The sequence below is a fragment of the Gouania willdenowi genome, chromosome 5, assembly GCF_900634775.1.
Source record: "Gouania willdenowi chromosome 5, fGouWil2.1, whole genome shotgun sequence".
NCBI classification, from domain to species: Eukaryota; Metazoa; Chordata; class Actinopteri; order Blenniiformes; family Gobiesocidae; genus Gouania; species Gouania willdenowi.
This window is the reverse complement of record NC_041048.1, coordinates 18813962-18885083: the sequence shown is the minus strand read 5'-3', so window position 1 is coordinate 18885083 and position 71122 is coordinate 18813962. Positions and strand designations below refer to the sequence as shown.

General features: G+C 38.4%; 5 protein-coding genes across 7 annotated transcripts; 3 read left to right on the top strand and 2 right to left on the bottom strand.

Moving 5' to 3' along the window:
- Nucleotides 1-4038: 4038 nt before the first annotated feature.
- strip1 (striatin interacting protein 1) lies at nucleotides 4039-17999 on the bottom strand. The gene is made up of 20 exons (XM_028446837.1): nucleotides 17845-17999; nucleotides 16056-16125; nucleotides 15886-15960; nucleotides 15636-15770; nucleotides 15416-15536; nucleotides 12407-12582; nucleotides 12209-12336; nucleotides 11947-12129; nucleotides 10726-10946; nucleotides 10585-10650; nucleotides 8864-8927; nucleotides 8676-8747; nucleotides 8465-8539; nucleotides 7309-7406; nucleotides 6887-7013; nucleotides 6602-6702; nucleotides 6445-6511; nucleotides 6255-6359; nucleotides 5402-5606; nucleotides 4039-5299 (listed from the first exon to the last, which is right to left on the bottom strand). Exons 1-20 carry the CDS (start codon nucleotides 17962-17964, stop codon nucleotides 5052-5054), a joined length of 2457 nt encoding a protein of 818 aa, XP_028302638.1. The 5' UTR covers nucleotides 17965-17999; the 3' UTR covers nucleotides 4039-5051.
- Nucleotides 18000-24620: 6621 nt separating this feature from the next.
- Nucleotides 24621-42177, bottom strand: LOC114463342 (S-adenosylhomocysteine hydrolase-like protein 1). The gene is made up of 17 exons (XM_028446845.1): nucleotides 41723-42177; nucleotides 34484-34595; nucleotides 33860-34003; nucleotides 33063-33163; nucleotides 32669-32771; nucleotides 32012-32106; nucleotides 31389-31495; nucleotides 31186-31302; nucleotides 29196-29259; nucleotides 28950-29038; nucleotides 28504-28574; nucleotides 28311-28405; nucleotides 28120-28218; nucleotides 27033-27101; nucleotides 26820-26898; nucleotides 25083-25203; nucleotides 24621-24910 (listed from the first exon to the last, which is right to left on the bottom strand). The coding sequence occupies exons 1-17, from the start codon at nucleotides 41900-41902 to the stop codon at nucleotides 24904-24906; spliced, it is 1653 nt and encodes a 550-aa protein (XP_028302646.1). The 5' UTR covers nucleotides 41903-42177; the 3' UTR covers nucleotides 24621-24903.
- Nucleotides 42178-45156: 2979 nt separating this feature from the next.
- srsf3b (serine and arginine rich splicing factor 3b) lies at nucleotides 45157-49165 on the top strand. 2 transcript variants are annotated; one of them, XM_028447580.1, is made up of 6 exons: nucleotides 45157-45290; nucleotides 46108-46317; nucleotides 46396-46536; nucleotides 48272-48310; nucleotides 48447-48533; nucleotides 48619-49165. In XM_028447580.1, exons 2-6 carry the CDS (start codon nucleotides 46115-46117, stop codon nucleotides 48644-48646), a joined length of 498 nt encoding a protein of 165 aa, XP_028303381.1. In that variant the 5' UTR covers nucleotides 45157-45290; nucleotides 46108-46114; the 3' UTR covers nucleotides 48647-49165. The 2 variants fall into 2 exon arrangements, with proteins under 2 accessions (XP_028303381.1, XP_028303380.1); XM_028447579.1 differs by having other exon boundaries at nucleotides 48269-48310.
- Nucleotides 49166-52124: 2959 nt separating this feature from the next.
- Nucleotides 52125-56619, top strand: cdkn1a (cyclin dependent kinase inhibitor 1A). Of its 2 annotated transcripts, none has more exons than XM_028447462.1 (3): nucleotides 52125-52262; nucleotides 54739-55171; nucleotides 55263-56619. In XM_028447462.1, exons 2-3 carry the CDS (start codon nucleotides 54748-54750, stop codon nucleotides 55316-55318), a joined length of 480 nt encoding a protein of 159 aa, XP_028303263.1. In that variant the 5' UTR covers nucleotides 52125-52262; nucleotides 54739-54747; the 3' UTR covers nucleotides 55319-56619. The 2 variants fall into 2 exon arrangements, with proteins under 2 accessions (XP_028303263.1, XP_028303262.1); XM_028447461.1 differs by lacking the exon at nucleotides 52125-52262 and adding an exon at nucleotides 53684-53721.
- A 2480-nt stretch (nucleotides 56620-59099) lies between these two features.
- On the top strand, nucleotides 59100-67428 carry tmcc2 (transmembrane and coiled-coil domain family 2). Its single transcript, XM_028447837.1, has 6 exons — nucleotides 59100-59247; nucleotides 59284-59344; nucleotides 62330-62734; nucleotides 62823-63433; nucleotides 65276-65411; nucleotides 66258-67428. The coding sequence occupies exons 2-6, from the start codon at nucleotides 59342-59344 to the stop codon at nucleotides 66555-66557; spliced, it is 1455 nt and encodes a 484-aa protein (XP_028303638.1). The 5' UTR covers nucleotides 59100-59247; nucleotides 59284-59341; the 3' UTR covers nucleotides 66558-67428.
- Nucleotides 67429-71122: the final 3694 nt, after the last annotated feature.

Below are 71122 nucleotides of genomic sequence, written 5' to 3'. Positions count from 1 at the left end.
TATAAATCTAGTTCAAATAAAATGCAGTATAAAAACATCTTGTCACTTTGTGCACTAATCCTGGCTACTCTGTATTTGTAACACAATTTAATAAACATAAAAAAGTGATTCTAGAAAAAAAAATGTCTCATTTGTGATATTTCAAAATGGGGTCACAACACAAAAAAGGTTGGGAGCCTCCGGTTTAACAGCTAGTGTGGCTATAAACATTGTGTGGTGGGTTTTTTTTTCAAGTTTCTCTCTCCTGCAAGTGCTTCATGTGGTAAATAACTCCTAATAACTTTGTGTAGCAAACCCAAAAAGGAAAAAGCTAAATGTGTGTGAAGCTTCTTAAGGTCTTGTTTGCAAATATTTGGTCTAAAAGTTAGAAATAATGAACTGAACCTAAATTCTTATCTTCACTAGATCACTGCAAAGGTCATTGCTTCTTACATTCATTGCTCTCTGGTCTACCTTGGGCATCGGCCAAACAGCCCAAACCAGGAAAATGTACCTGGATACGTCACTGAGTCCGTGACCATAATTCAAGGCTGAGTTTTTATTTATTAATCGCACCATTTCTTTACTTTTATAGTTATATATGGAAAAAGATGATCAACTTCTCCTTTTAAAATGCTAAAAGGAGAAACATTTAAAAATTGCATACTTGAGCTATGATTGCACGTTTACAATTAGACCCATTTGTGATATTCAGTATTTTTTGAGGATTTAAAGTATGTCATGGTTTTGTTAAAAGTAAACTTCATTGTTGGCGGCTTGTTATTTGATGGACGATCTGGGCTGCCCACAGCTTGAGCAGTTGAATTCAAAATGTATTCAGGTGATGTTATTCTGACTGAAGGAATACTTTGGTTTGGGACATGAACATTGCATTTTAAATTACATGCTGAAACTCAAGTGCTGTTGAATGTGTGTGTCTGTTCAGAGCCTTACTGAGCACACCAGTCAATTACCATCTGCAAAAAAACAAGACTCTTCATTTCTCCTCTGTACTTTTACAACTGTAAAAAATGTGGATTGTAAAAATTGTGACAGTGATGAAAATAATAAAATATGGAAAAGCTTCAGTTGGTGCCATGTGTTTTTTTTTTTTTTTTGGCTTCACAATATGTAGAGACAAAAGTGTGTTTTTAATAATAAATATAGATATTACTAAACAACCAATTAAATATGAAAGTCTAGTCTTTGCAAGCAATGGCCATCTCCGCATTGTCCCCATTTACCTACTGTACACCTCAAAGTAGCAGTGGTCTGCCTGAATGCCCTCCCTGCACAGCACCTGGGTGAATTAGAACAAGGTGTCAAACTCCTTTAAAGGTGCAGTCCGCAACTCTCAGATCCCTCTTCCCCCCCTCCCTCCCCGCTGCTCTCTTGCCCTGCCTCCAAACTTTCCAAAGCCCCTCCCTCAGAGGAGCAAACAAGCTAACGTTAGTCTGACAGCAACATCACAGTAATATAACATGCTCTGTTAAAAGCATATTACTGCAGCGCTTCTCTCTCTCAATGTGCACACACCTCAGCAGCAGCAGCAACAACACAGTGTCACTTAGAGCAGCCACACGGAGGCTGCTGCGCTCACATGAACATATGCACCACATAGTTCTAGTGCAACAGTTACAAATCAAACATAATGTAAATCAAGCAGCAGTAATTACCTTTCAAGCAGAAAAGTCGCAAATTCCATCTTCTACACCTCCAGACCATACACTGTAACAAAGACGGCACTCTAGCTTTGAAAAAGGGGCGGGGCCTGTGAGCAACAGCTGTCAGACAGCCCATCAAACGCAATCTTGACTCTGATTGGTTCTTTTTGCTTGGTCGCGGTGTATTCTGGAAATCTGCCAAAGGCTGCAGGAGCAGCAGAGGGGACTCATTGAGCCTGTTTCTTTTTTTGTAGTTTGATGTAAATCTGTCCTTACATAGTGACAGCTTTAGCAAATATTTACAAAAAGTCCCTTTTATAACAGTTGCAGACTGCTCCTTTAATTCAAGGACCACACATGACCCCGTTTGACTTCAAGTGGGCCGGACCAGAGAAATCCATGTTTTTGTAAAGGAAAAAGCACAAATTCAAACAAATGTTAGACAATTGGTGAAAAATCCTTCCCTTTGCAAAAAAACCCAGAAATTTGCAATGTAATTTGCCAGAATTGTGTGGGACAATTCGCGAGAATTCTGCAGGTCCTGTTTTGCTGTCATTTTTACTTTGAAGAAAATCTTCCTGCGGCCCTCGGTCCTTGAGTTTGGCATATATGATACAGAAAAACCTAGAAGAATAATTAGTGATTGACTACATGGCTGTTTGGATGATATCAGACTCAGACTGCAGGGACTGCTCTCTGGTTATAGGCTGTGAAATTACAAAGCATTGAACAAGAAGACAATGCCTTTGTAGATCTATATATTAGAGTGCACTCACATTAGGGCCAGTTGGACCCATGCATAAAGCACAAAGATGACCGTAAACCTCAGAATGTCTGTTTTGTCCAGTTGCTGCTGGATACATTCTGCCAGAATGTGTAACAAACACTCCCCGTCTTCATTTGACTAATGTGAATCCTTTGATGCTGTCATCAATATTGTTGTTGTGGAGAGATGTTTATACAGTACATATGTCATCGCCATGTTTTGCACTAGTGTGCAATAGCTGTGTTGAAATCAATTTAAAGCCACACACAGAATGTAGGCTTATTCAAGAAGTTTTGCCCCGATAAATTGAGGAAGTGTAGTACAGCTCTCCGCTGCAGCTGTCTGCACTGTAGCGGGAGGGAGCAGGGAGGGGCTGCTGCCTCTGCTCTACGAACAGTGAAAGACGGGGGAGTTGTTGCTTAAAAAGTTCAAATTTTTCAACTTTGAGCATCGAGGTCACGCTTAACCTAGTTGCTCAAATCACGCAAGTCACAACGCTTGAGGGGGGATTACCTGGGGTGGCGTCATTTACATTGATTTGAATGTAATCTAATCGCTTCAGTCTCTTCAGTCGCGTTCGGTGTGAACGGTGTGAATCAGGCATTTCGCACAAGCGACAGATTCCTACTTACATAAAACTAACTTTACTTTTCTTTAATAGTGAGTCGATGATCTCTCCTTAACCAACAGGTCAACTACTGTCTGCATACACAGTCAAAAGACAAGGGAGGCTGGCCCGACTGACAGTTGATTTTTGGGACAGTGCTGCAGCGCTTGTGGCCACTCGGGGTGCTTGATGTGAAAGTTACAGCAGTGTCTAATACACAAAGGGTTTCACTTTAGTGAAGAGGTTACTCTTTACGCTACAGTAACTGAAACCAAACAAAAAAATACATGCCAGAGAGCAATTAGACATAAAAAAAAAACAGTATTTAAAAATGTTATCAAGACTAATTGAGTTATGGTCTAATTGTAGTCACTGACATTTGGATTTTAGTCCCTCTAGAGATTCCATTGCCATTGATCATCCTGATATGGGATAATGTGTGTAAATGCACGTAGACAGATTAGATGCAATCATTAAGTCTGCAAACACAATTTCCTGTTTTGATCGAATATCTTCCCAAAAATCGAAACTTATTTCGTCTCATGTCAACATTATAGGTTAGTTTTTACTATTCCATAAAATTATAGATATATTTTTATAATTTTCATTCACAATTTGCAATTACTTAAAAAAAAATAATTTTAGGAAACTATGTTGACATTTTCCACTCAATCAATGCTGTTGTCCATGACAATCATTTTTTGAAGGTTTAACCGTAACAAGCCAATATCTTGCTCCATAGCTTCATTAGGTTTTAACATCCTTAACTTTATCCCTTTGTTCAAAGCCTTGATACAGAATAAACACATGTATGTGAGGAAAACTCTGTATATTTCTGTGTTAAAGCAGTAACTCTTGATTGACTACACATACAGTATAAAAAGCGTTACTCTTGTACAAATGTTAATCTGTGAAGAAGCTCCTACTGCTTTAGTTTCACTTCTCACACAGGAGATTGTGTGTGTGTGTGTGTGTGTGTGTGTGTGTGTGTGTGTGTAAAAGTACAGCACATGGCAATTGTCCCACACTATTAACAGTATCATTTTTATTACAGTATTGTCAATGCAAAACAGAGAAAGGTCTGGATAAATAAGTTTCACAATTTACATTTTTTTTTTAATCGATCTTAATAACCATTTTAATAAAACAAGCACAAAAAGAAGAAACAGGAAGCGGAGAGCTCCCTCACTGAATACTCACAGCCATTGCTTCCACACTACTAAGAAGATCGACGTGTTGGGTTAAGTCAGTGCTTAAAAAGGCCCAGCTTTGTTCTTGTGTCACTGTTGGCTTTAGATGCCTGGTCCCTGATTGAGGTGGTCTAAGGGGTAATGTTTTAAGTATCAAACAAAAAAAGTAACTAAATGTAAAAAAAAAAAAAAATGTTTTACCAGGTCTAAAGAATACAGCCCACGTGTGTTTGGAGCAAGGACCTGGATTAACTTCTAACCTAATTAAAGCTGAGCTGCATCTAAATGTTTAAAATGTTAAATATTTCATGAAATAAAAGAAGGACAAATGTTCATGCATAGGCACAGAGAGCAAAAACCTCCTGATGTAAGATGGCAGCTGGGATTAAATATACAAGGGTAAGCATTAAATGAGATGTACAAGTGTGTGAGTGTGTGTGTGTGTGTGTGTGAACCCTAAATATAAAAAGAATATCTTAAATCTAAAATTCCCTCTAACACCTATTAGAGGCAAAAAGAGGCATTTGATTGTAGCCTTAATTAAACTGGATAACCACACAAAGCCAAACTGAGTGAGATCTGTCCAGATATTAAAACTCTCTGAGTTTGATCAGTCAGAGCACTGGTCAGAGCACTGGTCAGAGCACTGGTCAGAGCACTGGTCAGAGCACTGGTCAGAGCACTGGTCAGAGCACTGGTCAGAGCACTGGTCAGAGCACTGGTCAGAGCACTGGTCAGAGCACTGGTCAGAGCACTGGTCAGAGCACTGGCAGCATGTTTGACTGCTGATAGAAACCATCACTTAAAACCCAACAAAAAAATAAACAAAATACATCCTTTGATCCTCACTGGAGCAGCTCCTCCCAGGAAATAGGTTTAGAGAAAACCTCCCGCTCCAACCACAGGTCATAGTTCATCTGGAAGTCCTCAGGCAGGTCCACCCTCTGTCCCAGGACACTCTGTAGGCAGTTATCTACTGGCAAGAAGTCAGGGTTGCTGTGACTCTTGTCATAGCGTCGACTGTTAAAACGCTCAATGTTGGCCCTCAGAGCGCACTCCTCGGCCTGGAAGTCCCAGGGACGAGCATCCAGATCTGCTTCCAGATCAAACAAAGCAGATCAGTTTAGTTCAGAAAATAAAAACAACCTTCTTACAGTAAGATCAAAGTGCAGATTGGTGTATTATTTGTACTCACCATTTCCATACGCCCAGTCATCATTGAGGCGATGTCGTACTTTTTGGTAGATAGCAGACATGGTCTTCATGTTGCTCTTCCTCCACTGTCGTCCCAGATATTTGGTCTGAACTTTGAGCAGCTTGAGGACGTAAAGCTGCATCATGGCCTGCTTCACTTTCAGCGCTCTTTTCAGAATCGGAGCCGACTTAAACACCACCAGCATCTGTGGCAGAAATGGCATACTAACATTCTTAGTCTATGTCTGATGTCAAAATTAGTATGTACTGTGAGTATGAAAAGATTGACTACGCAAGAAATACCCGGATGTATACTATATCAGGATAGTTCCTAAGTGTGCACTGTCAACACACTAGTCATACTCAACCGCCCCATGATGCATTGCAAGCAGAATGTAAAATCGTCCTGGGACCTGCTTCAAGTTCAAAAAAAGCAAACATCCCCTTTTCAAAACAAAAGCATCTCTTCTTGTTGTCCATTAGTTTAAGCTTTTGTAAATAGGGCTCTTGTTTTGAAGTTACCCAGAAGTTAAGAAGCGTAATGGTGGGTCTCCAAAAATCTCTGCTATGTTGATATGCTACTTAGTCACTTGGTCGCTTAAATTGTTTACAGAACTTTCAAAGGTGGAGAAACAACACAGATGTTTAGCCTCAGTGTACTTCAGGTTTTTGTCGTCGTAGGTTTGAAATGCATCTTGAGAAACTTGGAAGTATACTTCAGTGGGAACGGTCATCATCCTCATCCTCCTAACCATATTTATAGTAGACAGTATATACTCATTGAGTTTGTAGTACATTCATTGGTGTCTCTTTGACAAACACACGTTGATTAATTTATAAAAGGAAACTCTCACCATAGTTCTCGAGTGCTTCCATTTGGTGAGTTTGTTAAGGATTCTCAGCAGGTTGATGCAGGAAAACAGATTCCTCCAGCAAAACTGATTATTGTCTCCTGCTTCCTGTTGTGCAGAAAACATCCACAAAGATCTTTAGAAATCAGAAGTTAAAGCTGAAGCCAGAGCAGAGCAGTAATTTGACACCTACCAAGCTCTCAGCAGTCAGCTCAGGAAGCTCATGCACCACACAGTGGGGAAAGTCCAACACTGAAATGCTTTAGAAGAGAGAATAACAAGCAATTTATAGCACAAGTCCCAAAGGAATACTGTGAACTCTTATGATTTCAAAGCATCTATGAACATACCTATTTTTGGCTGTAATGTAGGACATGATGTTCTGGTTGAAGAACTTCAAAATAAGTGGGATGCAGTTGGCAAACACCAGGTGTTGAGCCATGTACTCAAACTGCCCCAAAAACACACAAGGAGGAACATACGTTAAATGTTTCTCAACTTTCTGATTCATTCATACCAGGTTACTCTAACTGTGCTGTGTTTGAGCTGGTGTGTGTGTGTGTGTGTGTGTGTGTGTGTGTGTGTGTGTGTGTGTGTGTGTGTGTGTGTGTGTGTGTGTGTGTGTACATGTGCACCTGATAGACGTGATTGAGCTTAAAGTGTTTGAGAAGCAGTAGCAGAATGGCCGAGATGGCTTTCACAATGATTTCTTTGTGTCGATTAACATCAACGCCGAGCTTCATGCTCTGCAGCACGGTGGTCCTGCAGTCAGGCAGAGAAGAGGACAGACTCACAACAGAGACCTGCTGCTCACATTTCACTGAAAACCCTCCATACGTCCTCAAAACCAAAAACTAAAAGACACAAATGGAAACACCTCTGCTGTCTGAGACTCTGAATGTCCCACTAATGTTTACATCTTTGAAAAGAAACAATAAATCCTCTATGATCAGAGAAATTATACTGTTGTGAATTATTTACACTATTCCACTTGTTTAGTTAGTTAAGTGATGGCACTTGCTTGCCCTGAGTAGAAAAGCATTTTAAAGCCACTTACGGCATCTCCTCTGGTAACACATCTGCCAGAATGTTGATGGAGTCTGTTTTGGCCTTAGAAGTTGGAGCCGCAGCTAGGAGAATCTTCAGGAGAGCGATCTAATGTTGAAAACAAAAAATAATACAGGGATGTCAGAGCAAGATGGAGAAACCAGCTGCGTTATGATTACCAAGTGAAAAAACAGCGATGTCCGATTTTAGTGTATTCCAAAAATGGAATACCAGTTTTGGCAAAGAGTGTATGTCCAACTACACAGAAAAAGATGATGTCAAAACAATTTTTTAAAGATTAAAAAAATTCAAGTTTAAACCGGGGCTTTGGCCTTGATTAGTCACATACTGTATGTTATTACAGATATGAAATTTTTCCTCTGCATTTAACCCATCCCTGAGGAGCAGTGGGCAGCCATTTTAAGGTGCCTGGGGAGCAGTTAGGGGTTAAGGGACTTGCTCAACATCCCACATTGATGGCCCGGGTGAGATTCAAACCGGCAACCCACCGATTACAAGCCTAGCGTCCAACGGAGAAGAGAGACTGGTTGATGCTGGCAGACCTGTTTTATTTCTTATGTCAGTTTAGAGTTTGTGGTCTTTTGATGCTTGGTTTAAAGGCCCTATGTGCCCTCCCTATGTGTGGTCCCTACACTTGTTCATTTTGGACAGAGCTTTTTGATCTTTGATTTTGATTAGATTTCTGTTGCTACTTTTCATGATTTGATTAAATGCAAACCATTAAATATTCTGATCTTGTGGGTGGAGTCCTTTATTTGTTGCTCCTCATCCAACATTGTATTAATGTCCCGTAGGGGATCCTAACAACACGCAAATATCTGTGCACAATTAGGGCGTGTACAGTAGACATACAATTCCAGCACAAATTGTGTGTTAACACTAAATTTCGTGCAAAAATTCATACAACGTTGCAAACTTGCAACTGAGAATCAGATTTGGTCACAGACTTTCTGTGTTGAGTAACGTTCTGGAATTTAAATACAGTGCACATGTGGACGGGGAGCAATATACACAGATTATTTTATTACATCTTTTGGAAAATTCAAACTTTTGCGAAACTTTTATGAAAGATGACATCCACGGTCCCAATGAGGATGCATGTGTTTAAAACCTGACCTAAAATACTTAGAATCTTCAACACTTACCATGTACTGAGGCAAACTGGGCAGAATTCCCTGATAGAGCAGCTCTGTGGCACACATCTCCAATTCTTCTTCACCCTGACACAACAAACAACAACAACAACCAAACACTTTAAACCTTATTAGGAAAACATTTTAAAAATAAAAATCCCTCTTGTATAAAAAACTTTTAAAACCATCCACACATCAGACAAGTTGCATCTTCTGAACTTACACCTGACAGAGGGGTTTTCTGAAATTCCTCCTCCTTTGTGACTTGTATTTCAGCTATGGAGATGTACTTGTGCTGGAAACAAATGGAAGTTATAATGTGATTTATTCCAAGGAGGTAAACCCCTGTGGAATTAACACTTCCATAAAGAAATAAACAGTGTCAAAGTGCAGTGAGAAATGATGCAACACCTGCTTTAACGTTCTGATGCTCTCATGAATGGGCCTGGGTAAGCCCACCACTGTGTCGGTGTCACTGAAACACAGCAGAAACAGAGAAGTCAGGATATGGGGCCATTATTGTAACAAAACTATTTGTGTGTGCGTAATACAATCCTTGTGTCTGTAACTTGATTTGTGTGTGTGTTTCAATCCGTGTGTGTAAAATTAGGATTTGTAAATGAAGTTGTCTCTGTGTAATCCATTCTGTTTGTCTGTATTAACATCCGTATGCGTGGGTCATCAAACCGGCACATTCTATTGGCTGTCTCTGTGCACGGGACTTCTGGAACACATTTGGCGAATACGATCTGTAACTTTTTAATACTTGTATCACGTGCAATACCGCTAGAAACCAGCAGTTGTTGCTGGTACCAAGTGACAGACCCCCCCCAATTGGAGGCAAAATTCATAATACACTTTTATATAAATATTTTAATAACTGTAACTTACAAATCATATACATTACATAACTACTTAATATAAATTATTAATAAAATGCGTCAATAAGACACATTGTTTGCCAACCAAACCACCTCCAGAGGAAGAGGAAAAGGACACTACAGTTAAAAAAAAACCTGAAGAAGAAGAACAAGGGAAATGGTCACTCAGTACATGAACCACTACACATTTATTTGTCTTAACGAAGAGATTAATAAAGCTGATCAGTTAAGAGGCATTTCTATGGATACTAGATGATGACTTAATAAATCGTTGCCTCGGCTCCTTACCACAGTGAAACACATTCCATCAAAGACTGAACAGACGAACACCGTGTACCGTTTGTTCTTTGGTTATTTTGTTTTAAAACAAAATTAAGATAAACAAACGATGTGGTTATTTTGTTTTACTAACTTAAAACAAATACAGAAAAATCAAAAAAAAAGACAAGCAGCAGTTTTCCGTGGTGTACTGATCTACTGGTGCTTCTCGTATCTTGTGATCAACTTCTGTGTGTGTTGACAGCCGAACATGAGCATCTTGTTACTGAAACATCCACAGACAGCATGAAAACAGGAGAAGAACCTGAAAACTGCTGAAATAAATTGCAAACTGTCCTATTGTGTATGGGAACCTGGTCCAGGACCTGTGGAATGAAACCAGGTACAGCCGAGTGGTCCTGTTGGCTCAGAATGTGACGTGTTGAAGTTCTCGCTCTAATTTCCCCGTAAATGTCCATATATCACACAACAAGAACAAGATTTTGCCATTATGATTTTGAAATTGAAAACAGAAAAAAAATGCTGCTTATTCGTGTAAAGTATATGACATAAGTTGTTAGAAAAAGAATATATATATTTATTTAAAAAAGAGATTGAAGGGTCTGTCACTTAAGTTGGTACCAGCAACAACTGCTGGTTTCTAGCGGTATTGCACGAGATACAAGTATTAAAAAGTTACAGATCACCTTTGCCAAATGTGTTCCAAAAGTCCCGTGCACAGAGACAGCCAATAGAATGTCTCGGTTTGATGACCCACGCGTACGGATGTTAGTACAGACAAACCGATTGGATTACACAGAGACAACTTTGTTAACAAATCCCAATTCTACACACACGGATTGAAACACACACATGGATCAAGGTACAGACACACAAATAGGATTTTGTTACAATAATGGCCCCATATCAGGACATCATATTAAAGTGAAAGGATTTATCAGTAGCTTTGCTTTGAAGTTAGAACAACCCTACCTTCCAAGTGTGTAACCGATAAATTTACTGCGACTTGATTCCAGGAAATTCTCAATATCTTTTTCTCTGTCGGAAGAAAATAAAAAAAGCTAAATAAAAAATAAAACTAAAAAGAGTCATATCTCTATCTGAAAGTCATACCTGACTTTCGGGGCCCACGGCAGACCCTTGGGGAAGGACACCCTCTCTGATGGAGGGTGAGGAATAGGAGGTGGCATCACCTCATCCCTCTCTATTGGAAAAGTCTCTGGTTCTATAGTGTTGTCGTTATCATCGTTATCATCCTCATCTTCACGGGAGTCATCGGCTTTGTAGGGATCTTTTTCATTAAAAGCGTCCAAGTTGTCCTGTTTGATCAATGCCTGCATGACAAAAGAAAATATAAATGTTACTTAATTTAAAGCTCATTGCCAGATTGCAGATATCACACAGGACATAAATTAACCAAAAACTATTTACAATCATGTCATTATCCTATTGTAACCACTATAGTAATACTGCACCTTATTGTGTAAAACACACAGATTAAAAACAAAAAAGGCAAGAATAACAATTAAACAAACGGGTCAAATAAAATAAATAATAGCAATATTAACAGACAAATAATTATTGTTCAAAATTTAAATAAAAAATTATAAAATTGAAATATTTAAATTTAAATTAAATAAAATAACTCTTTAATAGAGGTGGGACTAGATTCATTTAAAAAAAAAAATCTAATTAGAGACTTTGTAATTATTTAATCACCTAAATATTTGACACAAGAAGCAACACTTTTAAATGGATGAATGAAAACAATAAATGAGCTTCAACAACAAAATTGTGTAAATTATTTTCTTCACTGAGTGCTAACATAATGTGCAATATATGAATAAATATTATTATGATTGCATTGTTCACTAAGCACATACTTAAATTTAAGTAAGCTATATTCATGCTTTACAAGATTTTTTGGAAATGTTCTAAAACAAATTAGTTTTTGTTTAGTAAAATAAAAAACAGCACTTAGTACAGGGCTGGGCTTTTACTTTCCATACAGTGTTATAAAAATGTAATTAAATTAACGCCAACGAAGCACAGCAACGTTGTGAATGCATTTATTTTTTTTGTCCATTATTTTTCTGTAATTAATTAATCGCCATCAACGCGATAAAGTCCCAGCCCTAATTTTTAATATCGTTTCCTTCCATGACTAAAGTTGTACTGAGTAGATATCTGCATTTTAATTCTCACCTTAGAATCTAGTTACACAAATTTTAAACAGTAATTTATAATGTGGAGAATAGGATAAAGTTCTGACTCAGCTATGCTGCTTTGTATTACGTTTCCTGTTTGACATAAGAGCGACTGGCAGTGGTGTACCTTGTGTTCGCGGCGAGCCCGTTTCTGCTGCTGCTCTATCAAATCAGATGCGGAGGCAGGAGGAGACGCTGCTCTCATGCTGCGAATGACTCGAATGCTGTTCTCTGGCAGAGGAGGGAGACCCAGCTCCTCACGCTTGTGCACCTTAATGCTTTGAAGCTGCTCAAAGCCTCCCAGAGTAAACTGGAAGAGACAGAGAAAAGACCATACAAATTATTGATTTAAAAACACATTTGAATCATGATAAAATAAAATCCCTCACCAGTATACTTTTCCACAGCAGCAGTAACACTTTCTTCATTGGGAAGTGGGGGGCATGTCCGCTACAGAACTTGGTAACCATCCCAAAAAGTGTGACGGAGATGGGCTCGTTGTTGAACAAAGGAGAGCCTGAGGACACAGAGTAGATTAGTTCTCATGTTAGGCGTAATAAGTCCGATATGATGCGGGTGAAATGTACCCAGTTCTGCTCTGAACGTCTCCTTGATAATTTTCCATTCAGGCTTGTCAGCAGGTTCGTCTTGTTGTATCGTTTCCACCATGAGGTACATGATGTTAAGAAGCACCCTTAGATCTGTGCTGTCAGCGAGGGAGATGGCAGGCTTTCTGACCGCACTGCTGCAGGCTGCACTGTTACTGCAAACCCAGAAATAAACAGAGATCATGTTTTATATTGGATAGTGATGCACCAAAATTACGGCCACCAAAAATTTTCAGACAAAACTGACCCAAAAGGGCATTTTTGGTTTTCAGTCGAAACACTTTTCTCACTGAAACAAGGAGATTGAAACAAAATGCTGAGATGACACCAGCAAACTCTGCAGTTAGCGTGCGCGCTTGTTTGGAAACAGACTAACTTGTCCCTGGACTCACGGAGCGGCTGTACTTCAATACATTTGAGCACTAAAGCGTCACAATTAATGGTCACGTTTACATGGGAGCTTTAATTCCTCTTTAATTCAGAATAGAAGTTAAATTCTCTTTAAACTGACCCTGTAAACACTAAATTATTAATGCTAATTTAATTCCGAATTAACCATAAATCCAAATCAGATGGCTGGTTTATTCCAATGTTAACTCCGCTTTAAATTAATTCCGGTCAATCTGCGTATGCGCGACTTGCCATGATGACGCGCTGGTGACACAATCTAAGATGGCCGCCAGGACTAGAGCCGAAACTATTTATTTCCTAAGAACCTTAGAATACATGGATATATGAAATAAGTGGATGGACAGAAGCATAAACATGCAGACATTCACACGGACTTATTACACACACGGACATCAACAAACGGAGATGGCTTCACTGGAATATCATCAAGTTTATCATTGTATCTGTTGTTAGAGCTACTATCTTTACCCAGAAGCAAATATTTATACCTGGGTATTGTTTTCCAGAGTTTTACTGGGCTTTATTTATTGTTGATTAGTGGCTATCTCCCTTCTGGTTTGCAGAGCAAAGTGAAACCCTGTATAATTGTTGAGCTGCTGCTTCAAAACTACAATTAAAATAAAGGTGAAAACAGTCTTCTACGTTGTCGCCGAAAAAATAAAAGGTTTGTCGTGTATTTTTCCCGATAGACGTGATACGCGTTCACCCCTTGTCCTATCCGAGCCTTCCCAACCCCCAGACCTAAAGCAGAATTAAATAAAGCCTAATAAACCTGTTTTCCATTCGGAATTACTATTTTCATAAATACAAAGCAGAACACTTTAATTCCGAATTAAAAAACATCAAGTAACCGTGGCCACTTACACTGTAGTTACGTGTAGCCCTCCCACAACACGGACCTCTACATGGTAACCTGACACTGGACTGCACATCAGCAGCATTAATCCAGTTTCAGCGTTTGTCAGCACACGTTTCACACAGACCCTCTGCACTTCACGATGGTACTTGGTCCGCATTATTAAGGTCATTACTTGGATGGGATTAAACCAGTGCGCACAAGAAATGCTCCAAGCCGCAATCAAAGCACAGAGAGCAAGTGCGTCTCCAAGAACATGCTTGGATAATAAGTTCTTGATTTTCATCAAGAACATCAATACACTGTGTTTTAATGAGAGAACATATTTAATGTGACTCTCTTACAGCAGCTCAGTCAGTCATAGGCCTGTATAATATTATTTCATATGTGAGTGGGGTCAAGTAAAACTTTTTATTTATTTTATATTGTGCATTGTTGGAATGTCAGTGCTAAATAAATATTTTCATATTTTTAATTGATTTATTCATTGAAACACGAATATTATTTTATACAGTAGCAATGTTTTTAGTGAGGTTAGTAAGATTCAGAGCCATAAAAGCAATGGGACTAATAATTTGCATAATTTATTTTAGTGTTTCAGTTTTCGGTCCTTTCACCGTTCCTCTTCACCCTGTACACGGTGGACTTCACCTACAACTCCAGAAGTTCTCTGATGACTCAGCCATTGTTGGCCATGTATCTGAGGGGGACGAGCTGGAGTACAGGTCAGTCATCATGGACTTTGTCAGCTGGTGTGAACACAAGCAACTGAGTCTAAACACCAGTAAGACGAAAGAGATGGTGATCAACTTCCAGAGAAGGTCTCCACCACACACACCGGTGAACATCCAGGGCTGACATTGAGCAGGTGGACAGCTTTAAGTACCTTGGTGTTCACCTCAACAATAAACTGGACTGATCTCACCACACCGCTGTCGTGTACAGGAAGGGTCGGAGTCACCTCCACCTCCTGAGGAGACTGAGGTCGTTTGGGGTCAGCAGACCCCTCCTTCAGACTTTCTATGACTATGTGATAGCCTCTACTATCACTATGCTGTGGTCTGCTCGGGAGTAGCCAGCACTGACCGGGACACGAAGAGACTGAACAAGCTGGTCAGGAGGGCCAGTGAAGTCCTGGGCTACTCCCTGGACCCACTGGAGTAGGTGGGTGAGAGGAGGATGGTAGAAAAGCTGACATACATCATGGTGACACCCCTCACCCCTTGCATCAGACTGTGGAGGGTCTGAGCAGCTCCTTCAGCGGCAGACTGAAACACCCACAGCGCTACCGCAGATCCTTCATCTCCACCGCTGTACGACTGTACAATAAAACAGTGAGTCCTTGTACTGTCTGTAAATATATATATATTCCTCCTTGGCCCCAACTGTTAATATGTATATATCTGTATCCTTTATTCTTTTTAGATTATTTCTTATTTATATTTATATTTATAAATAGCTTCTATTATTGTTTTGTTTATTTAATTTTATTTTTATTGCGCTTATTTTCGGGTGTCTTGACAGGTTTTCTGTTGTTTTTTTTATTGCACTTTTTATTGAAATGTCAGTAAATTTCCCCACTGTGGGATAAATAATCTCTATCCCTGATAACTCAAGATTTACCCCTCAGATTTAACAGAATTGGAACGAACGACCATAAACTTCAGAAACAAAAGTCAAGGTTAAATGTTTTCAAATATTTTTAAAGTAATAAAACCTACTCGATTTCCATGCTGAGCAGCTCCACTAGAGCCGAGAATGTCCCGACATCCAACAGTAGAAATATGTTGTATCTCATCCAGTACTGCACCTCCACCTCAGAGCTGCACTCAGCAAAGGCCCCTGCAGAGTAAAACCAACGCACAGCTGTGAGGTGTATGAACATGAGGAGAAACCCTAACTTTCTTCTACATAAATATTAATAAATCCCAGTGGGCTGACCCTGAGCCATGTAGAGTATAGCTCTTGCGACTTTCAACCTTCTCTCCCGTGCGATGACTTCCAGGCCGTCAAGAAGGCGCATGGCGTGAGCTCTATGCTGCGCTGCATCCAACTCGGTCCAATTTTTATCCGAAACTACAACACAGAAAAAAATTTAATCTGCACTACACACACGCCTCATTTTAGGCTAGTAGTTAGACAGTTAACTCTACTTCCTAGGTTTGTTTATCTCTGTTTCTCTAGTCCTTACCATGAGCACTGAACTCTTCCTCAAAGCACTTTCTATTGAGAGCAAACTCTGGTCCTTCAGTGTAGCTGTAAAGCTCTGAAATGAAATATTAAATACACAAATAACGCAGTCATATTCAAGTATAAAAGCAGAACCAGGACACCTGTGTAATGAGAGAATGATGCACATACCAGAAAGCTCTGCAGCCCACTTGTCTGTATCAGAATATTCAAACTCCAGATCTGGAGACTCAGAAAGGCCCTGTGCGCAAAATATGACAATGCATTGATTAGTCAAGTAAGAACTCTTCATAAGAAAGAAGTAAGAAAAAATCTTCTGTGTGACAAAACAAACTGAGACGCTTGAATAGTGAAGTTTAAAGTCTCATTGACCTCACCCTTTGTTTGATTACTGGTTTGTTTAATATCGCATAAGAAATATCTACACAATGCTAAGAATTAACCATCTCAATAAAGTTTTGTGTCAAACCATAAAGACTAAATATTTACCCTTTACGGACTAACAAACCCTAACCCAAACCCTAAACTACGTTACGGACTAACGAACCCTAACCCTAACTCTAAACTACGTTACAGACTAACCCTAACTGTAATCCTAACCCTAAACTACGTTACGGACTAACTAACTTTAACTGTAATCCTAACCCTAAACGACAATACAGACTAACTAACCCTAAACTACGTTACGGACTAACGAACCATAACCCTAACCCTAAACTACGTTACGGACTAAAGAACCATAACCCTAACCCTAAACTACGTTACGGACTAACGAACCCTTACCCTAACCCTAAACAATGCTACGGACTAACCCTAACCGGAACCCTAACCCTAAACGACATTACGGACTAACCCTAACCGTAAGCCTAACCGTAAGCCTAACCCTAACCGACGTTACGGACTAACTAACCCTAACCGTAATCCTAACCATAAACTATGATATGGACTAACTAACCCTAACCGCACCAGAATCTACACGTGACTTCTGGTAACATCATCTTTCGTATGCATAGAATGCCGGTATATGGATACGTACTAGGAGACACTTCCTTTAATAAATGTCTGCAAACGTCACAAACGGCAAGAAAGCAGCCAAACAGATTCAAATTAATCTGTATGGTCGTCTCATGCTTTTGAATAACACAATATTCTACAGAAAGTTTCCAATGACAGCACTTACTACTAATATGATTGAAATATACATAATGAGTCAGAGATAAAGCTTCATGAACATTTTTTATTGATGAATGCATTACTTGATTTAATTTTATATGATAATCACATTGTTATTCTACTGCTTTTAATGATGAATAGTGGAGAGATTTATTCAGTGTACTTGTTTTTTTTTTTTTTTCTTTCTTCTTCTTTTCGTGTTAGGTTTTTTGCCATCCACATGTGATAAACTGATAAAGTTTTTTTTTTTTTAATGGAGTATGCATGGCTTTAATAACATCTATTCATTCATCTAAAGCCCTACACCCCCTCTATCTGAAGGACATCTAAAAAAGTATATATGCAATCAGTTACACGTAAAGTTGAGTTAAACAAGACAATTATATTTAAATGGTATTTTTCCCTTGGAAAAAAATACAAATAAAGGAATCATCTTTTTTTCTGGCCTGGCACAGTTATGTAGCTGGAATTCTTTTGAACAGGAACAATTGTTTCCAACAGGTCGACCTTTTACATACTGACAATGCTCCAAAACTAGCTGTCAACAGCTAACTACCCTCCTATCTGTTTGTGAATCATTAGTAAACAACAAACAAAGCTGTGTGTTGCAGTTTGATTTGTGTTAATACTTTTTATCCCTGGACTCAGCTAACAGCAGTGGATTTGTTCAAGATAACCGAGCTAAAGTTGCACAGGTACGGCTAGCTAACCTTATAACAACAGCAGCAGCAGGCCTCGTCTATGGTCATATAAACGAACACTAAATAAAACACTTCTGTTTACTCACCTCCGAGTCTTTCCTCGAGTTGCGGGTGAACTCCCCTTTGCTTTTGTTGGGTATCATTGCTCTCTGTTTATTGTTTACTGCTGCTAACCCACCACCACCGTTTCCACCGACGTCCATCATTTGTGTGGGCGCTGCGAACTCTCGCGAGAACCGTGTGGTTTTACCAGTCTCTCGAGATTAGATTTTTATTTTTTATTTATTTATTTTAAACTAATAATAATAATTCTGTACTGTTTTCTTTAAATTGTTTTTATTTTATCATTTATTTATTTTATGATTTTTTGGATCGTGACCCCATTTTAATCTCAATAATTATTATTATAACAGATGTATATTTGACAAAGTGAAAGTATAAAATGAAGTTGTTTCAGATTTTATTTCATTTTATTATTATTATTATTATTATTATTATTATTATTAGCAATTACTCGACCTTTCAGTTGACCCCATTTAAATTCCAGGCATTGAAAAATATGGAGGACTAAACTTAAAATAAAATGAATCATCAAATAAATAAACGCTAAAAAGAGAGAGAGAGAGAGAGAGAGAGAGAGAGAGAAATTAAAATTAAACACAAAAAAAATAAATGTAAGTGGGGAAAATACCAACGTTAAAATATAAATACAAATATGTCTTTAAATGAATGCAAAGAATAGCTAATGAAATAAAAATAGATAAATAAATAACAAAAAAGAAAAATGGAAATAAAAAAGAAAATTCAAATAGAATTCATCTTTATTTTATTCAGAACTTTTTGTCATTTAATCATTTATTTTATACATTTATTTTTTATATTTTTTATTCATTTATTTTGGCAGGTTTGGCCCTCCATAGAAAAACCCTGGCCACGTAAAAAGTGGTCACGTAGGTGGTAAAACTGGACGGTCACTCTACGTAAATATTTTCATAGGTCATATGAGACGTTTAGTTAGCCCTTATTTATGCTCACAAATAAAAACAAAGAAACACTGTGTGTCTTTTTTTTTTTTTTACTTGTCTGCACATGCTGTCAAAGGTCAACACCACAGGAAGTGCAATCATTATGAGACAGCAATGCATATTTTGTTATTGCAATAAAATACATTGATTTATTTTATTGCTTAATTGTGACCATCACCAGCCCTCCCTAAGGAAGGGTAAGAAATCTTTTATTATAGGGAGGATATAAAAAGGGAGAGCAGTGTTACACCTAAGTGGAGGGGGAGGGGAGACTCAAGGTAGGAAATAGAAAAGGTGGGGAAGAATAGATTGTTTTGCAGTGAGGGTGAGATGTGAGGTTGTAGAATATATTGTGCTTATTATGTTGTGTAATCCACCCAGTATGGTGACAAGTGTGAAGCTTAGCTATAATGGTGGTGGCTGTGAACAGGGGGAATGAGTGAATGGAAGTACCTAAAGCAGGTATTTGGGATTAACGTGTCTAAGGTTAAGCCCAGTATGAGTTTTATCCCACATCCCAAGGCGTGCCAGTGCATCGTATACCAGTATATGTGCAAAAAAAACACTACTGCAAACCCAGGAACTGCCCTGGGCCCGCAGATGCAGCCAGGCCAGCAGAAAGAGCCCCAGGCAACCCCCCCGCGGCTGAGCAACCCCCCAGATGCCCCCAAGATCCCAGGCCGAGAGGCAGCCACCGCCCCCCACACACACATCCGAGGAAGCCCCAAGCAGCCGAGCACCCAGCGCATCCCCCCACCGAGGCTAGGCCATCCCTTAAGGTCAAAGAGCAGTCTGAGGACAGCTAAGTTCTGAGCAACTGTCGGTGTGAGTGTGGGACCAAGAGTTTGAGGTGGGGTGACAGCTCTGACTCATCTAAGAGTTATTTTGTTGTTGTTCTCATCTATGAACACAGATCCTTGTTTGTTCCTGGCTTTCACTGCTAGCCCTTGCATCTGGCGGAATTAGCTCAGCCTTTGGTTACATTCACACCTAGGCCTGTGTAAATAATATGACCCTTTTGTCAACAGTTGTTTATTTCTTTATGACCAGCCACAGTGAGCGTGGTTCTCCCGTCACTCTCATCGTCACTCTCATAAACATGTATGTTAGGTTTAGTTCAGTTGTTAAGAGTTAGAGAGAACTTTGTATTCCCAGCATGTTAGATGGACGAGGGAAGGAAAGATGGAGACATCAGCAAAGGACAGATACAAAGAATGACTTCGATCATCCAAAAAAATGTAAGTAACACCTCTTGTTTACGCAGAATAGATGTTCCTTTACACTAATGCCTGTAAAATGTCAGAAGGGCCAGCATTCACTGATGGAGGAGGAGAAGAAAGATGGAGGAGCACCAGCCCACTACAGTGTCCCACAACCAACGTTAGGAGGAGACATCAGTACAGGACGGAGATAAAGGAAGACTTCTATCGATCAATCAATCAATCAAAACAAAGCTTCTGTATATAGAGCAAATATCCACTGATGGAGGAGGAGCTCCAGTTCTTCATCTTTCTTCTTCTCCTCCATCAGTGGATGCTGGTAGTCCTTTCCTCCATCTCCAAAACCATGGAGGATGGCAGCACTAGCGTCCTCTAAAGGTTGAGAAGAAGAAAGGCTGAGGACGTGACCATTAGCATCCTCCGATAGAGAAGAAGAAAGATGGAAGAGCACCAGCATCCACAGCAGCCCATTAAAGTGCCCCACAATCAGCCCCAGGAGGAGACATCAGCAGAGGAAAGGGAGACAATTAACCACAACAATGTAAGCAAAACCTCTCATTTACACAGAAAGACAGTGAACACATGTTTAATGTGAAAATAGATCAAACTTACTGCACTCATGCCTGTGAAATGTTTTGTGTGTGAATGCAGATTCATTTCAGAAGAGAATCAGACTGTTCCAGCTGTTAGTCACCACAGTACAGAATGAGGCAGCAGTAGTAGTGTTTACACTGACAGCTTTCATTTGAACTATATACAGTATATATACAATATATAAAGAAAAATAAATCATAAGGAATCAAACTTTGTGAAATGCTTTGTGTGTTTGATAAACTAACTTTCCATTAGAATCTGAGCTGATTTTAATCACTGGGAAGTTTTTTCACCAGTTCTTCTTACAGACGGAGACGCAGGTTACACATGGAGGACGATATTTATTGAATATGAAATTTATAATTATTTTTCTGACATGAAAATATTAGTTCAACCATCTATATTCTATTAATAAAGAAAGGATCCTCTGTGTGTGTGTGTCTCTCAAATAACTCAGCGCATCACGATCAGACTGACCTGAGAGTTTCAACATGGCTGCTGCTTGGGTCCAGGGTGTACGTCAGATTTGTTTGTAATGATACCGTTCAAACATTTTTTTCCATTAAATGCAGATTTACAGAACAGCTCAATGTTGACAGGCAGTCATGGTAATGCAAGACAAGTTAGAATCAGTAATAGCTGATTAAAAAAAATGATTTCCTTTTCTTAAGCTTTTTGACACATATTGCAAGCAATGTTTCGTTATTTCCTGTATTTTTGACTGAGGCATTTTTACATTTGTTTTTTATGCAGGTAATAGTTTTTAAGTTTTTATTTTTATTATGAAATATGTTAAAATGTGCTCTTTGTCAGGATTACAAAAAACAAAACAAGGCTCTCTAGACAATATTAAAGAAATATGTATAATAATAATTAGATGACTAATGTTACTAGTTTTACAATACACATTCAATATACATATACGTTCACACTTGTATAATAATAATAATATACTATCTACGTAAAATTTACTACACAAATTTCATCAATTTAATTTTAAATATAAAATATAGTGTGGCAATATTTATATCAATAATTTTTGTATAATTTTTTGGCTTCATAGAATCGCCCACCCCCCTTTTCCGCTAATTTCAAAATTTATCGGAACAGTTGTGTGATATATCATTTCAAAGGTAATTCAACATAAATTCCATTTTTACGTCGCACAATTTCATTTGTTTTACTCGGTGGAACCGAGTCACTTCACTGGATGCTGGAACGTGGTACATGCAATTTAGCGCGGCGACGTTCCACGGGCCCAAGGTAGATCAAGAAAAAATTGGTCACTTCTTCCTATTTAAATGTGATTACTTTTCTTATGTCAAATTAAGTCATTTTATTACTGTAATTAGTAATAAAATTGTTGTCTACTTTGTGTTCTTAAGATTTTTTTTTGTCTTTTGAATAAAAGGTACACAATCATACTAAATCCTTTATATCTCAGGGTAAAATTGAAAATGTTCCTTGATCTGGGTGATTGTTTTTAAGGAGTGATGAAAGTCCTGAAGCCAGAGCAGTTTATAACTTAACTGTATGGATTCTATTCATTCTAACACATTTTTAATTATTATTATTATTATTATTAATAATAATAATAATAATAATAATAATGCATTGGATTTTATATAGAGCTTTATCATGGACACTCAAAGTCGCTTTACAGAATTAAGGCATTATTCTTTCACTTCACACTTAGTGGTGGTAAGCTACTATTGTAGCCACAGCTGCCCTGGGGCAGACTGACAGAGGTGAGGCTGCCATAATGCGCCATCAGCCCCTCCGACCACCACCAACACTCACACACTACATTCATACTAGGCAATGTGGATGAAGTGTCTTGCCCAAGGACACAATGACAGATACCACTGAGGTGACTGTCCTCCACTGTGGCACCTGGAATTCTCAGTGATATCCCATCCAACTACTAACCAGTAACCAGGCCCAGACCTGCTTAGCTTCCGAGATCTAACAGGATTGGGCAATGAGGCTGGTATGGCCATTAAAGGTGAATATGTCCAAAGGTTTGGGGGTTTTAAAGATTCTCTTCCCAAAAAAAAACGATGCATCACAACAATCTTCACATTGGCAGTAGTTTATTAACGAAAATGGAGCACAGAAGATTCATTGGGAGTGAAAGGTTCTTTAAACCTAACAGAAAGTGCTGAAAATAAAGGCTATATCTCATGTGCATGTTACAGTCTTTCATCATAATTGTACAATGGTTAGTTATTTGATTGAAAACAAACAAATCATAAATGTCTACATCAGAGTTAGATTAAATGGCCCTTGACATCATCTTCAAAGAAGTTTATTTAATGCACAACTACGAACCACAACAAACGGGTGGAGCTTAAAACTAAACTTGTGTGAAAGGCTAGATTAAAACCCAAGGACATTTTGGATAAAATACTTTTCTTTACACTTTAAAGCAATATACTTTGTGTCACTTTATTTAAAAAATATGGGAATCAACAACTCACTGTTCCTAACAGTTAAAATACACCAATGAATAGATGTGATTCTGCATAGCTGTCAATGTATGTTGATAACCAACAGTGTTTGGCTTTAACACTTACGCGGGAAGGGGGGTGGGGTTGTACGTGATTCATTACTTTGCCCATTGCAAGGCACTGTCAGCTGATCAGTAACCATGGTTACATGATTCACATTGCTGACATAATGTGTCCTCACGGCATGTCCTTGGCAGCAATTCCTTTAAAGCTGTTTGTGCAAGAACGACAGTATCACACAGTTATACTATTCAGTGAAAGAGGATCCACAGTTTGCAGAAATTTAATACATGAAATCACCTGCAATGGTGAATCAGATTTTTACATAGTAACACGAAATAGAAGAAACAGAAGTTCATTTTTTGCATTCAAAGGATCAGCCCAGAGACTATACCAGCATTTAATGCAGCATTTGTGTCCAGAGCTTAGATTTCAGCTGATAAACAAACCTGCTGATGGTGTCATTTCTGTATCAAGCATTAATGAAACCACTCAACTAAGCTCCTCCAAAATGCCCAAAAGTTTAAGAAATAAAATAAGTAACAAAGCAACTCTGGATTTATGCACTTTTGATATATTGACAACACAATGCATGAACCTTTGGAATAGAATAGCTATAATACAACGTGACAATACAGAAGACAAATCTTACAGCTGCAACCTAGCAGAGTTTTGGTGCATTTGTCCATTTTGATGAACATTAAAAACAGACTTCCCTGCTCAATCAGAGTGTTGAGATAGAGAACAGTGACTTAACTGAGACTGCTGGAAGTGCAATAAGCACAACATGGAACATGCAACGAGAGCAGCTGTAAATCTCATTCTGTATAGGACTCACTGAAACACATGGCCAAGTATTAAATCATTCAGTTTGTTACAAATATACTGTAAATGGTTACGTATAAAGATTTTGAGATTAGAAATACCCTGAGGTGATTAAAACCTCTCCCAGAGAACACAGAGCCCTCATGGCTAAACACAGAAACCAAAAGCTAAGCTATTCTTTTCTATTGTCAGCAGCTCAAATCTCAGGTCTGCTTAACAGTGGCTAAATCATAGGTGTGTGTATTCCTACTATAACTTTATAAAGGAATGTCTTAGGTGTAAAGGATTCTTCTGTATTTGTTGAAACAGTTTTACATTACTGGACGGGAAAATTAAAAAACTCACAGTACTAAAGATTTGAATTACCGTCGGAGACTATGGCTCAAGTGTGTGCAAGTTATTGCCTGCATTTAAAAAAAAGAAGCTTGTCTCACTGAAACAGCTAAAAAAGGCCTTAATACCAGTAACTGACTAACATGAACCTTTCACTCTAGATTTTGGTCCACCTACTCCAGGGAAAAACCTTTGACTGACTTTCGTGACTTACGAAGTGTGTAGAAAACTCCATGAGCTTCAGTGTTTCAGTGGTTTTGCATTAGAAGTGAAACCCCATATCAACTGGAGAGATATTAAACTATTTCATACAAAAAAAGTAACTCCTTATAAGGAGTTTAAGTATATTAAAATATAATTTAGAAGCTGTTATTTATTCCAGCAGGCGAGAAAAAACATGCAAATAAAGTCTCAACAGAGTGAGTATTGTTTGATAAAGATTTGTCACAGACAGCTGGGTGCAATGTGCATCATTGGTAGGAAGCAGCAAGTGAAGCTAAACCTGCTATGACAACAGTAAACATTTCATCTGTGAAATGACAGAGGAGTAAAACAAAATACGATACAGAAATGTCTTTGTGTTTTGTTTAAAGATATCAGGAACTGTCCACTTCCAAATGAAACCCAAGGATTGGAGACTAATATCTGTAAATTAAGCAAATCAAGGTTTATTAAAAGCAAAGCACATACTGTATTTGCACTGTATCATTGTGAGATAGAAATGATAATTTTTTTACTTTATATACAGTAAGTGAACATTATTTGGGAACCCTAGTCTATAGCCTGATGATAGGACCTTTAGAAAGTGCAGACATACCTGTAGTAGTTTGGTTTGAACGGTCCGTTCTTATTCAGGCCCAGGTATTTGGCCTGCTCATCAGAGAGCTCCGTCAGGTGAGCGTCAAACGTGGCCAGATGCAAGCTAGCAACATATTCGTCTGAAATGTAACAACAGCGTTTGAACTACCCAACACACAGCTGTACAATCATTGCAATTATTAAAAATGTATGTCTCGCAAATGAGTCAGAATGAACTGAAGAAGTCTCGAAGTGTCTTTTTAAAAGCACGACCAACAAATTTCCTTAAGTGAGCCGTATCAGATAGACTCTTTACAACTATAGAGGCATATTATAAAAAATATGTGACATAAATATTGACAAAATAAAATGCATTTCTATTGGGTGAATAAAGGATTTAAACATTCTAAAATGTAAATGATCAAAAACAAATGGTTTATTAATATATTGCTTTCTTTCTTTCAGCAAATACAGGACAAACAAATGATTAAAAATAATGCCCATCTAAGGGGATTTACACTTAAGACCCTGTGGATCAGGGGTCACCAACACCAGTGGTCCGCGGGCACCAGGTGGGCCGTGCGGACCACTGGAGGGGCCCTCAGGCCTATTTTAACAGGAGCAGTTTCCACAAATGAGTGAATACTGCTCCTTAAATCTACAAAAATCTGATTTATTTGCTTAAATCTCACAAAGAAGAAAACAGATGTAGTCAGTGCTTTAGTAGAGTTACCGGTAAGTACTGTTGGACTTCATATAGTTTTTGTATTAAAAGAGGGGGTTATCGTGTTTTTATTCAAGCACATAGTACCATTCTATAGCATACTCAAATAACTATGCTACCCAAAATAGTTTGGGAAATGCAGCAAATATAAAAAATAATTTAAAATAAGTTTCCCTCTGTAGCAACACTATTCATGACGCTTTGATTTCGCCTCTGTCTCTTTAAGAATCTCCTTTCCTGTCTGACACGCCCATGAACACTCCCCCTTCAGTACACACACATGTATGCAGTTTACTTGTGTTTTTCTGTGTGTTTGGCTACTTTCTATGATGAACAGAGTCGACCGATTGACACACAGTTCTCTCTCAGGAAAATGGCTGCTGGCAGGAGATTTAAAAATTACTCAAAAATACGTGAATCACTCTGAGCAACGGAGGTATGTTTTGCAGGAAAAATTACTCACTAACATGATATAAAGCTTGAAAAAGTGATTTTTACCCCCCCTACCCCCCTTTAAATTAACCATCTTCACAGAAAGCAATGTTACAAATGTGTTTAAGTATATAGGATTTGGTGTTTGGATTGGGATGTTTAAAAAAAACAAACAAAAGGAGCGTTTTCTATATATAAAATAAATAGACATGATTGTTAAATTGTAAAAACATGTTTCTGTTAGTTAGCGGCCAATAAAATAGAAACATTATGATTTCATATGAAATGTTTTAGAAGTGGTCATTTAAAAATAAAATAATGGAATAAATTAAGAGAAATAAAGTGTTGCATGTTGAAACTTACCGTAAGTATTTCCTAACTTTTTAAGCTAATGCTAGTCATACTTCATTATCTTTCCCTCTAATTAAAGTGAATCTGTGAGATTTCGGTATTCAGATTATTCAGTAACTTTGAAGTAGCTTGTGGTTTCAGAAAGGTTGGTGACCCCTGCTGCAGATTTTCACTTCGGCCACTGAGTTGGTTGCATTTATCATTTGAACCTGTGAGTATCAAGCAGTGTTCTAATGTGTGAACACCCACCCATCTTTTTTGGAAGTAAGTAAACATCCTGCTTGTAACGTCCCTCTGGAGCGTTGTACAACTCAATGAGAGCCAGGGCCTGAGAACACATCACATATCAAAATGAATATGTATATTAATGATACAACAAAAATAAATGAATACAAATCATCAGATTAAAGACAATTACAAGACAGAACACATTAGAATGTTGAGAGATGAGAGAACTGTTACCTGAGTGGTGGCTGTAATGGACAGGACAAAAGTAGGGACAGTGGAGCAGCTGAGGTTCAGGAGTCGCCCCTGAAGAAAACACACAGCACTGAGTACTGAAGCTTTAAATGACAACCATGAAAAATATTTACTCTAAAGTTAAACATACTGAGAAAGTCTGTATAAGACAGTAAAACGATTCCAAACTGATCAACAACCCTCATTACTGCACAGAGATCTCACTGCCTCCATAACAAAAAGCTTCATTTATGACCATGCATCACCAATGTTGTGCAATATTAGGCTATAGTACAGTGTTTTTATACCTTGGGGTCGTGACCCCATGTGGTGTCACCTGGAATTAAAATGGGGTTTTCTGAAATGTCCAGGAATTGGTAAAAAAAAGATAAATTATTCTTTTTCAAATTAATACGACACACAATAAATATAAAACAACTGTATCTATACTATTTCTTCTCACACACACCCGGTCCAGAGAACAAATCACCCCCATTCTCCAACAGCTCCACTGGCTCCCTGTTTTATAATTGCGTTCACTGCAAGCTCCTCACCTACAACTCCCTCCATAACCTGGCCCCTCCCTACCCCACCAATCTCCTCCAACAACAGTGTCCCACCCGGGGAACGAGCCTTTGCTCCCGCCACCACCGCTCTTTGGAACTCATTCCCACAACCCATCAAGAATGCAGACTCATTACAGAACTTCAAAACACTCCTTAAAACCGACTTAAACAACGTGCTTTTCCTTAACCTTTTCTTTTACTTTTATTGTTTTAATGTATTATTATTTCAAATAAAATGCAGTATAAAATGATCTTGTCACTTTGTGCACTACTCCTGGCTACTCTGTAACTGTAACACACTTATTCAAACATGTTAAAAAAAAAACTAATTCTAGAGGAAAGAAAATGTCTCTGGGGTCGCCAGAAATTTGTGACCCAAAAAAGGTTGTGAACCTGTAGTATGTTTTACACTTGGTAATTCTTGCTTTTTGTCAAATGTCTCTAAACCTGTTTACTAATGCAACTAAGGACCTAACATTAAATGATATAATGGCAGGTTGAATGTGAAGGTAGTTGTGAGTCACCTCAGCTAGAAGGATCACTCTCTTTCCATCTGGCCAAATGACGTGATCCACCTGCGATCGCACTCGCTCCCACGTAAGCTCGGGGGTTCGCAGACTTGCCTGAATGGAGAGAGAAAAGATGTCCCTACTTTAGCCCGATGGGGGTAATTATTTAAAATCTATTACAAATAATAAGAACGTTGGTATTTTACCACATCTATCTCAGTGTTGGAGTGACCCATGTTGCAGACAATGGAGCCATTTTTCATTCTGTCCAGCTGATCTCTGGTTACCACGTTCTTATTTCCTACAGATGAGCACAATCACAACCTCAGCTCTGTTTATCATCTAAGCACAAGGCGGAATGTAGAAACACATGTATAGTGTTGGATTTATTGGAGGTACCAGTGCATGTGATGATGACATCGACAAGGCGAATAACCTCGTTCAGCTTAACCACTCTGAATCCATCCATGCTGGTTACACACAAGAGGAAAGAAGAGACACGAATGTTAATTAGGATAAGGCTCTTGTGATTTTTAGAGTCAAGCTACAACTTCAATGTTTCAGGATGAAAAGATATTGATAAAAAAATAAAATGAAAAAAAAATTCCAGTAATTTGTACTTTTTTATTTTTCTGCTGCCTTGTTTTATGTTAATATTCACACTAGTTAGTCACAACAAGATGATGGCCATGACAGTCAACAAAAACATATTCATGGACTAAAGCATCTCACATGATACCAGGAGACATGATGAGTAGATCATCAGTGATAAACACTTTCCCTGGCAGTGGTCTTAATTTAATAGATGATTGATTTAAGTTCTTATGCAGGATGTTGTCACTGACCAGGCCTGCAGGGCACAGATGGGATCGATCTCTGTGATGTACACAATGGCTCCCAATGCTTTTAGAGCAGCAGAACAACCTTTTCCAACCTGTCAACGACAAACAGTGGAATGTCATTGGGAACATGAGTATCTTAATAATTATATACTTAAAAAAAACCGAAAAAAAAAACCGAAAGGAACAGTCAAAGTCTTTTTTTCTCATCAGTTACAGGAGTGTAATTGGCAGAATAAACACCAGTCTCACCTCGCCATACCCACAGACAACAACCTGCTTCCCTCCAAACATGACATCTGTAGTTCTCTTCAAGCTGGACAGGAGTGAGACATAAAATAAGGATGTAAAAAAAAAAAAATAATAATTTGTGTCAAAGTTCAAACTGTTTAAGAGATAGATTTTGTGTCCGGACAGAATTAGCATTAGTGGATAATGTGTTAGCTTCAAAGTCCTTGTGCATTAAATCATTTATACATTAAATGTTACACTTGCTACAAAACAGACCAGTCCTTTGCAGAGAAGTAAACTAGGAAGAGCAGTGGTAAGGGTCAGAGGGGGGTTAAATAACAGTATGTGCAGATGTAGGTGAAAAAATACTAAGTCACTCATGTACTGCCATGGTGATACTTTAACAACAGGATAGAGAATGTAACTTCTGTTTTCCCAGATCTATTTGGGTCAATGTTTAAAAGGTTTGTATTTTGAACCCGACCAATGGGATGCATCTCAGGTCATCAATGACCAGGGCCTCATTTATAAAACTGTGCCTATGTAAGATCACTTCAGCTGGCGTACGCTAAAAACCAGGAAGTGCATACGCAAAAAAACTGTCAGACTTATAAACGCACGCTCGTCCCACACCTGTTTCCGTTTATATATGACAATCAACTCAAAAGCTGTCTCACGTGAAGAAACACCTTACTCCGCCCATATGGTGACTATAAAGGGTCCGGTGAACGCCCTTAATGAATATTCACTAATGCAAATTTTACGGTGGACCGAGGGGGAAAATGAGCAAATGTGAGGTTGAAGTATTAATTGTTGAGGTGGACACATGCAGGAGAGTGTAATTTGGTGACACAGTGCACGTTATCAATGATAGAAAGGCAGATCGCGTTGCGTTGCCTCAGAGCGTCAGAGTGTGACTGAGGTGAAAAAGAAATGGTCAGACATAGAAGTGGAGGAAATAGCACACTGGAGACAAAAAGCTGGAGGATCATTGGGGAACCCCTCTGTGTTATAAGGTGGAGGGGACATAGGTGCACTATATGCACCAGAAGCATGGAATTATATTGTATTTCCTTGTTTGAAATAATAAAAATGAACAGGTAGTAAAACACCTTTGGAACTATACATAATTCACAATATTTTATTTCAGGTAAAACCATATTTTTCATCAGTCCCAGGGTGTTTACTGGTTGGTGGTGCTGTAGCTGGGATGAGTGAAGCTACATCGGGGCATTTTTCAGGTATTCACAATAGACACTAGTCATACTCAACCGCCCCATGGTGCATTGCGAGCGAAACGTAAAATCGTCCTGGGACTGGCTTCAATTAAAAATCAAACAATTCCTTTTCAAAATAAAAGCATCTCTTCTTGTCTTCTATTAGTTGTTTAACTCTTTTGTAAATAGGGCTCTTGTTTTGAAATTAACCGGAAGTTTTGTCAGTAGCACAACAGCGGGTCTCCAAAAATCTCATAAATGTCAGCATGAAATGTGTTTCTGAGAGTGTTATGGATCAAATGACCACATGTTGATATTCTACTTGGTCACTTTTTCGCTTAAAATACTTTCATAACTTCCAAAGGTGGCGAATCAACAGATATTTAGCCTCAGTGTGCTTCAGGTTTTTAACGTAGTAGGTTCGAATTGCATCTTGGGAAACTTTGAAGTAGTCAAGATCAAGCTTCATTTGATGGCTAAACTTCATACGGTAAAAAAAAAAAACCCTACTTAAGGGACATCCATACTTATAATAAAAATGAGAAGCTCAAAGCCGCTAACTGCTTGGCTTGGATATATCAAAGTTGGTGTCCTTTCTTTAAACACACCTAAAATATTTAGTGTGTTTATGGAAAGTTAACTTCAAACACAAACAAGTTCCAATGGTATATTTCTTGCAGATCCTATTAGTCAACATAAAGCTATAAACAAACTGTACAACTGTTTATAAAGTTGGACTGGGTTCACTTCAAACTTTCCAAAAATTAAAATTCCTCAAAGCGAAGCTGACTCACCCATCCAGGATAGACTCTCTGCAGCAGTACAGATTGTCAAACTTCTGCTTGGTCACAGAGTCGTTGACGTTCATCGCTGGCACACACAGTTTTCCAGCTTTAGACAGCTGATACAACCTAGGATGAAGAGAAAGGAGGACCCACATGTGTTTGAATAGATCTATAAAAAGAAGTGTGCGTCTACTAAAAGAAGGGGAACTCGCCTGTGAACGCCGGTGACACTTTCTTCTACGATGCCTCTGATCTTCTTAAATACATTGGGGTATTTCTTATACATCCAATGCGTCAAGTCTCCTCCATCATCAAGAATCTTTAAGGGAAGGAGGATTTTTTACAAAAATATGTAAAACACTTCCTCAGTGGTTCCCAACCTTTTTCTTGTCATATCATATAATGATATGACAATATCATAATATAACGATATCTGACCACCCCAGAGACTTTCTATCTCTGAAATTTGTTTCTAATCATCTTTGTAATACCATGTTTCAAATACAAAGTGACTATATTTAATTGTAAACTAGCAATATATATATATATATATATATATATATATATATATATATATATATATACTGTTATGTGCATCACATAAAAAAAATACATGAATAGAAACATTTTTTAAACATTTAAAATATAAAAATGAAATTTTAATCAGTCACTTTTAATATTTTATTATTACTAGACATTTCAAAAGACCCCATTTATTCACTACCCTTAGTGAATGGACATTTGCATCGATTTTATCAAATAATAGAGGCAAAGCTTTAGTAAAGTGGGTTAGGGTTAAGATTGAGGTAAACTAATGTAGTAATTTTCTGCAAACCATATTGGGCTGCCAGCCCTCCGTGTTGACGCAACGATCAATGCACCACCAGAAATCATCCTCCGACTCCCCTTTCCAAGCAAACACAGCCACACCTGAAACATAACACAAGGTCAAAAACTAAAAAAAGTCACTTCTGCAGTGCATTAGGTTTAATCAACAACCCAGCTCGTAGAACAGAGTACGTACAGCAATAAGTCACTGAAAGCAAGACAGAGATGGAACCCTAAAGCCACATGAGCTCCAGTAAGCTGTGAATCACTGGGTCAGATCCTGAACCACCTACTGTGGAAATGCTTTAAGCATCCCATAGCAACTACACATTAAAGGTGTCAAACAGTGCTGTAAGTGAATCCTATTCAAATGTAACCTTGGCTTTATAAGATATAAAAGAAAAATATTTGCGTTAGTTAGTAACAGAGGAATGCATTATGACTACAAATGCAATCAAAAATGAAGTTGCTGTTTATGTTGGAGCTCCAGAATGCTTCAGTGTTCCTGCAGGTTACTAATCAGCAACTATTCAAGAGATGCCCACAAAGGAGTGAGGAATGGAAGCGAGGGGTCTATGAAGATGATTGGTTGTTGTTTGCAGTGATGACATAAAAGATGGAGGCTGTGACGACTCTAACAGCTAAAAGAAGACTCACAGCTTACCCAACTCTGACAGGGCTGCTGCCACTTCATTCTGGGTGGAGTAAATGTTACATGCAGTCCACCGACACTGAGCCCCGAGTGCCACTAAAGTCTCAATCAGCACCTAGAATAAAATCATTCATTGTTTAGTTTTGTTAGCTTCTTCTAATTGTATATGTTTTGAAAAAGAAAAAAGAGCTCAGATTATTTTTGTGTCTTGTAGATCTGTTAGTAAATTAAATAACAACATAAAGTACAAGAACTGCAAAACAGCACATTATATGATTAATGATTAAAACCAATTGCTAAATTAATTAATTACTAAATTAACTGTTTACTGCAGCCCAAAAAGGAAGGACACTTTATTTAAAAAACATTTTAAACTGCGAAGTTTGATATACTTTAATAAACTTACTGCGGTCTGTGCCGTGATGTGAGTGCAGCCTACGATTTTGGCTCCAGCCAGTGGTTTCTCACTCTGAGCCCTCTTCCTGAGGGAGATCAGTGCTGACATATCTGAAACCAGTGAAGAAAAAAAAGACTGTGATGGAAAGAATGTGACTGTTAAAAATAAAGCCTCAGCTACAAAATAAACAATTTGTTCTAGACCAGTGGTTCCCTATCTTTTTTGTCCCGTGTACCCCCTTCACATTTTTGTCAAATAATGTGTACCCACTCTTCATATCATAAGTACCCTCTCCATAATTTTGTGCGTTTTCATTTGTGGAATAGCTGGCTCTCCTAAAAACTTGTTCCCTAAGGCTTCCACTTAATCTACAAATTCAAAACAATGAGTGGAATTTAAAGCGGAATGTAACTACTTTTATGTGAATACTTCAACAGTAAGTAAATACTTTGTAAAACATAGCTAATTATTGTCTCCTATTGTCAGAAGTGTGATAAAACTGGCCTCTACAGCATAAAATAATTCTGTTTCAATAAATTACAAGAAAATAAAGTATTTTATTGGGCTATTTTACTGTTAGTTTGTGGTGAATTTGTAAACAAAAAACAAAAAAGAAGCATAAAAAGGAACTAGTAACATTTCCTTATTATTTTTAAATAAATTGTTAAATCTTTCCGAGTACATCTTATTTTCATTCTCAATGGATTGATATATCTTTGATACTATCCTGTACAAACAGAGATATCACAGAACTTATGTTTATGTGAAGCCTAAAAAATGAAAAGATGACCCTCCACATATCTCACCTTGCTGAGCAATCTCAATCTCACGACGACCAAATTCTGCCTGTTTGATGTTCTTGACACAGAAGTCTGTGCTGCTTTTACTGTTGGTTTGGGTTTTGTCTCGTGGGGAGGTCTCATCATCGGAGCTGTCTGTGCATGATGCAGCTGTGAAGTAAAAACAAGTTTTTATTCAAAGGAAAACAACAGCAACACTAAGCACTTAGTTTCAGATTGCGTCTGCTCCAATTATCTAAAGACTTGAAAATAAAAAGAGAATTATCACTCAGAATTTTAATGAAATCCAAATCTTTGAATTATTTTGTGTTTTATAAGAACTGGTACAGTGTCCGTTGGAAGTATGTATTCATGTGGGAGCATAAGTAGAGTTAAGTCAATTATGGCCAAATGAGTATGTGTTTGAAGGTTGGATGTACAAAGAGGTGTATATATTCTGCAGTGTTATAAAGGGGTATATTTGCGGGTGCAAAGTAAAATAGCGTGTGTGATTTCCCTGGTTTAATTATAGGGGACATGCGCATGATAAATTGATAAATAAAGTTTGCGCGCACGCACGCACACGCACGCAGACACACACACAATCAAATACTAAGCTTTATGAACATGAAATGAATACTTTTTCCTTACCGGAGCTGTAACTGTCTGTGGAGGACTGTGAGATGGAGCGGGATAAGGAGCGACGGCCTGCCTTAGTGGGAAACCTGCTGAACTCCTGTTTGTCCTCCACAAACTGGATTTGCTAAAATAAAAATATAAGAAATTTATAAAAATGCTTTTTTAAATAAAATACACACACATATATAAACATATACATGAAGGCTGCACGAATAATTCAAAAATTATTCAAAAAATTTAAAAACGTTTAATTATGAGTCTATCTCCCTTTACAAACTGTTGAAAAATAAGTTGCAAACACATTTAAAGTGATACATTCTTAAATGTCAATTTTGTGTGAGGTTTTTTTCCAATGCAAAGTTCTCTTTTTAAAAATGCTGAGGGATTCATTTTTGGATGGGCAGGTTGTTATTTTATCAATCCCACAGAGGATTTAACATTCTTTGTTAACGCTTTGCAGTTGCACTTTATTCCCAATACGTTGTTTTTACTTTTTCAATTAAAAGAAAATACTTGCAATGATTACATACGGTGGGGTTTTTTTTTTTAGGCAGTGGCTATCCGTACGGTTTCTGTATCAATATACCGACATTCTATTCGTACGCAATGCCCCTCATTGGCCAGTTTAGGTCACGTGACTAAGACTAAACCTAACCGTAATTGTAACCCTAACCTTAACCCTAACCCTAAAAATTGTTGCAATATAGGGTTATAACCTAACCCAAAGACGCTACGTACGTGTACTTTGGTAAATGTACCAATAGCACAAGGGGTTGTTCTTACAGCAACCGTACCAATAGACACATTCATTTTTCAAAATTGAGTTTTCAAAGTAAAAAATCGGGATTTTGTTTTGAGCTAAAATCGTGCAGCCTTAATATATATATATATATATATATATATATATATATAAATTATGATTTCATGTCTGCAGGGAGTTCATGTCGAGTGTTTTAGGCACTTAAAGGGAAGTGTTTTTATGTTTCACTTTACAACTGTGGAATTAGGATATCATAGATTGTGAATAAAGAGGAATAATTAGGTTTCCTGCTTAAAACATTTTGGGAAATATGACTGAAACCAGAAAGCTTGCTGTGCTCTGCAGCCAGAAATAGACGACTGGCTGCTCTCCAGCAGACATTACACCATTTTGGTTGATGTTCAAAGTTGTGCAACGCAGGCCAAATTTTGGGTCTCGATGACCCGATATGACTCCTGCTTGTGTAACATCAGTACACAATCTCTCCACTCTCCTGTAAGCTGTGCCACTAATAAAACTTCACAGTCCTGTCCACCTTTTTCTCTCTTACAACAGTGTAATAAACAATGATTGAAAGCCAAACCTCAACAGAAGTCATTTGGTTTCTGTGGAGGGGTAAGACTAACTTCTATTGCAAAAGTAACCATTAACAACCTTGTAACATTGCTTTTCTACACTCTAGAGAGCAGCAGTGGGAGAAATGTTCCAGAACAAAACAGGTAATGTGCTGCAAACAGAAGTTACTGTTCATCACATGCAGCGATGCATTCAGGTCTAACAGAAAATCTGAGATACCAACAAATCTGAGGCTGCAAACCTAAGGGAAAACACACTGTTATGTAAATACAATGGGAAAAATACATCTAATGTAACACAGAGTGACTTCGTCTCATCTTTTTTCTATATTGTAGACAGTAAAATTGTGGATTCAGTTTTTAATCAACAGTTACCTTCTGTATATGCAATAACTGCTGTATAATGATGCTATAACTGTGGATTATAGCATTATTTTATATCTAACATTTGATTAAAAAGCTAATTATTCACTAACCAATTAATTGTGAGTGACTAGCAAACTGCAGTAACAAACATGAGTATGCCATGCACACACACACACGTTTAGTTAAACTCATAAATAAAACATGAAATAATCTCATTTATGACCTAATAATAAAAGATTCCCTCATGATAACTCTTTATAATCACTGAGCAGCTGCTAGCTCACATCAATGTTGTGTTTAGCATTAGAAGTGTTTGAACAGGCTGCTGATAATCCTAATTTATGTATAGCCAAGTAGCCTAAATGTTCACACCTTGAACATAAACATTGTTCATTAAAATATGTGAAACAATGAAAAAAAAAAATTATACTGTATTTCAGCACTTTCCCGATTGTGCTACAACATGTGTACTGAGGAAATGAAAGCTTTAGAAAAGGGTTTTATTTTAAGCTTTAAAGAAGCACAAAACATAAATTGTTAGACGGGAATAAATCAACCTGGTAACATTTAACTGTTTTAATTCTGTAGGTTTAGGAGTTGTAATGAAATCCATTCACATACCAGTGAAAGTCTATGGCAACAGAACAATGTACGACTGTTTCCTTGAGATTAGGGCAACAAGACACCACATTTTTTTCTCGTGGACAGGACGGCATAGGTTTCAGAGGCCAAATTTGTGACTCAATGATTGTGTGTGTTTGTGTGTGTGTGTGTGTGTGTGTGTGTGTGTGTGTGTGTATATATATATATATATCAGGTTCTGTTTTACTATTTGATATCTGTTGGTATCTCTCTCCTGGGTCAAAGAATACCAATTTGTGGGGTTTTTTTTAGTGACTGTGACACATTACACCATTAAAATAGGTAGAGCAGTAGTGGTTACAGAAGTGGGCTTTTAACCAGGTCTAAATCTACTGTGGACCATCACTGTGGGACCGTGAGCATGTCCCCTCTACACCTAATTGCTTCCAGGACTCTCTTGAAGAAGACATTATTAATCTCAATGAGACTTTCCTGGTTAAATAAAGGTAAAAAAATGAATAAATAAATCAAAAAAATATAACCACTGATACTGTATCATGTCATCCAATGACTGGGTTGGCATAAAGGTCAGCCCAGAAACAGAAAGATATGAAACGTGACCAGGGCCAAACAAAAAACATAAACCTGAAAAACTTGACTCTTTGTATTCAGCTAAAAAAAACAGTTCTGCTGTTGATGTCTTTACCACACTGCAATACATTAGAAGTTGCACAACACAAACTTTGGTCCAGCCGCAAAGTAAACACTATTCACTGTGAAGCCACTGGAATAACTCTTCCTTGTTCCTGGAGAGTGTCAGATTATGTTTCTCTATGGTATGCCTATACTCAAGACTACATTATGCTTTTATTTATTTCTCTTTAACTCTCAACATGCTTAGATACTCTAGGTAAGATATTTTCAGCTCAACAGGAATATATAAATTTCTTTTACCAATATCAATATTGGGTTATCCCGATATCTTTTTGTATGATATATTGTCCCAATAGTAATAATGCAATAATAAGTCAAGATGAACTTTAATAAGTGCAACTTCATAACTACTACAAGTTAGAACTAGTAATGCACAATATTGGATTTTTTTGGCCGATATATTAGGTTCCCGTCTCAAAAAAATAACAGATACAAACATTCCTTTATTATTTCTTCTGCCATTTCCATTCTTAATTCCACTAAAAGAAGATAGTCCCCACACTCATCTATTAATTCCATTTCTTCACTGGATTTATTTGTCTGATTGTTTTTACGTTACCTTGTGTTTTTATTGGGTCAAATTGCACTGCTACATGTTTTTATCTTGTTCCATGTTATTATGTACTATGAATTATTATGTGTTTTAATGTGGCTTCAGGCCTGTATGTCTTTTATGCTCCCCATATCTTTGCACTCGGAATCGCCCCTATTTTGGGGAGAAAGTTGATTGATTGATGTCGATATTTCACAACTCATTTGGCCAAAAACTGATATTTTTCCCTTTGCACCTAATTGCAGAAATCCTCTAGTTTCTGTGGTGGAATCAACATATAGAAAAGCTGTGAATTATGTCACATCAGTAATCATTCCTTGCGTCACATTAATTCGTGACATTTGTTTTTAAACCAAACAAGAAAGATTTTTTCAGCCTATGCTACTTAAAACAGTTACTATTTAGTACCTACTCACATTTTATATTTCAGTGTTAAAACCAAGATCAAAGCATTCCGTGTCACAGCTACATTTGGAAATCGGTAAATTCAGTGAATAATTCCACTTTGAGATTGCCACATACCTCCATTAATTTTAAAGCACTACTGTAGTCTGTTAACCTAGCAAGCGCCAGATTAATGTGTAACCCCTCCCTCTAACTCGAGTTCAGGCAAAGGCAGGAACAGTACAAGATGGGTTCTGGCGTTTGTGAAAACCAGGAGAATCCATCTTGCAGGTAAGGTTAGCAGTCTGTAGCCCACACACTAAATGGAGGTGCTTAGTCTACGTATATGATGTCTATGAGTTTTATCAATTAAAGAATCCAATATAAAGAACCAATATACAGAACCAATCAGTCTGATATTGTGGCAAACTGGACGTTAACCAGTACTCAATTTTAAAGCCGATATCGGCCGACATGGATAACAGGCCGATAATATCTAGTTCTAACCAATTTAAAACTCAGACTCGAAACAAAGTAGAATTTCTCCTAAAAGATTAGTTTTCGACACGTTAACCTATCAGGTACTGAAATGTTGGGGTGACTCTTCCCCTTCAGAAGCTTTCTACTATCAGTCAGCGCTGAAGCTCATCTCACTTTACCCAGTGCAGGGTACATCCTGGACAGATCACAGTGCAAGCTCCATTACAGAGCATGCTAAATATTGTTTGCTCACATTTGATGCTGATCTTTGCTTCCTATGGGAAAACTGAAGTAGAAAGAGAGTTAAACCTTATTTCTATGTGAGTGGAAATATCAAAATTCAACTGCAATTGAATGTGCTAAAGATACTTTACAGTCATGCAACTGAAATTACTATCCTCTTTTCAAAGACTGGTCCAACAGGAATAAAATGAAAGTCACAGGTTAAACAATAATTATGTTCTCATAAATTATACATTGTGATTTTGGCAAATCCATCACAAATTGAGATTTAGATTTTTTCGCAGCACATGTTAAAAGACCAACTTCATTGGCTTTCTTTCATCATATACAGTTAACCAATGACATACGTTTCCATGATCATGGAAAAAGGACAAAGATAACGGAATTAATTTCCTGGAACAGAAATTGCAATATTTTATTCATGTATTAATTCAATATTTTTCCATTTATTTAAACAAAATGATGGAAATAGCAATACAGCACAGACCAAACCCTTGCATGTTCTGTACAATAGCATGGATTTCCACGATTTACATTATTTATTTCCCATAAAACATGTGGCTGAATGTCTAGCAAGTGTAACAAACAGATAGACATGTCATATTATGGGTAAAATCTCGGGCTACGTAATCTTGCCCACGTTTGGAACAATTTCGGGAAGTTTAATAGCGAGTAAGGACATCTGATTAGTAGGTGTGGGATAATACACCGAGTTAACAATAATATACGATAAAAAATAATTGCACAAAGCAATTTATTTATTTTTTTCCATAAAGACAACAGGACAAAATAGCATTTAAAAAAATAACAACACTTTTTTTAAACCCTGGACATAAATACATAATTATGGGTATGACAAACCGTAACAATCTGATGTGTAGTTGATTGATTTTATTTTTTTTTTATCTAACCCCAGCGATACCACTCCTACCCTAGATCAGCAATTCTCAACTGGTGGGTCGGGACCCAAAAGTGGGTTGCGGACCTGTAATGGGTGGGTCACCAACAGCTGGTCAAAAATAAACAAATACTTAATGTCTATCATGTTGGACTAGCCTTTTATTTTGAAAGAAACTTCTTTTGACAGGCATGCTGTGAACTGTACATGTTGCACAGGAAAATATATAGATGTATGATTTTAAAAAGATTGTATATGTGTTTTCAACAGATGTTTTTCAAAAACTAAATTTGGTTGGTTGAATTCTAAAAAAAGAGTGGGTCACGATTTAATGACCATGGTGAAATGTGGGTTCCAGGGTGAGACCAGTTGAGAACCCCTGTCCTAGATGTTACATCTTGTGACATTTTATTATCATATCATATATCATCCTATCATCCTTTACTAATTAGGCAAAGCCAATGATTGAGGAGTATTATTGTCCTTCAGTTGCTAGCTGGCAATGAGAGAAATGATTTTAAAACATTTAACTGGTTTAAAATCTACCACAGTAAAACCCCTGTATAAATCAGTTAACTGGTGACTTTTTAATGAGCCTGATTCATGATCAGCGTTAGAACCATTAGGTGAATGTGCTACAGCTCTAGTTTGATGGTGACGGGGGTCATTTATTTATTGAAGGTTACAAGCCTTGCAAATCATCTTATTGTGGAATAGATCGCCAACAAGGGGTGTGACAGTACCCCTTAAGGGTACGTGAACAGATTGAAGGAAATGCATTTCAACATTTATCAATATAATTTTGAAGGTGTCTTTGTAGTTTTTTAGGGGAAACGTGACATATGCACGAAGTCAATCATTTGTGAAAACACGTTACATGTCTCACTTCAAAATCCCCAACTGTGGAATAAAAACACAAATTATGGGTTAAATTCTGAGTCACTGTTTCCCAAGATAAGTAGTTCCCAACCTTTTTTTCATTATATAACAACTTACCCCTTGTTTTGTTGCGTTTTTTTATGTCATCTTGCCCAAAACTTTGCCTGTGACTACTCAAACAGTTATTTCATTTTATTATCTGATGTTTTGCCTATTAGAGATTATTACTTTGCCTTTACTTGTGTCTTTAGGGAGTAATGCTACGAATTTTAATTGTTGAGCTGGGAAAATAGTCACATTGATGATTACAGAATTTAAATCAGCTATTCTCAACCGGTGGTTTCGGGACCCAAAAGTGGGTCGCGGTCCTGCACTGGGAGGGTCGCGGACAGCTGGTCTAACCTGTTTGTCTCCCAGGTTAGACTTGTCTTTTATTTTGGAAGACACTTTTCTTTTGACAGGCATGCCGTGAAACGCATGTTGCACAGGAATATGCAGCGACAGGAATTGTCTGTTGTTGCGATTTTATTGATAAAAGTTCACGCTAATACACAGCAGCTAGTTTGTGTTACACCACATTACAGTATAGAATCTATTTGTGGCCGGTGGTGTCTCCTGTTTGAGTTTTGTTTGTATATTTCATTATGTTTTTATGGGGTATTAAATAGTGTGCTCATTTGTTTTTATGTCATTTAGGCAGTGGGTTTTAAGCAAATAATGTGATCATTCCTGTCAGCTGAAAGAAGTGAGCACCTCGTGTATCGTGGAGGTTACGTGTTACTGTGGCTGGTGTTGTACAAACAGTATGAGCTCCTACCTTCTTCACAGGCTTGTGAGTGGGCACCGCGCTGAACACACTCGACAGCTCTCCCATCGTCACTTCGCTGTTCTTGCTGACGGTCATGGCAGAGTATTTTTCCGCCACATTCTCGCTCTCTTTCACCTCTTTGCTAGCCTGTTTCACCTCCGCCTTTGATTCTCCGGTCGACTCCGACATATTAGCAAACGGCTGTCAGACGAACAGAACAGAAACAGGAACCGTTCGGGTCGCTCCAGCTGACGTGCTGCTACAGCTAATTAGCTCGTCTACGGCACAGAGACTGTCATATGACGAATGTTTAGAGATAATGAAACTATGACAGCTCCGCTGTTGTGTTTGCAAATGGATATTTTGGTGGGTTTAGTGGCGCAGACCGAGCAGCAGTTTTCAGGAGGACTCAGCTGTCACCTGCCCGTGTATCTCAGTGGGCGTGTCCAACAGGCTGAGGGACGCACTGCACACTGATGCGTTCATGGAGGGTGGGAAAACAGCACTGATACCCTTTGGCAAGCGTTTGTCGTAAATGTATTTCATTTCCTGAGCATTTATTAAATGCACACAATATATGCAAGGAAGGCCAGTCATCATCAGTGTATGTTTTGGTCATCGGACTTTCTATTCAGTAAAGGATATTATAAAACAAAACAAAAAATAGTGGTTATTTGATTCAAAATTTAGGATTGAAATTCAAGGTCAAGAATGGATTAACAAAAGTTGTAAATTTGGTTGATTTTGATTTTTGTTCTTAAAAACAAAGTGTCACCGGAAGTTGCCGTTTTCAAAATAAGAGCGCGTATATGGACTGTGCTGTGTTTAGTAGAGTCAAATAAAGTAGAGTGACTATTGATCCCGTTGTGGGGAAATTTAATGTTTACTGTACTGTATAAAAATAAATATAATTGAAAATATAAATAGAAAAACATATATAAAAAGTATAAAGAATATAGGTATAGTTCTGGCAAAAGTGTGCAAAAATACATGACTTCTACTTGATTGTTTCTGGCTAAAATGTCTTTGGAACCTTATTCTGATGTGATTTTTGACATGGCAACACAAGGCATTTCATCTGCAGAAATGATTCCTGCATGTATATCACATCAAAGTGAGAGTGAAAGAGGTTTTTCTGCAATCATGTCCAGCGGAGACACACTTTTTCAATGTTTCGGAAAAAAAAACAAGTACTGATCCACGACCATCACTTTCTGTTACACAGCGCAGAAATTGAGAGATGAGGGGAAAAAACAGGCATTTTTTGTTTGTTTTCTAATATTTCAATATTATGATAAAAAAAAAACGTGAAAATCCACCAGTTTTGTTTGTCCCTTCTTGACAATTATTAAAAAAAAAAAAAAAAAAAAAAAAAAAAAAAAAACGCCTTACATTTTTATGTTAAATTTTGAATTGTAAGATGAAAAAAAAAAATCCAATGACCAAAACATACATTGACTCTAAGGGTAAAACAATAAGTCACAGATTCCAAAACTTCTGAAAAAACAGGTATATTAGAATAATTACAGATCTCTATCACATGACAAACCGAAGGCTTGTGGACCATATTCAGCTTGTAAGAGTCAGAGTGTCCAATCCAGCAGTCAGAATGAATTGCATTGATCATGGGTATAAATCCTGATGGTGTCCTCCCAACTTTCTCTTTCATACTCCATGATAGATACAGTTAGTGTCTCTCTGCTTCTATGGCATTCTGCAGTGCTGATCAATAGCACAACCACTGAAAGCATGTTTGTGGAAGCAGGGAAAACTTTAAAACATGCACGATTTTGGCCCTGGAGGACATATTTACTGTGCCCTTTTGAATGATTTTTTTGTTTGACATATTTTGTTTGAATATGTTAAGTTCTAAAGACCAACACACTCTAAATTTACTCAGGTGGCAACAGCAAAAATCAAAGAGAAGAATAAACATTAAACATTTATCGACAAAGCAAGGAATCTCTGTCTGTGTGTGTGTCTATTCCTCAAATATCTCTGTGAATCAGGCTCAGATTGACCTGAGACTTTCAACATGGCTGCTTGGTTCAAGGGTGTGCAACGTCAGATTTGTTTGGACTGCAATGATACCGTTCATAAATTATTTCATAAAATTGTCCTAAATTCATCTTTGTAGAACAGCTCGATGTTGACAGGCTGTCATGGTAACTCAAGATAAGTGAAAAGCTGTGTAGAATAGAGTGACTGCACAAAGGGCTTTTAACAACAACTAAAGTGGGTCTAGCCCTGTGATGGACTGGCACCCTGTCCAGGGTGTACCCCCGCCCAGCACCCTATGAGAGCACCGGCAGACCCCCGCGACCCTGATAAATGGGAATAAGGGGGTATGAAAATGGATGGATGGAAAGTGGGTCTAATATTTGTAATTATTGACCAGCAGGTGTCCTCAGTGAGCAAAGTTTGTAACTAAAGTGAGTATGTGAGTGAGTGTGTGTGATTCAGAAATCAATTTGCATTAGGAATTGAGTGTTTACAAGGTAATTTTAAAGAGGATTTTACTTTTATTCTGAATTAAACAGGAATTAAAGCTTCTAGCTACTTAACATTCCACTTTTCCATAGAAAGACATACTTCTTACGGGCACTGCACTAGTATGATTAAATGGTTTTAATGCTGCCTTGTGCCTCACCACAAAAGATCAGTTAGCTCCCAAGCTATCTTAATCTTTGTTTGCTTCTTGTACAAAAACCCATTTGATTGTATTAACTGTGGTTTAGCTATACTGATTTTTAGGCCTGTGATTACCTTACCCCAACTTTTCTCACAAGAAAACTATAATTGGTTCCTTTGTCATGCTGAATAAGCAAGAGAAGATAAATACACACCTTTGATGTTTTTGCCTCTGCTGAAATTAAATATATTATCAACCCTATTTCAAAGTTTGAAATTGATTGAGATTTGGAAAGTAAATTTGCAGGTGTTTCAATCATTTCCTTTTTTTATATTTGAAAAATCCATTCAATTTTAATGTTAGCAAATTTAAGACTCAAGTATACTATATACATACAAGTTTTGGTTGTTCAGAGAAAAATAAGTCTACCTAAGGAAATCCAAACACCAGATAACAAGCGCTCCACACACGAAAAGTTCCTGGATCTACCGAGCGGAGTAAAACTTCAGACTTCAGAATTAAACAATATAACGCTACAATAATTTTATATGCAAAGTGAGTTTCGGAGAGTCTTTTTGACAAGTTTCATGACCAAGAGGGGCTGCAACACAGAGATGATTGCTTTGATGTATCCCTACAAGTTATTTCATAAGGAAAGCATTAAATACATCTACATTTTAAAATCATGCATTTATCTTGCATTTTGAATTGCATTAAAAAGCAAGTGTATAAATTGTATAAGCGTGTGTATGTAGAAGTTTTTTCAGGCAGTAGTTGTTGATTTCGTAGGACAATGGAGGGAAACTGTGTCGTCAATTTAAGCCCCGCCCCCTCGGCCATCACATGTAAGCAGGCGTGTTTTCCGCTTCGCCATTTTCCTCAGAAGACACGGAGAAGGCTGTACTGCGAGCGCAGATTGTTCGGGGCTTTCGATAAATATAAACGGTAAGGTGTGATTTAAATATTTGATGTTTCGTTGTAGTGCTTATTTTCAGGATGAATTCACGAGCCTAGAAGTTTCTTTATTGCTAACAAGTAGCAGCTTTGTGGCGCCGTGTAAAAGCAGGCCGCAGCGGCAGCCATTTTGACTACAAGCCAATATCGAGATACAGATATATAGATACATAAGTCACATTCAGAACCAAACAATATGTTGTGGAGCACGTATTGTTAAAACCGCGTTTCAGGTTTGACTTGCACAATTGTTTCAGGGGTTAGCGGTCGCTGCTACTGCTATACGTTATTGTTAGCTTCAGGTGCTAGTCAGCCAGAGAGTAGGCCATGTTTCATTGTTGCTCTTTGAACATTGCAATTGTTGCAGTAAAAATGTTTGCATTTATAACTGCAGCTTTAATAACTTTGTCTCATTTAAATACGACTTAAGTATTTTAGACATGATTCAGCTTATACGCAATGTTTGAGCTAGTTTTTTTTTTTATAGTTTCAATCTGTACTCGCTATTAAAATACATCAATACACCGTTTTTCCAATAAAGCATGCAACTCTCAAAATGCATACGATTTATCTATCAAATTAAAAAAAAAAAAAAAATTGTATTGGCATACTTGGATTAAAGGGCCATTCTGATGTTCATAATTTGTTTACATATTTTAAATGTCGCTAATGTGCAGATTTTGATGTTTGTTTTAAACTATCCTTAGTGCTCTGGAAAAAAGTTGTATAATAAAGTCAAAGCAGATGCAAAGTCCATATTTATTACCCAAGATTAACAAAGTGCTTTATATATGTTGCGTGTTCACAGATAAGTCATGCATCGGGACTGTCCCCTCGACTGCAAAGTCTATGTTGGAAACTTGGGCAACAATGGCAACAAAACAGAGTTGGAGAGGTCATTTGGCTACTATGGGCCGCTACGCAGCGTCTGGGTGGCCAGGAACCCCCCAGGCTTCGCCTTTGTAGAGTTTGAAGATCCCAGAGATGCAACTGATGCTGTGCGTGAGCTTGATGGAAGGTATGCATTGAACAGAGCACACTCCACTGTTGGGTCTTTTCACATTGTGTCTAATCCCGAGTTTTCTTTTTCTTATAGGACATTATGTGGTTGTCGGGTGCGAGTAGAGCTGTCCAATGGTGAGAAGCGCAGCCGTGCTCGGGGTGCCCCTCCATCATGGGGCAGACGCCCACGTGATCGGGATGATTACAGACGTCGTAGCCCGCCACCCAGGCGAAGGTATCATGTCACAGTGAACTTTTGTCAATGCAATCTATATTTACACCATCATAATTTTTGGCTGCCTGAAGTGTTTAATCCACAGTCTATGTAGTGGTGATTAACTGGTTTTGTAGGTGTCTCTAGTTATCAAACTATTCAACTTTTGGCTTTTGGTAGTGAAAACAATTTGCAAAATCCAAAAAGCAAATGTAGTAATGCCAATGAATTTAGGGCTGTGGAGAAATATGCAATTTAAGGGATGTATTATCAAAAGGCATCTGAAATGTAATATAATGAATTCAGATGTTGTGTTTTTAGATCTGTGCAGAATGTGCACTGTCCAAAAATCTTAATTGAAGCTAACATTTCATAGCAGTGATAAAGGAACTTCCTATCTTGGAATAGGTGTTTAGGTTTGATGGGGGTTTTGTGATGCAAATTTTCTTTTGCTTTTTATTTTTCGTCTATATTAATAAGAATGAAACCCGTTGCAGAGCCACCACCATGCCTCTTCTCACCACCCTCTGAGTCAATCAACTAGCCTTCTTTCAGCATCATGTGACTGCTGACCATCGTGCCCCATTCAGCTTGGCTGGTGCTGTCACATGACCCAGGCACGGCCAATCGACAGGTTGCACCAGCCCATTGGTTCCTCAGCATGCCGTTCTCAACCTCCTCCTCCTTCAACCTTAACCCAAACGGCAGCGGCCCACCACACATTCCTGACCAATCAGCGTATTGCGTTTCCAAATGTCTACAGCCTACCTGCAGCAGCCTTCGGCTAACCAATTAAAGCAGGAAAAAAGCCACAGCCAGCCCCCATCTGCCTGTCATCTAATCACCTTGCATCATCTGGCTACTCCTATTCAGCCAATTCTACCTACCCGGCCTACAGCCTGCCTTCCTTTCGTCATTACTAGCTTGTTGAAAACCAAAAATACTAGTAAGTTTTCCTGCTTCATTCAGTACACTGCTGATAACAATTTTGAAAGTGAAGAGACCCCTGGTTTGAACAGGTTGTTTTCTTTCTTTAAAACATCCACAATTCAATATTTTTAGAGTTCTTGTTTAAAATAAGAATGATCCTCCACCAAATGTCTGGGTACTAACATATTCAGCAATATGGATCATAAATCAACGGCATATGTTTTGGAGTCCTAAGCAGAATAAACTTTTTATCTTTTTTTCAAGGAGTTTTTTGGTGCTTCTAAAATATAATAGCCTTTTTAATCTTTATGTCGGATGGTTTGGAAATTGCTATTAGCCATATTTATGATAATTTGTTAGTGCAGTCTACAACCTTCATAAAGATGGCAGATTGTCACTTGAAAGCTAGAGCACAGTAAAATGTTAAATACCCTGTAATATAAAAGCTGCTAATTTACATTTAGTTATTGCCAAGACTTGATCCTTTATGCTAACCTGCTCTGTGAGCTCAAAACTCACCTGAGCAAAACATGATCTAAACTAAGGGAGTGTTTAATGTAAAGTGATTCAGGTGAGGAATAATTGCAGCTCGCCTGCCATCTTTATGTGCCATGTCATTGTGATCCCCCCCCCCACCATCCCCTTTTTAGCCGTCGTTACGAGACAAATGCAGTGTACAGTATTTGTTTTGAGTTACTGAGACAAACAAAAGGTTTTGGTGAAGGATCCCAATCTAAAAAATAGAAAGGCAAACCTAATGTGGAGTTAAGGCTGTAAAGTGCACATGTTTCTGTTGTTGACATTACTGTATTTCACCCCCAAGCAGATCTCCACGCAGGAGAAGCTTCAGTCGCAGCCGTAGCAGGTTTGTCCCTTATTGCTATCTTCACACTGAAGTGACACATTTTTATCTCCTGTGTTGGTTTTTATAATAAATGTGGGGGTTTTTGTAATGAAATGCTGGCACACAAATGAGTTAAATTTCTGCTTTTTATGTGCAGGTCGTTCTCCAGGGAAAGGAGGAGGGAGAGGTCCCTCTCCAGGGATAGGAACCACAAACCTTCACGCTCCTTCTCTCGGTCAAGAAGGTACGGATCAGTTTGTAGATCTAAAAAAGTGTGTACGTTTTATAAGTTCTGGGACTCACTGTTGTTTTATTGTCCTTTCCCACAGCCGCTCCAGGTCCAATGATCGAAAATAGAAGAGCGAACATCTGATGCAAAGGAGTCTTTGTGTAGGCTTTGATGCATCATAAGATGGACTTTAAGATTGATGGATTTCTTTTTGTTTTGTTTTTTTTAATCGAGCGTTTTAGTGTCCCTCCCTTTTTCTTGTAATGAACATTTTCAAGTATAATGTGTTGGTACATATAGCTCGCCTGCATCACCTCAAGCCACTGTCATGTCAGGAGTGTATGCCACCTAGCATTCCAGTTCACAAGTTAATCTCTTTGAGCTTTGGTTTTTGTGCTTAAATGTACCGTGATTTTTGTCATTGTGCAAGTAGTTTTTCAATTGTAATAAATACCATCATTTCTTTACAAAGATGAAAAGATAAAACTTTCAAGATATTCTCCTTTTCATTGTATGAATCATATGGTAGTACGATTGTTTGGATGTCGACGAGGATGCAAATGGTGGAACTACAGTGCTGAAAGTTTCATTGTTTTTTTGGAGGAATTTTGTAAATTTACTCTATTAAAACATTTGTTTTGAGATCCGCGAGTCTCTTCACTCTCTCTTTTTTTAAAAAATGTTTTCTATCTACAAATCTTGTTTTTATGGTGCAATGTTTTATCAAATATTGAAAGTATAGTCATGAAGTTGTGTAGATGAGAGGAAGCCAGAGGGCATGGAGAAAATCATGTCAGACTTCAGTAATTAAGAAATGCAAAACTATTACATCACTTAATGCTATGCGTTTCACTGACATGTACCATGGTTGTTAGCTTTAGAATTGAATTATCTTGGAATCATAACTGAAATATTTACTGTTCTGTATTCTATGGTAGATGTGTGTAATATCAAATAACAGTTGTGATTTACACTAAGACTGAAAGACTTGGCATGACTGCCTCCATATGTTGAAAATAGAGCTTGTGATTAGACTTCAGGCACTGATGGTGAGGGTTGAGCCTGTTCACACGGACCCCACCATCCTGAATCCCGCCCCGTCCTTGGCGGGTCCCCCAAAGTCAAGCACTGAGTTCACGTGAACCGGCATAATACATGCGGAGCCTTCTCAAATCTGCGCGCGCTTTTTTCCCAGCTACACGGACCCCGTGACGTCACTGAGCAAATGAGTCACGGTCTCTATGGAGACAGCTCCCGCGCTGAAGGAGCCCGGGAATCAAGTGATAAACCTGCGGTATTTCTACCCACTGTTCTGTAACTCAGTGGGTTTAGAAACACTAGTGACAAAACAAGAATAAACTGTCTGGCTTGTCTAATTTTACACTTCATATATTTATACAATTGAAGAATTTATCAATTTTAAATATATTCATCCATCCAGCCATTTTCTGACCCCCTTGCTACTTTTTCAGGGTAGTGGGGAACATAAGTGCGTAGTAGGCCTATGTCTTAATTTATAGATGGGTAAAAAGTTACTTTTTTTCCTAAAGCAGACATGTTTATTGAATATTTTCATTTGTTAATGATTGAAAATGTGAAATTCAGGCAGTTTGATAGATTAAGAATTTGTATTTCAGTTTGTAATTGATTGATCTTTATATTTCATATCAAATGGATTTTTTATTTTATTTTTTTTACTGAAAGTAAGTGTGCATGCTATTTGGTTCTCCATCGCCTTGATAAGAACGCACCACAATGCAAGATTGTTGAACCTAATAAATCAGATATTTTACTGTTTTTATGTAGTGAGTCCATTTGGTCTGAAGCCCTTCAAACATTTCTTTTTGCTCTTTGAAGGAAAATGATGGTTTTTACATGATGTAAACCTCCTATCAATCCATTCCTCAATTGTTGAAGAGTTACCTATTAACCCTTTTCTCATTTTGACTGGCCAGTCTCATTGTGAGCTGAAGACGGGCTCTAGAAGACACCCGCAACCCTGAGTGTATGATGAAGCAGCTATTAAGAAGGACGGATGGATTTTAAAAGCTGGTCAAAAATCAGATAATGTTCTCGTACTGTGAAGTCCATTTTAAAACAAGGAGCAGTATATTTAGGAAACCATTAACTTGAATATTCCCTTTTTTTGCTCACAATTTTTAATTTTTTACGTGACATGAAATGACTATTATTGGTGTTGATGTCAAATGAGGCTATGAATAACTGTTTTTATAGATTTATTTATGACATTTGTTGACACTGCCTCACAATATTAAGTTTGAATGCAATGTAAAAACATGCAAAAAAAAGTATGAAATCAGGACGGGGGGGCTTTTTCACACCACTGTGTGGTGTGGTGTCAAAATAATAAGTATAATACATAATATTGTCTTTTAAAAAGGATTTTTGCGTGTCGAGATTTGTTGCATTTAGTATATTTTTAGCATGCTGTTTAGTTTATAAAGTTCTTGCTTGTGTTAATGATTAGCAAAATGTTCTTACAAAGTCCCACTTCATTTGGTACCAATCAAACATTGGATCACAAATGCTACTAAAGCATGAATTGGTTGATGCACACAATGGGCTAAACATTGGGGGTCTGCTGCAGATAATCACTGTGCAGTTGTCTCAGAGATGAAATATAATATTCTGTATGTTTATTAAATAAAAAAAGGGACAATTTATCTGCAACTAACAGATGCTTCTGATGTCCAAAAATTAGCCCACATCATTGCACATGTGTTGGCAGATGTGATCTAAATATGGCAAAATAACAGTGACAAGTTATCAAAGGATTCACTGTGATACATCAGTTGAGCATTTATAGCCTACAGTGCATCCTACTATCAGATTTTTTTTTTTTTTAATTCATTTTTTTTAGAATAGAATTGAGTTTATTGCCATATGTACAAGTTATAAAGAACATGTACAATTGAATTATTGTGTATGTCCCAGAGTCAGATTGAAAACAATTACAAAGAGCAAATCAGCCACTATAAGTCGAGGTGCAAAACAAGAAAAGAACAGAAGTGTACTCTACAAAAGAGATCAATAAATAAATACAACCTAAGTTAAATTTACATATTGCACATAGGAGAACTTAAATTGTCCAGAATGGGAGATTAATGTTTCAGTTTCTCAATGGGTAGAGTGCTGAGGCATTTGCTCTTTTTAATGGGCCCATTTTTTTCTTAACAAAATAAATAAATAAAATAAAACAAATCCACCCATATGATATAACCATTTATGTATCTTTGTTGCTGCATATGAGGTGACATGACTCGTTAGGAAAAAATATTGATGATGTATGCTATGAGATGTGTTTTTTATGATCTTGTTATTGAGAGTATTTGTTCTACTGCCTTCTTAACCAAGAAGTCTACAGACATTTCCTGGTACTAGTGGGAAGTGATTGATGAGGCCATCCCCTGCAGGAATTTCCTCTTCACAAAGCCAAGTGCTCACGTGTAACCCAGCTTCGAAAACCACGTGGGTGTGTGAGGCCGCTGGCCCCGCCCCTTGCACGGGACGACCCGGCCCGCCCCCTCCACCGATTTTATAAAACTTAAGTCCAAGAGAAAACTTGGGGAAATGACCAAGGAGCTGACAAAGTTCTAGTCTCTGAGGTGGTTTGATCAATAACTGAAGGAATTGGATAAAATCCTTCACTATTCATCACTGCTTGTCATACAAGAAGAAGAATAAACTGAAAAAGAGACATTTGAGGGGACCAGGGCTTAAACTGTAAGTATAATGTGTTCATTGTGAATGTGTTTACCACTTCAAACCAACTGTTAGACATTTTTCTACAAATGTAGCCCTTAAGTTGTTTATTTATTTATGTATTTATAAGTTTAGGTTTACATTTGGATAAATTGTGTTTATTTAATATTTTCTAAAGTTCAGGTTTGATATATATATATATATATATACCAGGAGCATATACTGTACACTGTACAGTATACTTGTGTGTGACAGCCCAGTCTGACTCAACACGAGCTCCAGCCTCACGTGGAGTAGTGTAGTAAATGGGCGGGGTCTCTCACGCGCCTCCTCATTAATACATGTCATCCTTTCCCGCCACTGCTTCAAAAGTTGCTTTTCCTCCTCCCTGTTCTGCCTCCGCCTATCCTCACAAGAGGGTGGAGAAATTTTTGTTTTTTTAATCCTTCTGTGTGCAGGAATAGACAATACATACTGTACATTTACTGATGAATAATGCGCCTGATATTTGTTTTTCATTAACCGCGTAGAATGCTGTGCTGTGCTGTTGTGTAATAGAGTTGTTGCAATTGTGAATAGAAATATTTAGTTAGGGTGAGACGATATATTGTGCGACAATATATTGCAACATTATAACGTTACTCTGTCGACCTGTGTGGGGTGCCCCATGTAAAAACTCAGGTCCCTGTTTCATAGCCGACATATTTTGAACATTTAGCTCGTTTTTCTTTTATTTGAGACAACTTCATGTAAAACAGCATGTTTTATCATTGTTAAAAATGTATGAAAATGCATGGAAATTAAATCAAAATGTAAAAGTTAAATATTTATCAAAATGTTAAAGATGAATCTAAATGTTAAATTGATCACCAAGTATAAAGCAAAATGTTTAGAAATGCACCACCGACTGCAGCTCAGTGAGTGACGTGAACATTTAGATTTAACATTCAGATTTAGAGTTAACATTTAATATTTAGATTTAATATTTAACATTTAGATTTAAATGTAATATTCAAATTTAACATTAACATTATATTGTTAGGAGAAAAGTAAAGATGACAAATTTCACAAATATGACGTGGTTTGTTGCTAGAAGTTGCTGTTTATTTCAACAAGTGCAACTTTACAAACAACGACGCCCCATAATAGATGGATATTTATAAATAAGGATTTTATTTTTTTTCCCAGTGGTTTGGCCTGTGTGTGTGTGTGTGTGTGTGTGTGTGTGTGTGTGTGTGTGTGTGTGTGTGTGTGTGTGTGTGTGATGTGACAGCGTCCTCCTGTGGTCACTATGTGTCTCTGCAGTGGTTAATGTACCATAGGATTAGTCCCCACATGTCTGTGAGATTATGTCCAGACATGTACCAGTTCCATCAGCTCACACAGGAGGGCCCCATGAGTCACTGTCTGCTTTATAAAAGGCCCCTCACTGAACCCACTGTCTGTTTTCTTGCCAAGCTTTCAGCTGATCAGCACAATGGTAAGCTCAGTGAACTCTACAGGATTTTTTAAAAATTATTATTATCATTGTGATCAGGACTGAGATTTAACTTTCTGCTTTAGAGGGAAATAAGGGAATTTATGGTTTTATCTGAATCTTGTCAACATTTCCTGTTAAGGTTTGTTTGTGAGTTATTGTGAAGATGCTCATACCTGTTTACATATTATATCACCTTTGGTTTTTTTTTTTTTTTTTTTTGCAATTTGAATGTGCTAGAAATGGACGAGTTTGGTTGTTTAACCTTAACCTCACTTTAACCTGTCAAGTTTATTATACATGTTTACTTTGTTCCCAAAGTCTGCACTATTTTAACCTTTAGATTTTTTGTAGCGATACAAACAATTCACAGAATATTTTTTACTGCTCCCATTTTATGGTGAGAAATGTGTGTCATTTCTATGCAAACGAGCCAAAAAGTAATTTGAAATAATGAAAAAAAGATTTGCAAACAGAAATAATGGATTTGTAAAAAAAAAAAAAAAAAAGATATGGAAATAAAATTAACTTTTTAGTTCTGACATGAAACTTTAACTTTTGATTGAGTTTCCTAAAGTTTTGATTGCGTTTTAACTTCAAGATTGTGGGCGGGGCCTGCTCTGGACGATGTTAGAAGGCTTTTTATTGGTCAGTTTCAAACGATGGCGTGAAAAAGACTTCTCACATCATCCAGAGGAGGCCCCGCCCACAAGCTTGAAATGGAAACGCTATCAAAACTTCAGGAAACCTAAACAAAATTTTTACTTTCATTAGAACAAAATTTTGATTTGTGAACAAAACTAGCATTTTTTTTTATTTATTTATTTTTTTAATTAGATTTTTATCAAAGATTACAAATCCATTGTTTTTGTTTGTAATTTGTTTTTTCTTTAATTTCAAATCCATTTTTTGCTTGGTTGCATAAAAAAGACACTTTTCTCTCATCATTAAACTACTTTTTCAGCCTATCATTATACCAGAATATGTTTGTTAACCTGATGATTTCTCTGTTTCCATCAGTGTAAAAAGATGGTCTCAAAAAAGCGACTCCCGAGCGCCACGGGCAAACGCCCAGCTCAACGAAATCTGTTTGGACCAGTGGACCGGCAGCAGCTCCACATGGAGTACCAGGCTGCGCTGCAGAAAGACCTGGAAGAGGCTTGTAGACGCTGGGGTTTTGACTTCACCTCAGACAAACCACTGAAGAACAGCAGTTTCCACTGGGAGAGTGTCCCATTAACGGAGGCCCCACAGCTCTACAGAACTTGCAAAACGGGTGCGGGACTCCCAGATGGTTGCACGGGGACAGGGAGTACAGCCACTACCAGAAGAGGAAGGGCGGAGCCCTCACAATGTGACAAGGAGAACATTCCTCAAACGTCTGAGAAGTGTGTGCAGAACCAGAAGAGGGAAGAGAACACAACCCTGAAAAGGAAACAGACAAACCTTACAGGTACTTGTTGAAGTAACTTGGCTCGACTTGGTTTAAGCTGACAATGTATGTGTTTGCTCCAAGCTGAATGGCCTGTTTGTCCTCCTAACAGATTTCTATCAAGCCAAGAGACGAGTCGTTTGGATGCCTTGCAAGTCCGGCGAGTGATATCCAGTGCAGTTTACAGCAGAAGTGCCAATATTCCCAGGAAAGCACAGAAGCGGCGCTTCATTCAGGACTCTGCACAGACATTTGCCAGAAGGTTGTTCAATGTTCAATCATTGAATCATCATTAAAAAGCCGGGACCTCAGCAATGTGTCATCACCAAAATCTTAATTAGGGTACAGTATGCACTCTGGAGGGGGGGGTTGTGTTTTTCCCAGTGGTAAGACGGGGACATTTGAGCGGAGAAGATTAACAGTAATCTCTGGAATCAGTGGATTTATCCTCATTTGGATCAAGTGCTTGCCGAAAGGTTGCCTGACATTTCCCTACGCTAACTTCCAATCTGCTGCTAGTCACAGATCTACAGGAGGTCCAGGCTCCCTGCAGCACGGAGAGAAGCACCCACACATCTGGACACTTTTAAAAACGGGTGTAGTTACAGATAAAACCTCATGTTGAAATCACATTACAGTGATGGAAGTCCTTAAATCCGCTATTGGTTTTTTTTACTCTGCAAAGTATTTGTCTATATACACTTAATTGTTGTAAAATCATGCTGTGTTGACCATCATACTCACAGGGAAAAGCTTGAAAAGATATGAAATCTTGAAAATGCAGTTATTTTGCTCAGACATTATTACAGAAGTGCCATCATGTCTCATTCATTCCTTTGCGTTGACTGTACGTTGATTATTATTCCAAGCATTTATTTACCCTGGCCAATAGCATGTCAGTGACGGTAGATTAGAGTGGAGCACTCTTCCAAATATTTGACATGTTTAGATCATTATTTATGAGCACAATAATGAAAACCCTGCAGTGTTGCACATGCATCTGATGCTGGTGCCGACACAGCACTTGAAATAAATGCCTTAGTGGCATTTGTTTATGTTTGAAACTCCAAAAAAGGACAATCAGACGAAAAGATCCCCAAATATACACATATTACAGACTGAGAATAAAAATACATTGACATACTCCACAACTTCCAAACATCCTGGTCCTGAATACACAGTCAATATAAACAAGTGCTACTAAGTGTGTTTAAAGCAAAGAGATGATAATCATTACTATATTTACATCATGTTTATAACTAAAAGTCATATACTGTAAATGTCAAATTCATTTGTGTTATAAGAACAAGACCAAAACAGCCTCTTTAACTGTAGTGGTTTGTAAGTGAGGGATTACATGTACTTTACTCTTTTCTATGTGTTTGTTCAATGCTTTTCATGTTGTAAATGCATTATTATTAAATGCCTGAAATCAAAAAGCAGTTTTGTTCAAAACTCCAGCCCAGCCAATCCTGCTGCTATGGTTGACATGAGTTAATCAATGTCAAACTGAGTTCATACAGAATATTACAAACTGTAAATGCACTTGTCCTGATATTGTTTTTTGTTAAAAGATGCAACTGAAAAGATTTGTTCCTATTTATTACAGAAAAACTACTGTTGATTCAGGCGTTTGTTGAATTAATCTGAGATTTTAAACTTGAAATAAATTGTTTAAATGATTGTTATGGTGATTAATTGTGTCTATTTTGGCTGAGACAATGTGCTTTTGTTTATCTACAATATGCTTTTGTTTATCTACAATATGCTTTTGTTTATCTACAATATGCTTTTGTTTATCTACAATATGCTTTTGTTTATCTATAATATGCTTTTGTTTATCTACAATATGCTTTTGTTTATCTAATTCAAATGGGCCACACCTGGGTAGAAACATGAGGGAGCTCATCCGTCACAAACCAAGCACACAGACATCACTGGGGGGTGGAGCCACAAGCAGGAATACCTGAAATACAAAGACAAGAGTTAAACACAGGAGGTCAGACTCAAACAGAATAAACAAAGACAGAATAACTGAAAGAGGACCACAAGGGCTAAATAAGAACCAACTAAACAGAAGCTGACAGTTCTAGGTTTGCGGAGAGGTGTTTTATAAGCTAACAAACTCTTTCTCCAGGCAATATGAACTTCTACCACAAGCGCCTCCTTTCCTCTGATAACTTTTGGCATTGTTCTCCCTGATTTGTTGTAACTTATTGCAGTCTGTAAAACTCCAAATGTTATTCACGGTCTGGTCGATTGGTACAGTCAAAAACACGGCAATAATTCACCATTTCCTTTCGTTCAACGTTCAAGATCTGCTTTGTTTACCTGCCGAGTACCTCCAATATGGCGACTTCCGGTTTGATGATGCGGCAATGACACGCCGTGAAAACCCTCACTGCACGAAGGACCATCATGTACAGATTGACCAGCAGGTATCCTCAGCAAGCAATTTTGTGACCATAGTGAGGTTCTTGTAATATTGTAAACTTTAATGACTAGTTGAGTGATATTCCTGAATCAAGTTAGTAAATACTGCTTGGTATATAATACTGTAAATGTATACATATTTATTGATAAACCTGTGTAAATGAGCTGATATTGTAAAGTGCTTTGGAACTACTTTGTTTTAAAATCTAGTCCATTTTAACATTTACTATTTAGTCTAATTTTGAATGTAATTTTGGTTGGTTGGAGTCTTTAAATTGCCCATTCGGAGTAAACCTGAGTGTGAGTGGTTGTTTGTCTGTCTGTGTGTGTGTTGCTCTGCAATGGACTGGTGCCCTGTCAAGGGTGTACCCCCACCTAATGCCCAATGAGAGCTAGAGTTAGGCACCAGCAGACCACCGTACCCCTGAAAAAAGGTGCAAGCAGGTCAGAAAACTGATGGATTGATAGATAAATAAATAAATATCGAATAGAAATAAATTCAAGCTGAAATAACAAAAAAAAAAAAAAAAAATCTGATTCACAAATAGAACTAAACATGAGCATGTGTTTTTCAGCACATATGCTCAAATGTTTCTCCTCGTGCAAAATATGGCCCTCCCATGGAAGTGTGTGTTCTGCGTGTAGGGAGGGACAGCACTATGTCTACATACAGTATATACATATATCTCAGTGACATAGAGGCAGTTCCATCATAAATTAATTATGTTTGACTTATTGATTTATTGACTAATCAGTAGAAGGACACTTTGACAAATAGACATGTATAGCACTGAGATTGAACCGCTCGATCAGGAGACGACCCTTCTACCACCTGAGCTATGATCACCCATTATCTTCACAGTGATGCTGACCTGATGTAATAAACCAAATGTGGCAAATGTAGTGAAACATTTGGTTTGGGGACATAATAGGTGTTGCTGCTTTTAAAGTGTTGAGCAGGGACTTTCTCAGTCTGATTTGATCTTGTTCAGAGGATCCTGATTAAAAGTTCCTTTTAAGTCCGTTTTGTGGGAATCCTTCAATGCAAATGTTGACACAACATGAGCGAGCACAGAAATCCTTTGAAGTCAGAGGAAAACATGTTGAAGCAGAGGTGCACAGACAGGCGCTGTGATGTTTCTCCGACTCTGCCTTTTTAAAATCTTTGTTATTGAGTAGATTGTGGAGTAAACGCTCTGGGACATGGTTTACTTTGGTCTACATGTTGGTGTTGAGATTTTTAGGGTCTGTCAGGCCTGGAGTATTCTACCCCCGCCCTCCTCCGGCCTCAGCACCTGCACGCCTGCGCTAAACTCTCCCATCCCCCCACCCATTTTCCTCCATCATCTGTCCCTGAACTCTTACATCCATTATAGGGCAGCACTGCTAGCATTTGCATGCACACACAGACAGTGAGCGAGAGTGAGAGGGAGCAGAAGAGAGATGTAGCAGAGTGAGGTGGGGGGGAGCGCATGACAAAAAGGAGGGAGAGGGGAAGGGGGGAGTAGATCTGAGAGTAAGGAGGCTGCAGATATCGATGGCAATAACAATGGAGCATTAGGATCCAGAGTCAGATAGTCAGCCAGGCACCGGCTGGGGGGGTAAAGACCTTGAGGAGGGGGCTCCTCCTCAGTTATCATAGGGTAGGGAGGAGAGAGAAGGAGGTGGAGGTGGAGGAGGAGGAGGAGGAGGAGGAGGAGGAGGATGGGCCTCGATCACAGACTTGCAATGGCACTGCAAAAATTGGATTAAAGCAGTATGGTAACGTTTCTGATTTGTATTATTGCTGTGCTGCTCGTGTCTCATCCTCATGTGTCCGCATCCATCCACCATCCCTCATGTCACTGCCAGTATGCTGAAGGCCCAGCAATCCATGCTTTTGTTTTCACACCACCGACGTCTTCCTTCTCCATCCACAGCCCTGCTCTGACCTTCAGGAGCCACCATCCATCCATACATCATCCATCCGTCCATCATCCCTCCATCCATCCACCCTTAACCACATCCCTCTGTGTGCTTTGGATAACGCAGCATTAGCTCTGAGCATTAGCAGGCGGCTCTGTTTCTGTTGTCTGTTTTCATGGGACACTGCATCCTCCACATCCTCAGATGATCATCGGCTTGCCTCAAACATTAGCGTCTCCTCCTTTAAACCAGCAGCACTGTTGTCATCCTTCTATTATGATGTGATTGCGAACTACTTAAAAAGCTCTCTGCCCGCTGCTCTTCATTCTGGTTGATTTGTTAGAGCATGGACGGCGTGTGTTCAACTGTCACGCCAAGGAAGAGGTATAAATGAGTCCTTGCATGATGCCGATGGAGAAACTAGAGCATGACTATGAGATCTCGGGTGTCTCGTATTTGTATCTCTGAGCCGATGTTGGCTGGGTATGATTACAGTGTTTTGATGTTAGCCATGGAGTCATTAACAATCCCACCATCTGCTGGGCATCACATATAGACTTAAAAACGAGTTATTGGGGAATCCCCTTGTGGATCAATGATCTCTCAGCTCAGGGCTCACTGTTTAAAAGGATTACATCCCCTTGCTGTCTGTGTGATTGTGAATGTTCATTCAAAAAAACAAAACAAAATAAGAGTCAAGTCAGATCCAGTGCTGCACGTCACCATCCAAAACTCACTGTTTTCCCACCGCCATTGTCATAGTTTTAAAGACAAAAGTTACAAATATAAATATATTTGTTAATAGTTTACACTGTAACTTGTTTAAACGTTCAGCTGTTGATGATGCCCTGAGCAGAATGTGGTGTAATTATTTGTCTTCTCATTAACAAACACGCAGTTTCCTTCTTCTTTGCTCTCTGATTTTTTTTTTTTTCACTGAATCCATTAAAGCCGGGAGCTGTAGGGCAGGAGGGTAACTTATTTTAAGCATTCCCTCTTAATTAGTTTGCTCAGTGATTGACCTTTTAAATTGAGTTGGATGTGTAAAAGGATACAGCTGGATAACACTGGAAATGGTATTTTCATACAATTGACTGGTCATGTTAAAATCTAAATCTTTTAGCTCAAAAGCTGATTGCGAAACAAGCTCTGCCATGCACACAGACCACCAAACTAGTATACTCACATGTGACTGCATGTGGTTAGATGCTCGGTAAAGATGTTTTTTTTTTTTCTTTAGATAAGAAAAAATATTCTTAGGCAACTTAGTGCAATCGGACTTAATATCAGCCTGTGGCATTACACACATACAATTTCATATTCAATTCAATTCAATTCAATTCAATTCAATTCAATTCAATTCAATTCAACTTTATTTATATAGTGCTATCTAAAACAATAGTCATCTCGAAGCGCTATAAAAATATAAAATTCTTAAGAGAAAAATAAAAAAGCCAACAAATCCACATGAAGAAGCTTCAGTGACAGTGGGAAGAAACGACGACAAAAGTATCAGTAGTTTTTGTTTTTCGTCTCTTAGCTCACAGTAAATATACTGTACACTCACTCCAGATCTGAAGGAGTTTGAAACTCTCTAGAATAGGGGTAATCAAATTTTGCCCTAGAGAGCCTCCATCCTACTCCTACTTACTTATCTAATGATGGTGTCATCATGCAGCTCCACAGAAAGCCTTGCATCGAGCTACCCTCTACTATCAGGTGTGGAGGACCAGGGTAGCATCGACAACATGCTAAATAGGGGTTCACCAGAACCAGACTTGGGGAACATACAGTATAGATATATGAAATTCAAATGCTCATCCTGAAAACTGTACAGGAACAGCTGATCTTCTATCACATTTTGCGTTTCAGTATTATGACCGATTATGTACATTTGAATAAATGAAAAGTTGACAGAAGCAGGAGGTTGAAGATGGAAATGTAGAAGATAGATTTGATTAAGCTTTGAACCAAAGATCTACCCATCTCTATCCATCTAAATCACTCAGAGCAAAAGCCAATTATGCTCTCTGTCACATTGGCAGTTTTCTGGATCAGTGATCCTGATCCTGTACCATGATCATTCATACTTTACAGGATTGTAAGAAATTTCTATCCCTATTAATAATGATAAAGTATGTCCAAATGTATGGGCATCCCTATTTTTTTTTTTTTTTTTAAATGCAATGAAATGAACAATCCGGATCCAATCCAGATGAAACTTTTATCTTCATGTCATAAAGATTGATCAATGATTTGTCAATGATGAGATGGGGATTTTTTAGATTTCTAAAACTGATCCATAATCACTATTATGTTTTGATTCCCCTCCAAAATATTGAATTAAATCTTCCATCATGTAAAGCCTATCTTTGGTTAAGGATTTGTCAACATTCGTAAAGTACTATTGACGTAATCCTGCTAACACTCAAACAAACAAAAAATAAAAAACAAAGACGTCTCAAGTATCACTAGAGTCTATTCTGTATGATTAAAAAAATTAAGTTTTTCGCAATATACAGTATATGCTGTATATACTATCAAAAAATCCAGTCTTATATATATTTGACACCCATTTACCAAATATCAGTCAAGTTCCTGTTTGCCTGTTCCAGGGCAAGGAAAAAGGATCTATTGTAAAATAATCACAGTCTTTTTGTTTTATAAGAAAGATAATGACGCTCGAAACTTTTGTAAGATGATAAGACTATTTGAGATGATTAAGAAAGCTCAACCTTGTTTTTTAAAAGTAATTGAATAATTAGTTTTTTGGGGGATATGTTTACTAAATTACATATACAATGCATGTATTTGAGTACATGTGTCCCCTTATCTCATCAGCTGGACAAGAGTGATGTGGCAACCCTAGGCCTTCCGTCAACCACCAGCCATGGAGGCTCGGACAGCAATATTAGCACTGATGGAGCGGCAGCAGCGTCGTCGTCTTCGGGGGTCACCGCTGGGGGAGCCGAGGCTGCAAGTGCTGGGGAACCTCAGCGAACTCGAGCTGCTCTGGATCACCTGCAGCAGAAGATCCTAAAAGTCACCGAGCAGATCCGGGTGGAGCAGGAGGTTAGGGATGACAATGTGGCAGAGTATCTGAAGTTGGCTCACAATGCAGACAAGCAGCAGGCGTACCGGATCAAACAGGTGTTTGAGAAGAAGAACCAGAAGTCAGCACAGACTATTGCACACTTGCACAAAAAACTAGAACACTATCACAGGAAGTTAAAGGAGATTGAGCAGGTGAGTCATTTTGTCTTAATCTCTGCATTGTCCCGTGTCTTTTCTCACGAAGATCTTTGAGTCCTCAATTCTTTTTTTCTCTCTACAGAATGGACCGGCTCGGCAGCCAAAGGATGTCCTCCGGGATATGCAACAGGGATTAAAGGACGTTGGGGCCAACGTTCGTGCTGGAATTAGTGGTTTTGGTGGAGGAGTTGTTGAAGGTGTTAAAGGTGGAGTGTCTGCCCTCACTCACACGGCTGTAGTTTCCAAACCAAGGGAATTTGCCAGTCTCATCCGAAACAAGTTTGGCAGTGCTGATAACATTGCACACCTAAAGGACACACTTGAAGATGGAGTTGGTGGGCACTCTGATGACACCCCGACTCCAAGAGCCCTGAGTGGAAGTGCCACTCTGGTTTCCAGCCCAAAGTACGGCAGTGACGACGAGTGCTCCAGTGCCACATCTGGTTCAGGCATAGCCAGCAATTCTGGTGGGGTAGGAGGGGGCATGTTGGGGCCAACGATGGGGAGCCCACGACTGGACGGTCACCACCACCACCACCATCACATGCACAGCTCCTGGGAATCACTGCTTGAAGGCCTGCAGGAGATCAAAGCCAGCCAGTCGCACATGGAGGACACCATTGAGGACATGAAGGGGCAGCTGCAGAGCGACTACTCCTACATGACACAGTGCCTGCAGGAAGAAAGATACAGGTAGAAATCCACAAATAAAGCCAAAATAGTCATTTAAATTTGAAAAAATAACTAGCAAATCTGTTTAAAGATTTCCAATCCAGGCTTGCAGAATGCAAGTTAGGCTACAATGTAAACTTCATACACATCGAGGCATGGGTGTGCACAATGATTCACTCTGTTCTCTGTGGCATACTGGCTTTTTGATCATGAATTGACATCAGCTTAATGAGGGACTTCATTCCTCTTCTTCACCTGTTCATTACTTTACAGCAGGTGTTTCAACCAGTTTGAAGCAAGGGCCAGTTTATCAAGGGGAAGCAAGTGGAGGGGCCAGATATGTAACTGATCGCATAATTGGACGACATCACTTCTATGTATTTTTATTGATCCAAAAGTGCCTCAGAACTCTTTGTCGCAAGGCCCTCAACTCATATTGGACATATTTGATATCTGTATTTGTTTTATGGACTTGGACATATTTTTTTTCAGTTTGGCAAACACTTTCTCTGTCAAAGCCAGCTGAGACTCTTACGGTCACAGAGTCAGTAAACAGTCTTTTCTTTTTAGCTGAAACCCATGCCACTCGTAACAATGCCTACATTGTTCCCTTTTCTTGTTCTGGAAAATCAGTCATTGTCAAAGTTAAGATCTGACTTTTTAAATTTTGCTCTTCAGAAACAAAAAAGATCTCATCACTAATCAAGCAAACAGGATTTGCTCCAACTGCCTAAAATACACACGTTTCTGTCCATTTGCAATCAAACTGTGACCTGCTTCCTGAATAGGTTGTTGTCCTGTATGTTTCTGGGAAAATTTTAGGTACTTCTCTAACGGCTGAAGTTGTTAAAACCTTTAGATTGAGTTAAATATCCTACACCCTGTACTTGTATTTAGGGCTGTCACTTTAACGCGTTAATTGCAATGAATTAATTACAGGAAAAAATAATGCGCTAAAAAATGAATGCTGTTTTTTTTTTAGCACTCCAAACAGCGCTGAACCTTTATTATTTCAAGAGTTCCTGCGTTTGCGTTAGGTTGGCTTTTAAAAACACCGGATGGAAAACTAAAGCCTAGCAAATTGTGCAAGAAAGAGTTTGCCTTGCCACCGGCACTTTGCAGCCTTCACTACCGCCTCAATGTAGCGGCTAGCACGGAACAGCTAGCGCGGACATTCAGACAGTGCTAACTGATACATGCTGCAAGCACGCCATGTCTGACAAATGAACAAACTCACTGAAGGAGAGAAAAAGCAACAAGTTTGGTGTCAGAAATGTGTTCTTACTGTTTATGATGTGCTAACTTATAGCACTACATATGACATTTTATTATACTTGTATTTTCTATTTTTTGGAGATTGACAAAAGGACTACTCTCACATGCAGAATGTAAATGGCTACGCCTGCCCTGCATCTGTTTAAGTCTGTTATAAACAATAAATGACTTATAATTTATTTATAAAGCCACTTATATATCAATGTTTTGATCTGCCACAATAATGCAATTTAAATGAAAATACCTCAAGTTGAAGGCGTTTCTCAGCGATTTTTAGGTGTGATTAAAAAAGTGATTCATTAGATTAATTAATTAAATACAGAGCATGATTCATTAATCGCACAATTTTTTTTTAATTTCTTGACACCACTACTTGTAATAAATTCATCCTACAGAGAAAGCCACGACACTGGGACTCCACACTGACTCACACAATGATGCCTTAAAAGTCATTGAAGTTAAGTCAGAGATCTTCTGATTTCCAGACTACAATATTACACTGAATAATCTTATCATCGTACCATGTTCAATGGCTTGTATCAGTTTGATGACCAATGTTTTCATGTATGCGTTGTGATATATCTTCAGGTATGAGCGACTTGAAGAGCAGCTAAACGACTTAACTGAGCTGCATCAGAACGAGATGACCAACCTGAAACAGGAGCTGGCCAGCATGGAGGAGAAAGTCGCCTACCAGTCGTATGAGAGAGCACGGGATATTCAGGTAAACAGTCTCTGCTGGACTTAATCACAAAGTGAGGATTAAAACTAAACTAAAAAAGAATCTTTTAATGCATCAACCAATGCTAGATGTTTAATTGAAAATACGACAAGGTGAGGTATTCTGTGATCTTTCACTTTTTATTTATGGGTTGATATATGAGACCCACTTTGTTATGATTGTGTTGGCTTGAATCCATCATTGTGGCCACTCACTGGCAGCTGAAAGGGAAATTACCATGAGGGTCTGACAGCTTGAGCAAGATGGCAATAAAATGGCCTGGGACGACACTCAATAAATCAATTCAAACAAAAAAAAAAAGAACTCCATAACTTCTTTGGCCTCGATATATCGCCATGTGCGTTTGTGTTTGTTTTCCTCATCTCCCGCCTCCAAACAGGCTGGAAGTAATTGGTCTGAGCACCTGTGCCCGCTTGTTCCATAGCAGAAAAGACAAAGTGATTGTCATTCCTTCAGTCTATTTGTCTACGTGGGGGAGGCGGAGCCGCATGTAACATGAGCACGCCTCAGCTACATGTTAGCTTCCCTGGCAAGCTGCACCATGAGGCTGCATGGGCACCCACATCACCGCCGCACATTCACACGTGTGAAGCCGGTGGCATGGGCAGCCGCACGCCCTCTCATGCCACTGCGGGCTTAAAACTTCTCATCTGTCCCAGAGCTTAGGCGACCCAATGAGATGACAATGAAAAGCAACAGGTGAGATGAGGCGCTGAGAACATTGCTCTGCTCTGAAAGCATATGACCTTAGGTTACTGCTTTAGGACTCAGGGTGCTAGAAAGGCAGCTCTGACAGTTCCCTGGTTCTTGTTGTCTTTGTGCCTACAGGAAGCGGTGGAGTCATGCCTGACAAGGGTCACCAAACTAGAGCTGCAGCAGCAACAGCAGCAGGTGGTCCAGTTGGAGGGAGTGGAGAACGCTAACGCCCGGGCACTGCTGGGAAAACTCATCAATGTCATCCTGGCGCTCATGGCCGTTCTCCTCGTCTTTGTCTCTACTTTGGCCAATTTCATCACCCCGCTGATGAAAACCCGCGCCCGGGTGGCTACCACCGTCTTGCTGACTTTGCTGATGTTCATCCTGTGGAAGCAGTGGGATTTTGTGGAGATGTTGCTGATGACCAGCTAAGACCTCTCAGGAATGCTCAAGACAACAGACAGCTTTGAGGCCCTGCACTACCAACCAGAAACGCAGAGACAGACAAAAGCAGAATAACTGCATTAGTTCCCTTTGAATTTATTCATTGATCTTCTGAGGATAAACATTTGCACTTTGAGATGGAGACAATACAAGATATGGCTTTATGACGGTTGTGTTTACAGAGAAAAATTAAAGAAATGTTTGCAAAGCAACTAAAGACATGGTCTCATCATACCTAACAATACAGACTAATGTAGAGAACCAATCATCTGTCCCATTGCTATCACCAAAAACTGATTTTACTGAAAGAAATCTTTGGATGGACTTTTTCTAAAAAAAAATTGTGATACATGAGTCAAAGCAACTATCAGTGGCTGGCCATGTTAGCCGTTATCTTCATGTTGAAGCTGAAGTTTAGTCAAGAGGAACAAAGAATGTTATGTGCTCATGCATGTCTTCATATGTGCACCGAGATGCATTCAGTCAATGTTTCATTGCTGACGTGAGAGACTCCTCAGTAACTGCCATTCTGTTGCAGACGTGTAGTATCTTCAGTCTCCGTGTCATCCCTGGTTCGTGTCTCAACGTGTTCTGGTGTCAAGGATGTGCTTTTACACTTGTTTTTATTTCTTCCTGGTGGCTTTGGTGTGAAAGAAGATCCTCTCACAGTCACCCCACTGAGCCTTTGAGTGTGCATCCTTTTCTGCCCATAGACACAATTTCAGCACCACTATTGTAGATCTGCTTCAATCAACAAAATAAACTGGCATGTCAGAGTTTATGTCCAGTTTGCAAAAAAAAAAAAAGAACAACCCACATATTTAATAAATTGAGGAATAAATGATTTCATATCGATAAATCTGACTGAGCTTTTGTAGCTGATTTGTTTCAAAACAGAAAAATAGACGGTGGGGGAATGAATGGTTTATGTCATGCTTTGTGATTCAGCTACAGACAATTATGTATTGATTCAGGAAGGATTTAATAACCCAGTACAGCCACTTGTCCATTCTGTACATGGATTTGCGTCTTTCTTGCTGGATGGCCTAATTCATGGGGTGTCAGCAAACAGCCCATCTGATGTCATACTAAAGCCTTTCTAATCATGATCCAATGAGGGGAAATAGTCAAAATCCCAACTCTCCTTCAGAACAAATATCAGCTTTTATCATTGATCTGGTCTGTGGATTGATCAGCGGGAGATGCTGGGGGGCGTGTCCTACTTTCGAACGTGTCTGACAGTTGACTAGATTCAGGAATCAATCTAAAACATAAGCTGTAAACATGATTGAAATTTCAAGCAAAAAAATAAAATAAGATACCAGAACTGGCGTTTTCTATTTTTAATTATTTTGAGTGGCTGTTGGACTTAACTTGGGAATCAATTCAAAAACAATACAAACTCTAAACTCTAAAGCCCAGTCATTCATTTATTAACTATAACATCATCATCACAAACCTTATTCTAAGCTACACCTTATAGGTCCAAAACATTTACCACTTTTTAACGGTTTTCTAACATTAATATGTATCTCAATAGCCTCATTATGAGGCTCCAAAAGTGAAAATGTATGATTCCTCCCTCCCTTGTTCCACATTATGTGAAATGTGTGCTCAGACAAGAGAAATTGCTCTTTTTATGACATCACAAGAGGAATAACTCAACTTAAAATTCAAACCTAACCAGAATTAAAAACAAAACTATGAGAAATATTACATATATATATATATATATATATATACATATATATATATATATATATATATTAGTGTGGATAATGGTAGATACTAGTACCTGTAGATACACACGTGGAATCTGCAAAATCTATTTTTAGTTATTCATACTTTTATTTGACTACAAACACAACATAAGATAATCTCTTGCAAAACCTTTACACCATAAGGCCATTATTGCCATTATAAAAATTTAACTGAAGCAATAAAAACTCAATTGTTTTAACTTGACTGGATATTTGACAACAAACACAATTAATGTATTCCTTTGTAAAAACAAAATCAACACCAAAATGCCATTATTGCCAATATATTGCAAAAATATTTTTCCCGAGATATTTCATTTGAATTTTTTACTTGACTTCCGGAAGGAAAAGTTTATGTAACACTGCCCCCCAGTGATCTTCCAGATGTCATTCCAATCACATGGGCGGCTCCTACCCAAAACCCTAGAACTAGCCCTAGTTGTATATATGTCGTTATGTGACATTTATACTTGAAATTGGGATCAGAAATTTCCCCATCATCAAAAACCAGAAAACTGGTGGTAAAGTTTTCAAGATTCCTGAATCAAGACACCTCCTAAGTTACAAGATGCAGAAAGGGTGCTTTCACATCGCAGACTGCTAGAGTGGTTAGAACCATACCTGTCAAGTTTTGGATTTGAAAATAAGGGAAATTTTCCGGCGCCCACTACAAGCCGTCCCACCCACTCAACCAAGCTCCAGTATCCCTTATATTTTAAGACAGGTGTACAAGAAATCTAAAATACCCACTTGTCAACCACTTACTGAATACAATTATGTGATTAGAATCTGGTAGGTCGACCTTTATTAACATTAAAATGCTGTGAACATTCCTACTAGAGCTGGGCAATATGGACCAAAACTCATATCTCAATATATTTTCTCAAAATGGTGATATATGTTATAAATGTTATAAATCTCAATAATAAGCTATTATATATATATATATATGAAATATTATAGTTTTCTATATCGCCAAAATAGAAAACTCGATACATCTTGAATCTCGATATATTATATATATATAGTTTAGTAAGGCATCTTTTAATTATCATTACATCAAAATACGGGATATTTACGGGAAGATACTAATACGGGAAGACGGTGGGAAAGAGGGGTAAAATACGGGAGTTTCCCGGCCAAAACGGGATACTTGACAGGTATGGTTAGAACACTCTGGAATTCTGGCCTTTTTCGGCCCGTGTAAACACGCAGGTCCAGAGCAGATCTGCCAGGTGAGTTCGAGAGCGATTGTTCTGGTGTGAATCAGAGCGTTTCCAATTGATGTCCAGAGTGATTCAGGTACAATATAAACACAGACGCTCTCAGCTTGGACCAAACACAGGAAATGTCAAAGATGATGTAGAGCTCACAGAATTGTGAGTGGGCAGGAAAATCGGCTATTGTGGCAAACAAAACATCAAAACCACAGAAAGCACATCTCTTTGTTGTTGCTCCATTGTTGAATGTTGTGAAAGAACAGGCAGAGAAGGCCGAATTTTCTGTGTGCTCTTATGGGCTTACTTTGACCAATAGATAAGAACTTCTTCTTTTGTTGGTCTTCCCAGAGAAGTCTCTACTCTAATAATGGTTCCCATATGGCTGTATCAAGGTAATAAACTTATCAGTTCTTATTCTCAACCCATTCGGCCCAAGTCCAGGCCTATACCGGTGTGAAAGCTTCCAAAAAGGTAGTTTTGACTTAGTTATCCATTAAATGATTGGATTTTAAAGCACCAAGCAGGATACTGATGGAGGTAAGCTACTTGTGTAGCCTCCAAAGCATGGCTGCTAATCGGTGCACACAACAGTCCACCTGACCTCTAAGAAATGAATTCATACATTTACATGATGCAATGTGGGTTAAGTGACTTTCCCAAGCAATGGATAGAGCGGGATTTAAACTGCCAATAAACCCATTCGACCTCCTGAGCAAAGGCCACCTTTATGCTACGTTTACACCGGATGCATCACGAAATGTCCGTACATCCAGATTACATACAAAGTCAATGGATAGATGCGTCCCAGATGCAAAATCTTTCAAGTGCATTGGCCGTGCGAGCGCGCTACCGATTTTACGCATATTCACACATTTGCAAGAGTTGAAAATGTTGAACTCCAGCGGCTGTTTCACATGACGAAAGCCAATCAGAGTCTTTGTTGACGATGATATCAGGCCGTTAACATGGACACTGGTCTGTTCACCCATTCAACCATGGAGTAGAAGCTGTGTGTGACCACCTGGAGCTGTATGACACGGCCTTTATAACCGGGGACCAGACTAGGAAGGATTTGGCGTGGAGGAGAATCAGTGAGGAGGTGGTAGTAGCAGGTAAAAGTTCTCTGTAGTTTTCATCTTTGAAAGTCGGCACTGAGCTAGGATAGCATTAGCCGCTAATCACACCGGCTTTTTTCACTGGTTGTTTATGTTTGTGAGGTTAGAAAAAGGAGCGGAGCTCCTCGCTTCAGCAGGCAGTGAAACTCACCGAGTTGGATGTGTCGCTGGTGGGCGGAGCTTCGCTTCAGATGCACATATGAAGCAAATGGGGACATTTTTTGATCCTGCGGTACGTTTTGTACGGCAGATGCGTCCGGTGTCGCCGAAGATGCATTCGGTGTGAACGCAGCATTAGGTTGCTACAGGGTTAGGGTAGGGTTAGGTAGGGTTGCCTAAAGTGGTGTGCATGGCTTAAACGTTCACAGGTACACGCAGTCTCCCACAATGCATTCAGGTGCCACATACGCACTCAGTCCCTGTGTACGGTCTCAGAGGGCACCTTCTTCCATGATAAA

Bases quoted from the DNA above. Each gene is read 5' to 3' on its own strand.
- strip1 (XM_028446837.1), bottom strand. From the start codon at position 17,964: ATGATGGACGTCGGTGGAAACGGTGGTGGTGGGTTAGCAGCAGTAAAC. The intron at 8,748-8,863 runs GTGTTGCATCAT...ATTTGTTTCCAG, and splicing joins GCATCAGAACGTTAAAGCAG to CACAAGTACATCTCCATAGC. The intron at 6,703-6,886 runs GTGCACATGTAC...TTTTTGGGGCAG, and splicing joins AGCTCAATCACGTCTATCAG to TTTGAGTACATGGCTCAACA.
- LOC114463342 (XM_028446845.1), bottom strand. From the start codon at position 41,902: ATGTCGGAGTCGACCGGAGAATCAAAGGCGGAGGTGAAACAGGCTAGC. The intron at 32,107-32,668 runs GTAAGCTGTGAG...GTTATGTTTCAG, and splicing joins AGCAGCCCTGTCAGAGTTGG to GTGTGGCTGTGTTTGCTTGG. The intron at 25,204-26,819 runs GTGGGTGTTCAC...GTTACATTTCAG, and splicing joins CTTACTTCCAAAAAAGATGG to ACGAATATGTTGCTAGCTTG.
- srsf3b (XM_028447579.1), top strand. From the start codon at position 46,115: ATGCATCGGGACTGTCCCCTCGACTGCAAAGTCTATGTTGGAAACTTG. The intron at 46,318-46,395 runs GTATGCATTGAA...TTTTTCTTATAG, and splicing joins GTGCGTGAGCTTGATGGAAG to GACATTATGTGGTTGTCGGG. The intron at 48,311-48,446 runs GTTTGTCCCTTA...TTTTATGTGCAG, and splicing joins TTCAGTCGCAGCCGTAGCAG to GTCGTTCTCCAGGGAAAGGA.
- cdkn1a (XM_028447461.1), top strand. The intron at 55,172-55,262 runs GTACTTGTTGAA...TCCTCCTAACAG, and splicing joins GAAACAGACAAACCTTACAG to ATTTCTATCAAGCCAAGAGA.
- tmcc2 (XM_028447837.1), top strand. The intron at 62,735-62,822 runs GTGAGTCATTTT...TTCTCTCTACAG, and splicing joins AGTTAAAGGAGATTGAGCAG to AATGGACCGGCTCGGCAGCC. The intron at 63,434-65,275 runs GTAGAAATCCAC...ATATATCTTCAG, and splicing joins CTGCAGGAAGAAAGATACAG to GTATGAGCGACTTGAAGAGC.